General features: G+C 36.9%; 1 protein-coding gene across 6 annotated transcripts; it reads right to left on the bottom strand.

The window, feature by feature from the left end:
* Positions 1-9,034: 9,034 nt before the first annotated feature.
* Positions 9,035-42,150, bottom strand: NAP1L1 (nucleosome assembly protein 1 like 1). Of its 6 annotated transcripts, none has more exons than XM_021678647.2 (16): positions 42,015-42,150; positions 32,058-32,094; positions 27,494-27,579; positions 25,917-26,019; positions 20,206-20,347; positions 19,862-19,942; positions 19,003-19,131; positions 17,977-18,048; positions 17,033-17,172; positions 16,245-16,390; positions 16,131-16,150; positions 14,192-14,314; positions 13,434-13,463; positions 12,874-12,924; positions 11,351-11,422; positions 9,035-10,632 (listed from the first exon to the last, which is right to left on the bottom strand). In XM_021678647.2, exons 2-15 carry the CDS (start codon positions 32,072-32,074, stop codon positions 11,387-11,389), a joined length of 1,176 nt encoding a protein of 391 aa, XP_021534322.1. In that variant the 5' UTR covers positions 32,075-32,094; positions 42,015-42,150; the 3' UTR covers positions 9,035-10,632; positions 11,351-11,386. The 6 variants fall into 6 exon arrangements, with proteins under 6 accessions (XP_021534322.1, XP_021534323.1, XP_021534324.1 ...); XM_021678648.2 differs by having other exon boundaries at positions 11,379-11,422; positions 42,015-42,131; XM_021678649.2 differs by having other exon boundaries at positions 19,003-19,128; positions 42,015-42,131.
* Between the last annotated feature and the right edge of the window lie 23,974 nt (positions 42,151-66,124).

Genomic DNA, 66,124 nt, shown 5'->3' with positions numbered 1-66,124 from the left:
CACAACGCATCCTTTCAAAACTTTCAAAATGTAAGGGACTTTATGAAAAAACTCCCCAAACTTGCCATACCAATATGTATTTGGTATAATCTTTTAGGAATACTACACATGCTAGGCCTCTCTCTAGATCTTAAATGCTATATCCTATAGATGCTATCTAAAATAAGTCCTATAAACTTTTCTGAGCAACATGCAATCTAATATTATGAGAGGTATTTATACAAACTATCATCCTATTGGTTTTTAGTAAGAGTAATCAAAAGAATGGAGAAACAATAATGGAACAGTTGATAGCAGTTTCTCCTACTTGGCAAATAGCCAAATACTTGTTTAAAAAGTCCACTAATCAATACTGGCCTAAAAACATTTTACTTAAAAGAGTTGGTAGTTTATTAAGAACTGTTTACTTTCATTTATAACTTGATTATAAGATTTAAAAATCTATGAACTCCCTAATGTGCAATACACAGAAGACTCTCACGGCAATGTATTATTAAACACTGGGATACAGCAAGGTTCAAATAGATTTCAAAAAATAGCTAAAACCCCAGTGATCTATGAAAATGTTTGGTCACTCTCACGAGCACACAAAGGTCCACATTCACTCGGCAATTTAGATTTTTCAGTCATTCAGTTCATTTTAAAATACTACTCAGCAGAAATACTTTATGAAGATTCTAATCTCCAAAATGCCTGGTTGAAAAGGTTAAATACTAACTCAATTAGATACAGAACTATCCAGACTTCTTAGGTTCATCTGCCTAGCTGCCTTTTTCACAGCACTAGTTGATGAAGTGATGCCTCCTAGTGATCAATTTGTATAACACAGCTTAGAACAAGTCAGAATAGTATAGGCTGTTTGCTGCTCTCTAGTCTCTATTCATGGGTTAAAACAATTACAACCCATTTGTAGCTGCCAATCAGCTACGTCTCTGTCCTTTCTGCCAATAGCCTAACTCCGGTTTTTTCTCTCATCTACTCTTCTAATAGGCTAACCACTTGAATCTATACCATTCCATAAGTTACACTGCTGCCAGTTTTACTCCTAGAACGATATAAAAGTTAATTACCTCTTACTGCATAGAACATTCCACCTCCTTAGTTAACATCTTAGATGAATGTTTTTATCATTGTACTTAGTAGCACAGTGGATCATGCTAGAGGTTGGTGATGGTGCTGACAGCACTTACACTGAAGGAGTCTAAATGTTAGTTCTGGTTGAAAATATATTATTCAAAATAGAGAGAACAGGTTGAAGACACTTTACTGAGGATGTCCAGCAAGTAACTTGAGTTCAGGAGCATTAAGGTAATGCATTAAGGTACTAGTAGCTTTGAAGTGACAAATGAAAATATGAGTGGATGAAATGAAGCTGGGGTCCAGTTCTCTTTTGTCCTAAATTCAGAATGTAGGCAACACATTTAAGCAGAGGGAAGTAGCCCAATGACGGCAGGTTAAGAGGGTATGATAAACTTGCTTGGGTGTAAATGTCACCCAATTTATGACACCCAATCTATTTACATTACAACATGTAAATAGTCTCACAAAATTGCTACTACTCAAAAGTACTGATACTCTAGAAGCCTTTGGGGCGGTAGCAGAGAAGCATCAGGTACTCCAGTGACCCACAGTGGGAACACCGGTGAACCTGTTTTAAATTTGAGCACTGCCCTGGCTGAGTAACACCCTCCACCCCCCACTAAAGAGCCCATGAGCACCTAATATCCTTTCCTAAGTGCACTTCAAACTAAGTAAATGCTGTGGTTGTTCACAACTCAGATATCTGATAGCCACTTGGGCAAATCTCTTCATTTAAGGGGCTAGATTGCAAGGACGACTACCCTTTTTCAGTCTTCTATACACAACACATAGTCTGAGAGAATACAGACTATTCAATTTGATTATTACTCGTTTAAAAAAAAAAAAACATTGAGCAAATAAGCAAAGGCCTTTGTTAGGCATTAGAGGAAAGTAGAAGCAGTGTAGATAATGCTTTCCAAAAATACAAGGAGGAAGGAAAACAGATGGTATGATAAACTTGCTTGGGTGCTGTAAATGGCAAGGTTACTTTCCAAGAGGAATTCAGGCTGTAGGCCAAGAACTGGAGGGTAGAGGTTGTGGCACAGAGGACAGGATGGACAGGATAATGGATGCAAGACAGAAGACTGAAAGGGACAAAATGAAAGAACTCTGTGGGGTAGCCATGCCCAAAAAGGTGGAGATGCTCTTACAAAGATAGAACCCAGGAAATCTTTTTTTTTTTTTTTTAAAGATTTTATTTATTTGACAGAGACACAGCGAGAGAGGGAACACAAGCAGGGGGAGTGGGAGAGAGAGAAGCAGGCTTCCCGCGGAGCAGGAAGCCCGATGTGGGGCTCGATCTCAGGACCCTGGGATCATGACCTGAGCCGAAGGCAGACGCCTAACGACTGAGCCACCCAGGCGCCCCTTCCCAGGAAATCTTTTTATGGCAAGTTTCCACATTGCCAGTAAACTTACTAAGAAAATCAAATCTCACATTGAAGGGAACAAATTTGCCACACAACTCCTAACTACAGATTTAAGTAAATCGAGTAACAATGACCAGCTCTTAAAAGGTCAGAAACTAGAACATTCAGCAGTTGCTATTCCTAATGAGATCCCATTTACACTTTCATTTCAGTCATTGTCTCAACCTCATCTGCGTACCCCGTTTCCAAGGAAAGCAGCATGCTTGATCAAGTGAAAAGCCTCAGATGAGGGACTCTGGTCAGCTCGCAGTAAGTCTTTGGGCTATATTCCTAAACCTTACTGGGGACTGTTTACCTATTTCTGAAATGTAGTTATTTGCCTCTTATGTTCCAGGCTATCCTTGATCAATCTTCTTCTAAACCTGAAGATCCTCAGTATATGTGACCAATGTGGCAGTCATAGTAACCTCCCTCCTCCCAACTCCTACCAAACTCAGCTTCAGACATTTGGTGCTGTAACCAGGAATCACAGGCTCTTCTTTCAAGAGGACTGGATGCCAACAGTCTTTTGCCTCCTTCAGTCCCACTGCTTCCTAAAAGCCCGGACACGATGGGCAGGAGGTGCAGCAGCCATTTCAGCCCATAAAGCAATTTAAAAAAAAGAAAGAAAGAAAAGATGGAAGCCATATGCCATGGGCAGCAAAGCAAAAGCCTCTTTGAGAACTATGAAGCTCCCAAACGAGCCCCCGAGTCTAATTTACACCTAGAAGAAAACTCCTTTTAACCCACATTACATTTGGTTTGTTGTTCAGCCAACATGTGCACGCAAACCAGGTGCGCGGTAGGGGGCAGCCTATCTGAAAGCTGTTTAAAATTGATCCAGATAAACTCTTGTGTACTCTAAAATATTTGATATTCTGAAATCCCTAGCTTAATGAAAGTGCCTATTTAACCACTAGTGCACACAGGAGTATCTCCAAGAAGCCAGTGAAGACTTCTCTTAGAGTGGGTACGAGCATACGCAAAGACCAAACAAGTGGACATCACACTGGCTCCAACAGAGACCAATGCTGAGGACGTGTTAAAGTTATTCAACTTCTATCTTTATGTATAAAGAGAGTAATTACCATCCTCAGTATAAACATTAAATAAAGCATTATTTATACTATCTTAAATGGGTACACATTTGGATCTTTCAAAAATGATTAAGATCTATAATGCTATAAAAGCAAAGTCCCACCTCGTTTAAAATAGAAACAGTAGAGCAATGTTTTTCTCTGAACTCCTCACAATATATTACACCTAACCTTTAAAACTGAATCTATACTGGGACGCCTGGGTGGCTCAGTCGGTTAAGCGTCTGCCTTCGGCTCAGGTCATGCTCCCAAGGTCCTGGGATCGAGTCCTGCATCGGGCTCCCTGCTCAGCGGGGAGCCTGCTTCTCCCTCTGCCTGCTGCTCCCCCTGCTTGTGCTTTCGCGTGCTCTGACAAAGAAATAAATAAAATCTTTAAAAAAAAAATGAAAATAAATCTATACTTAAGGGTCACCTTATACTTACCATTTAAGGTTCCTTTACTAATCAATCTTGAGATTTTTATGACTAAGAATGAGCTAATTATGTATGTTTAGGAATCTCAATTGTCCAGAATAGTCAAATGATAAAAGATGCTAATATGATAGAGTAAAACATTCTTTCTCCAATAACAGGCATACAATATATAATTTAAACTTTCTATGTTTCTGGTCATTTTGAAAAACTGTTGTAGCCAACTGTTTTCATAAAAATAAAAAAATCGTGACCATTGTGAGATTTCAGGTCCTCTCATCCAAAATCTTATTATCCCTCCAGGAAGGTGTAGTCCCCTTCTGTAATTAAACCTGGGTGGGTTTGTGACTGACTATAACCAATAGAGTAAGTGAGGACTTCCCAGATTAGGTCATAAAAAGGATGCAACTTTTACCTCTTGGAACCCAGCTACGCTACTATAAGGCAGTATCTAGGTAGAGATCTGGCTACATCCCAGCTGAGGTCTCATCCAACATCAACCACCTGTGCATGAAAAGCCTTCAGATGATTCCAGTCCCTGTCCTTCAAAAACTGCCCCTAACGATGCTCAGTACAGCAGAAATGAACTATAACCAAGCAGGGTCAACAAAATAAATCTTGTCAATGTCTTAAGTTTTAAGAGTGGTTTTGTTATCCAGTACTAGGTAACTGCAACTATTGATACTTTCCATGATCTCACAGAACCACTGAATTTACAGAATATACGCAACCCAGCATTGTTTTACCATTTTCCTAAATAAAAGCCAACCAGTATGTAGGATTTGACAACTACAAAGGACCTCAGACTATCTTGAACCAACGAGAATCCATCGTTTATCTTGTTACAAGACCCGTAAGAATGGTTTGGTAAAACAGAAAGAGCCCAGATAAATCCTAACTGATGTACACATACAAAAGTCTGCTGTAGAGGGCGCCTGGGTGGCTCAGTCGTTAAGCGTCTGCCTTCGGCTCAGGTCATGATCCCGGAGTCCTGGGATCAAGTCCCACATCGGGCTCCCTGCTCGGCGGGAAGCCCACTTCTCCCTCTCCCACTCCCCCTGCTTGTGTTCCTGCTCTCGCTGTCTCTGTCAAATAAATAAATAAAATCTTTTAAAAAAAAAGAAAAGAAAACCTATTAAAAAAAAAAAAAAAGTCTGCTGTACACCTACCATCCCAGTACTGTTAAGTTAGGAAATCCAACAGCAAGCATGCATCCCTAAACTACCTCTTAAACTGGTAGAGCCAGTTCAGAACTGAAGAACCAGAATACGTATTAAATCAAAGAAAAAGAGACTATGTTGAGTAAGCCATGCACAGAAGACTAGTGGCAGGAAAAAGGTGAAAGAAAAAGCAGCCAAGCAGAGCTGAAACAGTGTAAATGCAAAACAGGCTGGGTTGCTGATACCGAAGATGCTCTAAAGGTTGTACGCCCACTCACCAAGCCAACTGAACAGCAAAGAGATTAGATCCAGCTTCTAGTTTTAAAACTTATTATCAACTAGCCTAATCCAAGTCTAAAATAACATCTTATTTCAAAACAGACACCTATCTCATTGTCCACCTCTAGGTTACCTGTCACAATGTCCAAAGCTCCAGGTAAACGTTAGGGATGGAGAAGATGGGCTGAATAATGACAACTTGGGTGTTCTGGAGCATTAATATCCAAATACTTCAGACTTAATTTTACTCTAGATTATTTCTGGATGAAAGCCAAGGCCAAAAAATTAGCATATGAAAACATGTATTAAAAATAGGTAGAGATCTTTTTAAAACTAGCTGACTTTAGAGAACAAATTATTTTCTATTTTAATTTTACATAAAAAACTTTCAAAATGGAATAGTTTGTATTTCTCATCCAGTCTTAAGTCTGTTCTTTTGTACACCAAGTTCTAAAATTACCTGCCAAAATCAATTTAAAATGTGATTCCAACTACAAGTTCTAGATTTTATTATGTTACAGAAGCACATTTACTAAATGCTCATTATTTATATGAGGTTCTAAGTACTAGAAGATTAATGTGTTCTCATTAGTGCTCACCACAATCTTCACAAAACAATGAACAGTGATAGATGAACCCCAAAGCCTGTATTTAACAATTCTATCTCTACCACCCAATGGTAGTAACTATTTTATTCCCACATTTATTTAAAAAATGATAGTTCGTCACTTGTTTAGGGGCTATATGGCTTTAATCTAAAATTAGATCTTTTCCATTTTTATTCATGGTTTTTTATTCCTATAGAGCAACCTCACCCACAATTCTCATTCCTGAGTCCACCTATTTGATGAAGGTAGTTACAAATATGGACTGGAGGAAGGCTAGGAAAAAAATCCTGTGTTGGATTAACTCTGAAGCATTCACTGTGTATTGTTTTTAATCTATTTTCACTGGTCAAAACAAATTTGACTGCACATTTAACATTACTTGTACCGTAATTCTGTGAGAACGTCTTCATAATGAGAAAAAAAACAACACTTAGAGGGTAAAAGGGTATGATGACGGGCGCCTGGGTGGCTCAGATGGTTAAGCGTCTGCCTTTGGCTCGGGTCATGATCCCAGGGTCCTGGGATCGAGTCCCACATCGGGCTCCCTGCTCCATGGGAGCCTGCTTCTCCCTCTGTCTCTCTCTCTGTCTCATGAATAAATAAATAAAATCTTTAAAGAAAGAAAAAAGGGTAAAAGGGTATGATGCCTACATCTTTGTCAAATAGTTTAGAAACAATGTGTATATGTATGCATAAGAATATAGGGCTATGTAGCATAATCAGTAACTGTATTTTCAGAATCAGAGTTACACTATCATGTCTTAGTTTAAAAATTGCCTCGTGGAAGGGTCATCCTCACTTGAAATACTCTCAACAGGTGGTTTTTAGTGTTTTAAACCCTTTAAAAGGACTTCCATGGCTTGGCCTCTTCTATCTCCATCCATTCTTTCAACACCTTGAATGTACCCCAGATTGTCCTACTTCAGGACTTTCAGTGTGTTTCCTTCAGTACCTTCACCTGAACTGCTCTCTGCTCAAAGGATCCATCCTTCACTAAACAAATTCCTACTCATCCTTGAAATCCCAGCTAAAAGCTGTCATGTAAGTTTTTAGTCTTCTGGTAGAAACTACTTCACCAATTCATGAAAAATTTATCAGTGCCACAACTGCCTAACCTCATTATGAAGATCAAAATTATGACTATCAATAGCGTTAACTCTTGAAATGAGGTCTGTCAACCTCTGGCACTTTTGATCACTCATCCCGAAGTTCCTCCTTGGTTTTTTAAGTTTAAGCCACACAAGAACTAAAAACTACTTTTATCTTAAGCAACATTTTCTCCTGAGTTTCAAAATAAAAAAACTCAAAACAAGTAATTAAGAGATCTACAAAAGCTACAAAGTGTCAATTTCCAATATGAAAATTAAGCAACTGGATTAATGACTTATTTCCTGCTGGCAATTTATTATTTCTAAATTGTTATGGTCCATTTCTCATCTTACACTTAAGATAATTAGTCAATGCCTTAATTTTTTTTTAACTGAAAAACCTAAAAGTACATAATGATGTCAAATGGAAGAAACACAAGATACAAAGTATATTGTATTTTTTGAAAATATAATTAATACATCAATTAAAAATTTCTCATGGATAAATACTCATCCTTTAAGTAATTTCATACTCCAACAAAGATGTTTCCATTTCTCAGAAGTCACATAAGTGATCCCTAAGAACTTGGTTTTTTAATCCAAGTTATATTCTGACACCTGGATTTTTAAACCAGTATACAAAATCACCACTACACATCTGTAAGTTAATTTCACCATTATCATTTACATTTACTTTTCAGCTATTAGACTTAGTGCTTTAAGTAGCAAATTACCTAAATTATGAATACATATTTTCAAAACAAAATCCAGGTCACAATTACCAAGTATATACAGTGCAGAAGATTAAAAAAAAACCAAAACCTGAAGTAGCATAGGATTTCTCTTTCCTAAGGTTCCTATTAAGAACATATACTTCTAAACTACCTTTATTCTGTACATTTAAAATAACATTCGGCTTGACTTAAATAGTCAAAAAATATAAAGACTAAAATTTTTGTAAGACTAACCCTTAATGGACTGAAATTCTAAACCAAGCCCTGAAACCAAGCATTCAAAGAATATCTGAATATTAGTTTAATATTTCTGCATTATACGATAAGGTTTTCACAAACAATAATTTCAAGTTTTATTTTTATTTTTAATAATGGTAATGGCATACAACTCAGATAAACCCACAAATTCATACTGTCTTACAAACAGCAGTAATATGAACAATTAATTCAGTTATCTTAGGGGCCTTATTATACACCAATCAGTATCATTAACCTATTCACATTATAATGAAAATATTTCTATCAAAGCTAATGTCTCCCTTTCAGGTTTGTTTTTATTATATGAGCTAAAAAGGAAACAGAGGTAGAATCCCATTTTTCTTATTACTCTGTAAGCCAGTTCCACACATTTTTATGTCACAGAAATATTAATACTGCTTCAGTGAACTAGATAAAAGAATTCTGAAAAATTACATAAACTTTCAGACATCTGTGTTAAACTAAATAAACTGTGATTTATGAAACTATTGTTCCTTTACTTACCATATTTGAATGACCATAAAATGACAGTAAAAAATTTTCGAAGTATTAGTTTATATAGGGGTGATTATAGGAGATTCTGCCATTTCTAGAGAGAAAAAATAGAACTTCTTGGTAATCTGTGCCTGAGTTAAGGGAAACTATAAACTGAAAATGTAAAGACAAAATTCAAAGTGTCTCAAAAATGTCTATAGTTAACTCAGAGTAAAAACCTTTCTAGTCTTCCAATAACAAACTCCATTTAGCAGGGCTTGGGAGGTTCCTTTTAAAATTATACAAATTTACAGGCCATCCTGGCTTAAGCACAGAATAGCCTACTCTAAACATCTCTACTCTTCAAAAAAAAAGTATATAGAAATATATTCACATTTTTAAAAAAACACCCAAAATATCACCAGTACATTTTATAAAATTAAATGCAAATTTTATTAAGGATTTCAAATTACATATTTCAAATTTCTAAAATGGAATAGAACCATTTTGGAACTGGAGAGATGGCATAGATGAACACTGATATCCCTTGCAATGCCAAATTTATTAAGAAAACAATTCCTCTACAAACCACATCCCTTTATATAACAAGATGAAATAGTATCGGCCCCTTCACTTTGGCAATAGCTATTACCTAAAGGAATGAAAAAAAAAAAATAGTGGTTCTGCTACTTAAGTTCATTAAAAATGGGATTCTATCTTTAGATTAAATTTTTTTAAGTTCAGAAAAGGCTGTGATCAAATGAGCTATGGGTACAAAACCAAAAATCAGCAAAGAATGTCTAATCAAAGCAACCAAAAGCATTTTCAAAATAAAGAGGAAAAACATAAGGTGTTTTCATGGCATTTTTTTCCTACACACTACTGCAACTGGTTAAGGATTTCCAGTAGTTAATTAAAATCTCAGAAGAGGAATGAACAGTATTACACAAATAACAAGATGTGTTCACATTCCAAGATCTTTAAATACTAAATTTTCAAAAAGGAAGCTCTATCACTTCTAAAAACAATGTAATTTTATTAGAGCAGGAACTCTAGGACATCCTCGAATTACAATCCATTTAGTCCACCCTCACTGTCAAAACTTTTAAGCTCATCACAAAAAATTAACAGTAATTAGCCTGAGGTATTTTAAATGTGGCTCTACAGACTCAAATTTAATGGCATTTCCCCCCAACTAAAAATGGTCTTCTTCCTATGTTAGTCCCATGATCTCTGTAGTACTTTACTACAATATGGTCATAACTAAAATACCTAAAAACTCCTTGGACCTTTTCAAAGAGTTGCTCTTCTAACAGCTTCTTTCAAGACAGGAGCCACACAAAGATCTGCAAGAATGTTGCCTGACCAGATCCAGAATAGAGGTACTTAAACCTTTGTTTTCCAGTTGAATTACAAACCCTGGTGTGAATAAAATGCTGAATATCATACTTGTGGTACAAACAGGTCCAAATTTTTGAGCTTTTAATGAGATCGAGAAACATTTCATAAAATCTAACTTAATATGCCTTAACAGATCTGTGAGGTAGTTAGGTAAACAGTACTACCCATTTTAATACATAGTAAACAGAAGCATGGGTAAATGACATACTCATACTTTAAAAGCAGTAAGAATCGGAATTAACCACAGAAGCTTGGGGCCTTCTCTCTAGCTCTAATCAAAGGAAATAAAATTTTAACCTTTTAATGTTTTAAAAAAACATTACATCATTTAAGATTTTGTCTTTCTTTTTTATACTTTCTTAATGAGCAGATGTAGTACCTCTCCCAAAGTTGACACACTTCTCTTCCATAATATGGTCAACTGGGTACAATGCTTAATTCAAGCTAGGCCTCTGCTACTACCTAAATTAGTACAAAATTAAGACATTATCTTGTGAGAACTAAAATTATATTTGACATTTTTATTTTAGGCTGCAAAAACAAAAACAAGCAAACAAACAATAACAAAAAAACTTGCAAAAGGCTTGTCAAATGATGTAAATTCATCCTTTCCAGGGAAGCAGAAGGTAGACCCTACCATAAAGAAAAGATGCTTAGTTAATGGAAGTTAAATTTAAAAGTACTGTTAAAATAATGAGGCTTAACTTCTGAAAATAGGTTTTATTCACTTCCCTACAATAACCAATAACCACACTATCAGTTAGGTTTCTTTACTATGGTTTCCTTACTAGGTTTCTAACTACATCACCTAAAATACAAAAATCCATTAATAATCTAAGTTATCAGTTGTGGTCTTACTGGAAATTCTTAACCATATATTTGTCTCAACAAGTTTTGCTTTTGTTTTTTAAATGAGAAATTGTCTTAGTCTAAGTCACTGCATTTCTACAACAAAGTAATGAAAGGCACAGCTAGTGCAAGCAAACGTAAACCCAATTCAACTACCAGCTGAAAAAAATACTTTGGTTCTTCAGGAAAAAAACTAGCAAAGCAAAAAAAAAAAAAAAAAAGTTTAACAGTTCTGTTCACTTTCATAGCTGTAATCTAAAATCTTTGTTACATGATAAAAATTACTCCAGAAGAACCAAACCATGTAGTGATGAATGAACATGCGTGAAAGAATTTGTGCAATCAATAGATCTGGCAGAAAAACTAGAGTTGAAATGATAAGTAGAACAAATTGGTCTTTAAAATTATCAGTTCCTTTCCTTTAAAAAAAATTACTGAGTCTACCAAGAAAATACAAAAACATAAGGCTCTAAGTAAATAATAGTTGTGTTTAGGCTATTACAGTGCAGGTTATCCTCAAGGCCACATACATCCTGCTTCACTGCTGCTTGCACTCTGCTGGGTTTTGATCCTTCTGTTAAAGGAAAACAACAAGTCAATCTATCTTTTTCTACCTGCTTCAGTTAATTTTCAACAGTAATTATCGTATATTATCTCAATGTTCTACCAAAATTTTTGCCAAATTAAAGAAATGGTATAGCAAGGATGGCAAATTATTTATTAAAATATTATCAAGTCACAAAAATGCTAAAATTAAGGCCCAAATTTTACATTGTGGAATGAACTCCATAAAATAACACACTAAACCATAATCTTAAAAAATAACAAAGCAATTTATGTTAGTCATATTACCAATTATTTTTGCCTTTTTATAGATCAATTACAAGTATTCAAACATACTAATTCATACCCTTTAGAATAATTAATTTAATTTTTAACTACCCCTCTCTTACCTGCTCACTAAAGTTATCTTCCGGATCTTTTACAGTAATTAGCAAATGAACGAATGCATTTAACAGAAACCAAAAGTTTCAAATGAATCCTGATAATGTACTATGTATTTTCGGGGAGATAAAGGGCTTTACTAACCCTGATATGACAAATACCCAAGAATGACAGATTAGGAGTCTCAAAGAACAGAGGTGGTTGGGAGAACGTAACAAACAATACTGCTTCCCTATTCCCAAACACTGCTGCAATCAGATTATTTAAAAACTGACCTTTGTTTATAAAGCTATCCTTTGGAAGGAAAACCTAAGAACACAAGCAGTTAAGTAATTTCAAATGCTTCTAAGGGGTGCCTGGGTGACTCAGTCAGTTCAATGCCAACTCTTGACTTAGGCTCAGGTCATAATCTCAGGGTCCTGGGATCAAGCCCAGAGTTCTGCCCCGCCCCCCTCCCCCTCAGGCAGTCTAGGGCAGGGAATCTGCTTGAGGACTCCCTGCTCGCTCACTCTCTCTCTCTCCCTTTCCCTCTGTCCCCCCCCTACATCTTTGAAAAATAAAATGCTTCTAAAAAACTGTTTAAAAAAAAAAAAAAAAGCCCAGGGCACCCTGGTGGCGCAGTCGGTTAAGGGTCTGCCTTCAGCTCAGGTCATGATCTGAAGGTCAGGGTCAGGGGTTAAAGCCAGGCATCGGGCTCTGTTCAGTTGGGAGCACACTTCTCCCTCTCCCTCTGCACCACCCCCACCTCGTGCGTGCTCTCCCTCTCAAATAATAAAATCTAAAAAAAAAAAAAAAAAGCCCAAGATAATGTACACTAAAATAGAATCTTAGGGTTTATTTAGCCTGAAACTAAGTAAAATACAAAGTCAGAACCAAAAATAAAACTTCTCAGGAAATGTGCATTGAAATTTCATGTACTGTTGAAATGCCAGTGGGGATTAAAGTGGACTATACATTCATCTCCAGGCAATAGGATATATTAAAGAGTTTAATGGACAAAAATAAACTTTATATTAAGAAACATCAACTCTTATTTAACCTGCCTTAAATTTAATAGAAAGCAGCACTAATTTTGCTCACCTTTGAGTCATAGTCTGGATCATTTTCCTCATCTCCTTCTTCTTCCCCTTCCTATATTAAAGTTCAAAATGCATCCATGAAGTAGGTACACAGTAGAAAGAAATGGCTCATAACGTATGGAGAAATTTTAATACAAGTTACTCTATGGGTCAAAAGATTTTCATGATTACAGAGTAGGGTGAAAATGCAATTTAATTGAAAGCTTCTAATATGAAAAATTTCCCAACACAACTTGAGACATCCAGAGAGCTTTTATTGAAAAGATTTACTGCAGCCAACGTTGAAAAAGTTTACTGCAGCTTTTGACTTCTTCAAAGAGCTGATAACCCTGCAGCAGAACAGAATTATTTGAAATAAAAAAAATGTTCTGAGTTTTGCAATTTATTTATTGAAACCTCATACATACATTGTTTGGCTGTAGAATTCTAAAACCGTATTTTTTTCCAAAAGGTTTATATCCCGTATCACAGAATAATGATTATAGCAAAGGAATACATAAGTCACTCAATTTGCTTCTCAATGTGTTAAACAGAATTATTTGCTCATTTGGTAAACATTACCTCATCTGCTTCTTCACCTTCTTCATCATACTAAAAAGGGAAAAAAGGATGAAGTTTGAATGAAGCTAACAAACATTTGAGAATAGCATTAGTTACAGCCATCTTGTCTCCATTAATATCTAAAAAGAGCAAAATACTTTCCTTAAGGCAATTAATTATAAATTAAATGGCTGCGGGAATCAATTCAGGGCCATTATCTAAATCTGACAATTTTAAAAGTTAAAATAAAGAATACAGTACAATTGTGCGTGTGATCATACAACTATTACTATAAATATTACTTGCCTGTACTTATGCAAACACACAGCACAAAAAGGCCCTAAATCTATTCGCATGACTGACATTTAGCAATAAAGATAGCCAAAATATTTGAGGGCAGCCTAGTTTTACCTTAATTGTTGCTTAATATTCCTTTGGATAAAAATTCTATGCTTCCTAGTATTTTTAAAAGTAATAAAAAATATCTTAGGTTTTGTTTGGTCAAAGACAAGAGCATAATACATCTACAACACTGACCAAACACAGTAAAGCTGCACTAATTCAGAGCAGTCTTCCTATTAGCAGGAAAATAAAAGCTACCAAAGATCCTAAGAAGACATATTTAAAACAATTCAGGAAAGTTATCTATAGAACATCAGTAATTAGCCTTTGAATTATTCTGTTTTTTAAAAAATTACATCTGTTCGTTTAACTGCTCACCAGCTGTGACCATCATACCCTCACCAAATGATTTCACTGCAGGATTCAGATTCACTCACATCATCATCATCATCTTCGATAGCTTCTCCAGTAAAGTATAACACTGATCTTGGGATTATACGCTCACGTAAAAAGTGACCAATTTCAAAGTCTGCAGCAAGGATAGCTTCAGCATCATCATCCTGTTTTGTTTTGTTTTTTTTTTTTAAGAAAAAAAGGCACAAAATTTAATAACTGTTAATTAGGCACATGCAAGACTCTTGGGTTTAAATTCTATGAAACAACATTCAACGTCACTTTTAACTTTCTGTCATTTTAAAATTAGCTTATGTGTGTGATTAAACAGTCATCGATATATACCTCAGGTTTAATAAAAAGAAAGCTACCAAGTCAGTGTACATACTCAGAGAATTTTGGGAAAATAAAAATCAGAACTGGTTATTGCTTAGTTTTTTGACTTAAAATATAAAAGCAACTTTGTTACACGACTTTAATTTTCTTTTTTTTTTCTTTTTTTTTTTTAGATTTTATTTATTTGCGAGAGAGAGAATGAGAGACAGAGAGCATGAGAGGGAGGAGGGTCAGAGGGAGAAGCAGACTCCCTGCTGAGCAGGGAGCCTGATGCGGGATCCCGGACTCTGGGATCATGACCTGAGCCGAAGGCAGTTGCTTAACCAACTGAGCCACCCAGGCGCCCCTTTAATTTTCTTATAAATATTCATTATTGAAAACACCAAATGGAACAATACTAAGAAGGAATCTCAGGACTTATATAATATTAGGCATACGGCACATAATGAAAGAACACGGAGGATCACTCACATTTCCTTAAAGATAGTACAGAAGCAGTTTTTGTATGCATAATGCCAAATGAGATAGAATCCTACTTAATACTAAGTCAATCTAGGATTTCTACTTAATGACAAAGCACAACACAGAAATGGTGCTGACATTATTCAAAATTCAAATAATCCCATTTAAGTTCCATGATACCAAACAATGAGTAAACATTCCATGAGTATTTATTTTGATTCATCAGCATAATCCACTATAATAAACAGCCAAAAAAACACAAAAGGGGGCAGTGGACTTTGAGGGAAAGACCTGTAATCACAGGTGGAGGTGTTCTAGCTATAACTACTCAAGACTGTTTTCTTACCATAAATATTTGACAACAGAATTAAAAAAAGTCACTTCAACACAAACTCCCAACCCACTCACTGACATGAAAATAGCATGAAACTCTACTACAGTGTTCTTAAGTAGTTCTACCTAAAATTCAGGTGCTGCTATACAGTCCCCTTTTTTGTCCCACAAACGACATTTTGAATCAAACCACTTACCACTCTTTACAGGCAGAAATACTTGCCTTTTACAGATCTGGTCTTAGCCTTAGCCAAAACTATTCCAATTCAAAAGTGTTCAAAACAAACATACCTTCTAATTCCGTATGTACAAAACTACTAAACTATCGGAGTTAAAAAGTTAAAAAATCTGGCCAACAGAAGAGCAGATTCAAAACCTACGTAGCTTACATCCTGCCTACACAGCATTCCAGGCTGTGCACAGGCACCATTGCAGCTCTTGGCTCATACGGTCACATAACACATGGCCACAATACGAAACCATGTTTCCACTGGAGTAACAAATACAGAGAGTTCTAACCAAAATGTGGTTAGGAGTTTTAGTAAATAAATAGTACAAATGATATATTTAATACATACTAGTTTCAGTAAGAAAACTATCATCTTAAGAGCCTGAATCCCCCCAAAAATACTTCCAAGCCTCAAAAGAAAAGCCTTTAGCCTCTCAGCATTTCTCAATGGAAGCACTACAGGCATTCTGAATGAAATAATTTCAGATGCATAAAGGTCTTCTCCATGCATTGCAAGCCTCAGAAAAAAATTCGAGTAGCAACTATCCAACTCCCCGCTTCTGAGAACCAGTTCTTTAATTTCATAGTGAACAATTCAACAAATAGATAACAATTTAACTTACCAGATCTCCACTTTCAGGAACTGCAAAATTGAGAAGAGAAATTCAAATGAGTAAGAAATTAAAGAAAGCTTATAATAAAACAACCATTAATACCCAAACTAAAACACTATTTACCTTCAGGAGGGGCAAAAAAATTAAAGAAAGAGTCATTGGAAACAGTTTTGGTCACAGTACGAACTGTCCCACGTCCCTTGTGTTTCTGTTTCTTCTTAATGGTTTTCAAAGTGACATTCTTTCCTTTTTTCCAATCTATCTGGCACCTTGCAAAACAAAGGGAAGAATTTATCACAATTATCATACTATGCTTAATTGCTGGAAGAGCGAAGATTTATCTAATTAAGTACTGTATTTATTTTTTAAAAAGATTTTATTTTACAGAGAGTGAGCGAGAGAGAGAAGAAGAACAAGAGCACATGCGCGTGAGTAGGGGGAGGAGCAGAAGGGGAAAAAATCTCAAGTAGACTCTGGGCTGGGACCCGGAGTTCCATCTCACAACCCTGAGATTATGACCTGAGCCTAAACCAAGAGTCGGAAGCTTAACTGAGCCACCCAAGTGCCCCAAATATTATTTTTAATTACAAATTTTAGAGGGAAAAAGTGGCTCACATGCTTTTGATAGCAATATAAAGAGAAAATTTTATTTCTAAACACATTTTTCTATAAATACATTGACAATTAGCAGAAATTCACAATACAATAAATTGAAGTGTGTTCTCCTTTGAAGAAGTGTAATACTATAAGCCAAAGAGAATTCCAGGAAAATAGGTGTGCTAAGAAAACACTTAATCTGAAATGTTTAGAGATAAACTATGTATCAAGTATACACTAGGAAATACCAAATATCACAAATCACAAGTAAAACAAAAAAGAATATTCTGTGAAAGTAGTAAAATTAAACTCACCCTGTACAACCCATAATTTCTGGTCCATCGAAAGAAAAGGGATCAGAATCATCTGGTTCTGACCTCATCCTATATGTCTTTGTCAACACTTCATTTGTGAAATATTCATTGGGTTCAAAGTGAAATTCTAAGACAAAACTCTTAAAAAAAATAAAATAAAAAAAGTAAACACTAATGAAGTTCCTACATCACATATATTAAAATTCAATCTGTTGATTTTTATAAACACATAAACTTCTAGGTGATAATGCCTTTCCTGTTCTGGCAAAGGGTCAGATAAACCCCAAATTATGTTTAAAAAGGCAAAACAAGACACAAAATAAAACTGAATAAAACTTAGCTCAGCTTACAATTTCTATTTAGTAACATGTTTATAAAATTGGTTAGAACAACTGAATAAACTGACCAAGTACTCTTTCCTCCTTCCATCCTCACAAAGAGGACTTTAAATCATCTTCTAACCCGAATTTGACAGAGGAACTTTACTACACACAATAGAAGAGTGTATAGTCTATAGTAGTTTTGCCCATACTTCACATAACACTGATGGTTTTTGGGAGAAGCTAGTAGCTGATCTTTCATCATGGGGAAGCGGGGGCCCTCTAACATCTTCTGTTTTATGTAATCCCCAGACACATGCCTTTTAAGACAGAGTAAGTATTTAGGGTGCTATTATTTTTTTATCTATTTTTATCAAGGACTTACTATATTTCAAAAACAGTTTTATGTTCAGAGGGAGGAAAAGGAATAAATTCTACATCACAATTACCAACATCCAAACATTTATTGCCTACCAACAATTAAAGAGTACCAAGTATGAGTTTTAACTTCTTTCTCACCCATCTCTAGGCTTAGAATATCACCTTCTTTTTAGAAAGTTCCATATATCTATATCTATAAACATCTAATGTTACAGAACTAAAAATATTTCAAAGTTCTTTTACCATGGGCTGGCCAGCATCTGAGAACTTCACTTTAATATCTTTCAAGTGCTTCAAAATAGGTTCATCATGTTCCTGCAAATTAAGAAAATATTAAAATGAGTATCTAACATGGCATTTTAGGATCAGTGTGCTATTACTGGACAATAAACATTTAGCTGAAACATTTATAGTGAGGCTTTATGTAACACTTATGAACCATAAGGCCTACTCTCCAGATAATGGCTTATACTAAAGCTAGTTTACTTATAAGTTCTACTTATTTCTACTGGCAATGGTAGAAAAAAAGTGACTTAACAGAGAATTACATCATCATCAGACTGAATGGGCTGAAGAATATAAAACCAAGTCTAACTCAGGCATGTTTGCTTTAAAAACATTTCCTTTTCCAGCTGCTTCTTGTTCCTTTCATTATGCTAGGTCCTTTCCTACTTTGCCAAAGTAGAAACGCAATAAGCAGTCATTGTTTTGAGATTTCTTTTTCTTGCCTTTAACTTTCAACAATCACACTATAAGGCAACAAGTACTATAATGCACACAGTAGTGGCTCAAGAAATGCTTCTGATTAGGATACAAAAAGTTTCCCAGAAAAAGTGACATCTGTGTTGGATTCCCAGAAAAAGTGACAACTTTAAGAGTTAAAGATCTTTATGTTATTCTTTTAAAATGCAAACGTCCCTTGGAATATTTGTTTCAGACTGAAAAGGTCTTTTTGGGTAAGATAAATGAAATTTTAAGTTTCCTCCCTCCAATCTCTAATACCAAGCACTTAAACACAGAAGACATAAGACTATGACAAAACATTGCTCAATGTAACTGTCAAAGGGCCACTTCATTATCTAATCTTTGAAAATGATTTAGAATTTATTACATTCATCAAAGATCCAATTTTCCTCCTACAGGTAACAGGTTTCAAAAGACAGCAATCATTCTATAGAGGTCAATGATGGAGACTAGTCATCCCAGCCACTTAAATTTCAAAGGTTTTTACCCTTTAAAGCAAACTGATGTTTTTATGAGTAAAATTACCTGAACCATATCACTGAGCAAGTCAACGTTCTTAAAAACAGTCAACCAGAATTCAGGAATTCCCTTGGGGTCTTCTTTTTCTTCATCCTTTTTCTCATCTTCAATCTTGGCTTTTTCTTTCAGCTCCTCCTTGATAAATGACAGCATTATGTTACTGAATTCCTAAATCAGACTACTTGATAAGATCTTACCCATCCCCTAACTTATACCCAGCGGTGAAGTACAGAAACCAACAAATCCTCAATCACCAATTGCAACTTTCAATCAACGAAGTTCTAGTCCAATTGTGTAAACACTGCTGTTATACTCATACCAAACTGTACTTCTATAAATATTGCTACTACCATACCCCTCCAAAAGAGAACCACTAAGAGAGAACCTATGAACTATAGGGAAAGTTTTACAGGAAAACATTTTAAAGCTTCAGGGAAAAAAAATAAAATAAATATAAACTTTGCCCAATTCCTCACCCCTTGGTGTTCTTGATCAAAACATTACGTTCTCCTTATCAACCAACATTAAAATAGCAATGCTGGGGAAACAGAGTCATGTAATAGAACACTGTATTTGTGTCACAACCCTGCCATTTATTAATTGTAGCCAAGTCATTAGAAGCCTCCATTTCATCATGTGAAAAACAAGAACAAACCTTTGCAGGTCATCATGAAGTTCAAAGGAAAAGTTTATATAATCTATAAAATTTAAATACTAAAAAATGTAAGGGAAAAATGACTTTGGGTACAGATGGTACCAGGGCTAACAGTGGCTCATCTGTTCTGATTATTGTTAACTCACCATGAATCTTACAATAAAATATTTCCAAGGTATAAAAACACACTAAATTAAAGTTGGTACCAACCGAAATTTCATCCTCCTCATCTGGTTTCCATTCACATTCTTCTTCCGTAGGTTCATAAATTGCATTAATGATCTCAAATCGCTGAAAGGATTAAAATAAAAAAAGCTTGCATAAAAACACTGACATCCAAGCCAGAAACTAATTGTTTCTCATTAAAGATGTGTATAGATTTAATGAATGCATACCACAACTTGAATTGCTACTGACAGTTTTCCCAATTACCTCTAATAACCATTTGCTGAGAGGTCTAAAGACTAAACCACCTGCAAGTTTGTTTATATTTCCAGAGCTTTATTATAATCTCAAATTTTAGATAAAGAAAATAAAACAGTAGAAAGCATTACCTTATCAAATAGAGGCTGATAGAGAACAGCATACTTTCTTTCAAGATCATGAACTTCCTCATAGAATTTGGCTTCTATCTGTGCACATTTAACTTGAAGATTTTTGAGAGCATTCACTCGTCTTTTAACTACCCTAGGCAAGCTGAAAGGTTGGAACGCACCAGTTACACAGCATCACAGTAAACACAAGTCACACTTCTATCATATTGAAAAGTAAAGCATAAAAGTTAGTGAATGATAGGTTTCCTATTTGAAGCAAAAGGTATACTCAAAGCAATTAAAATTCAAGAAACATAAATACATGGACTTCTTGACTATAAAATAGTTCAAAAGTGAACACTTAAACAGATACAGTAAGTTGTGATAAGAAAATGTAAATCAAATCAACCCTAAATCTTTCATTATAATCAAGTTCAGCATTAGACTTGTCAGTGCTGGCATTTAAGCTGTAAAACAGTCTATCTTAGGAAGTTAAAAAGTCATGGACTGACCATCCTAACTGAGAATAAGGACAATAACCTAGATTTAAAAAAAAAAGTAGGCATTATCTCACCCACACCAGCTATTTTTAGGGAAAAGGATATTATATTAGAAAAAAGGATGGTATCCTACACCATTATTTTCTATTTTAGTCTCTATTTAGAATTTATATTTATATTTAAAAAAGAATGTTGTATTTCATGAAGGGATTTTTAATAACAGCTTTGAGATATAATTCACAAATCATACAATTTACTATAGGGTATAATATAGGCCCCCTGAAGTTATGATTCAACTTATGAATCCCCCTACCACCCAAAAAATGTTCACTCAAAATTTATCTAACTTCAGGGATCTATACAACAGATACAGAATCCAGGTTAGAATTTCCTGCCATAGGCAGATTGCTGTAAATCAAATAATTTTCTTAGTTAACCACTACTTTATAGTTATGATAATCAGAAGTAAAAAATTATCTACAGATAATTTTTTTTTCTTATAATTAAAAGTAAAAAGTTTGTTTTGTCAAGGAAATGAAACAGCATGGGGTGCTGCCCACCCCCACACTGTACCTCAGAAAAATTCAACCCTAGAAACTTCAGAACCAAGAAGAAAACAACTATTTCAGGGACTCACACACACACAAGCACACACATACTACGAGCAACTTCTGAGTAAGACTAACAACTGTACAGAGTGAACTGCAACCTGGAAAAGGGAGGGAATGGGCAGAATGGGTAGCAGTGAAGACAGGTTCAAAGAAAGCTTTTGAAATTCTGCACTTGCCTTACAACAGTCAGTGTCTGGCTGAGAGCCTACAAGCACTCATTCCTCCACCCCCCCAATCCAGGTACAATGGATTACAACCAAAGGAGACCGCCTCCTCCCCAAAAGCAGCAAAAACAATTGCCTGGAATTGACAGCAAACTGAGTCTGAAGTAACTGGAGCTCTCCTTAGGTTCATTCCAATCCCTTTTCTTAAATTCCATTGGGACTGTCACAAACCAGAGCCTGATCTTTATTCTTCCCTCAATAATCATTACTGGGGACTAACTGTTATCAATCAGTGAGCCTGAGCTCTACAGCCAGAGTAACTAAACCCTTACGGAGTATAAATTTTAATGAAAGAATGAAATATTTATCATCGGAAGCCGTATTATTAGACAAAATAATATAAATATATTTAAAGAGATGAGAGAAGAAACAAGACCAAGAAACCTAAAACAAAGTAGAAATATTAAATATGAAAAATAAAGTAGCTAAAATAAATAAACCAACAAATAGGATAAACAGGATAGGTTTAACTAAGGAAGTCCATTAACGTTCAAAAGCTCTCCAGAAAGGCAGAGGAAAGACAGAAAAATTATGACTTGGATGACGAAAGTAGCAATAGCTGAAAGACAGAAGGGAGGTGGATATCTGAATAAATGAATAATAAATTTCTCAGAGTTAAAGTAATATGGAAATCCTTACTCTAACCCTTAGGTTAATGAGATTCATGAATATCAAAGACCAAAGAAAATTCTACATGTGTTCAATGAAAAACCTACACAGGAAAAGGAATCTGACATCAGGCTTCAAAAGAAAACACCATATACAAGAAGAGATGAACTTTTATTTAAGAACTCTGCACTTACAATTTTATAAGCCAAACTATTCAAATATGAAGACAAAATAAAAATTGTATGAGGCATATCAGGCTTCAGGAAATATGCCAGAGATACTCAATACATTCATTAAAGATCATTTCTGAGAAAGTTAAAAAAAAAAATAAGAAATTACTATATAAATATAGGTGGCCAAATATCTTGGTAAATCTTACTGTTGCCTTGATGGAAAAAAAGGCGGACTAGAGAACGTGTATTTATAAATAATACAGACATCACTAAATTTAAGAAATCAATATGGGTAAATAAACTTAGGTATTAGGTTATGAGCCCATTTAACATAATAACAAACAACAGAATGCAGTAACTTTGATACCAGCAGAAGACAACTTGATTTATTTAATGGAAAGCAAAAAAAGAGAAAAGAAAGTACAATAAATTATAAAATAGCAATTAAGTCCAAAAACAATAGTGCTTTCAAGAAATGCAAAGAGTTTAAAATTACTAATAAAGAAGCAAACTTCCATACTAGAGGTAAGATACAAGAATGGAAAAAGACATGCCAGGTAAATAAAAACCAAAAGAAAGCTACAATAGCTATCTTAATATCACACAAAACAATTTATAACACCACCACCACCACAAAATACAAAAGAGGACACTTTATACTGGTAAACTGGAGGACACTTTACACTGGTAAACTGGAACAAAAGGACAAGATATATACATCACTAACATATAGCTAATAATACAGCTTCAAAATATATTAATCTATAACCAACAGAATTATAGGGAGAAACAGATTAAGTGGAAATTTCTAACACATTCTTCCCAGAAACTGTTAGATCAAGCAGTCAATCAATAAGCAGAAATAAGAGAACCTGAACAACACAATTAATAAATCTAGGCTACTAATTTCAACATATAGATCTTCACACTTAACTTTCATAGAACATTTAGAAAAACAAATATTAAGACCATAAAAGATAATTTAAAAAAAAAATCAAATGAACAAAGCCTCAATTCAAGAAACTGGAGGGGAATGGAGCAAATCCAAATTAAGGGTTCTCAAACTCCCAAGGCCAAAGTCCATTTTTAGAAGAGTTCTACCAACTGTTCAAGGAACAGTTAATTCCTATCTTATACAAATTGCTTTGAAAACACAGGGTGAAAAGTAAAAGCAACCCTGTTTATTCATTAAGCAGCTGAAATTTTGACTCTTAAAACCAGGGCATGGAATTACAATCCCATGAAAGTTTCTATATTGTACATACATGCACACATGCATACACACACACACACAGGCACACATATTCAAGTACATTTCACTAACAAATAAGGACCTTGAATAAGATATTAACTACTTGACTCAACAGTGTAATAATATATGATTAAATTTATTCCAGGAATGCAAGGCTAGTTTAGTATCATGTTTCCAAAAACATTTAATATGTACTTAATAGAGTCAAAGAAAAAGTCAAAAGACCATCTGAATACATACAGAAAAAAAGGTCATAATAAATCTAAGTAGACACCAAGTTTAATGGCAAGATTTTATATCCATTCCTGGTTAGGACTAGAAATAAGATAAAGATGCTCATGTTTAATGCTAATTGTTTAACACAGTACTGAAAGTCCTGGCCAATGTTATAATGAAATAAAAATAAACTTTGTGTGCTGTAATGTGAAAGATTAGAGCTCAAACTGCCATTATTTGCAGACAAGATCTTTTGCCTTTGGGAGAAAAAAAAAATTACTGTAGTAAGTGTAGCAAGATTTCTGGATATAAGATCAACAGCAAAAGAAATAAAAAATAAAAAAAAATCAATAGCACTCTTCTCTTCATCAACAACAGCCAACCTGGAAATACAATAAAAAATAAGATACTATCCACAATAGCAACACAACTAACGTATACAGGAATTAACCAAGAATAGACTATGAGAAAAACTTCGTAATAAAAGAGTATGATTTCAATAAATACAAGGATATGGATGAGACAATTTTACATTAAAAGAAAAATCCCCTATCCATGTTAATCAATAGATTCAATGTAACTCCTATCAAAATTTTAGTGTGGGGGGGCTGTTTTGTTTTATGAAAACCCCTCTAAACTTACTATCAACCATATGTGGGATAAAGGTCTACATATAATTAGGCCAATCTTAAGAGTGTATTCCATAGGGGATGGGGGACGGGTAGAAGAAAGCAAGTTATTACAGGGAGAAACAAATTAAAGAAAGATTAAATTATCACCCTGCTAGATATTAAGACATACTAAAAAGCCGTATTAAAAAGAGTGCTGCTCAAAGACAAACATAGGTGTTTATAAGAAACTGATACGCAATAAAGGTGGTATCACAAATAAATGAGGAAATAATGAACTGTTAAGTGTTATAAAAACAAGCTCACTAAAAAAAAAAAAAAAAAACAAAAAACCCTGATGCATAGCTAAATACTAAGGTGGCCTCAAGAGGGTTTATTAAAGACCTAAAGATGAAAGGTAAAACTAGTCAACAGGAAATGCAGAAGGAACTAGAAAGGACTTCTTAACTTGAAAGAATAAGCCACAGGTCAAAAAACTTAAAACACAAAAATTAAGGACTTCTGTTTAATGGAGAATGCTATGGATAAAATTAATAAAAATGACAATAGATTACTTACAAAGTCTAAAACTGGTAAGAGATTAACACCTTGAATATACAAAAACTCCTGCAAAACAAGACAGTAAACCCCAATAGGAAAATGGACAATGAGAACAACCTAAAAGGCTCACAATCATGAAGAAAAGCTCAAAACTCATTAGACAACAAAAAGTACAAATAAAACAAAATAAGCCTGCACCTCTTAGATTGGTAAAAACAAAAAACCCATAAAGCTGAATGATGCCAACTGCTAGCAGAGATACAAGGATGAAGGGTGCCTTCATGCACTGGACACAGTCATTCTAGAAAGCAAGCTGAGAAGTACTTAAAGCTTGCATACCCTGTAACTAACAATCCCACCGGTAAGTACATGTCCCCCCCAAATTCTTACACAGTTCTTTAAGAGGGCATGCAAAAAGAGGACCATTACAACGGAATTTGTGTTGATGGAGCTTAGAAGCAATCAAGATACCCATCAAAGAAAAAGCATTAAAAAAAGCATGTAATAAAACATGGCGGACACAAATCACCGTAAGTGACAACAAACATTCAGAAGCTAGAAACTACTGATGAGAGATTACATACAGATAGCAACATGGATGGATCTTAAAAATCGTAACAATTATAAGCAGAATAAGATATATGGGCTATTGCAAATGATTTATAGGACCAGTGAAATAAATAAGAAATCTGTATTTCTTCTAATTCTGTGCATTTCTAGCAAATCTCCAAACAAATCTCAGAAATGGTTAAGATCAGTGTACTTTTCCTGTGGAGAGGAGTCAAACTTTAAAAGACCCAACTCTAAATTGGTGGTACTCAGCAAAATTTTTAAACTCCCAAAAATCCTGTACTAGATACGAACAGACATTAGCTTTCCACTATTACATATCTAAGTCCTAGATGGTCTTAAAAAGATACACCTGCAATGTTGATTATAGAAGGCTAAATAAGGACTACAGAAAAGAAGAACTTGTACCTTTCAATGTATCCTGTTGGTGTTTCTACCAGACCATCAAGTCTTTCTTGAAGGGCTGCAAGAATCTGAGGATTTTGCATCATCTGAACAGTCAGCTGACGCGCTTAAAAAAAAAAAAAAGGGCATCGAAAGGATTTTATGAAAATATATTATGCTATTTTAATAGGACAATCCAATCATGAAGTTTTCCTGACTAGCCTGTAATTCATTGGTCTGAGTACAGATGGGCAGCAAGCTGAGGAAAATCCACTCTAGGAAAACCTGACGTTCAGGAAAAGTTCAGATTCCTAATGATCTTAACACACGCCATTTCTGAAGACCATTGCCACAACTACTATTAACAATAAATATCCTTTCTCTTCCTACTACTTTGTGTTTCATCCACCTTACATTTTTAAGAAGCTCAAAGCTTCACCCAGATGCCTACCTACGACTCTAACACTTTGAAGGCAGACAACACATTATCGGAAGTACAGTGACGGTTTGACCCTGGGAAAAAGACTGTGGAGTGAGTAACCTAAATGTTTGTTTGATGTTTATAGTATAGTATGCTTCTGTTTATCAGAATAGAGAAAGTTAATAGTTGAGACAATCAAGGTTGTAACTAAAGCCAAACAAAATGTGGTTGTTAATGATGTCTAAAAATTATACTCAATCCAAAAATCAACTAGATTTAGGCAAAACAAATTATTTTGCTATTATCATCTCCTCGTCAATAGACATTACACAAAAATGACATGAATTTTCCCAGTTATGTTTTTAAAGGTCAATTCCTAATATTAATTTGATTACTGGATGATGTACAGTTATGATAACCAACATGCCTTTTAGAAATGTCAATACTGGCCACTAAGGATACTGACCTATGTATCTTTTAAGACAATGCTGCAAGATGAAAGCTGAAGCTAAAGTTCAGTAGTCTTTTCACAATTAACCTCCATCTGGCTTAACAATGGAAAGCTGAGTCATCTAGTACTTTAATATTCTTAGCCCATACCTATAGGGCATAACCTAAAGCAGTACAAGCCCCCCTACCATCGCTACCTCCCCCCTTATAATTATTTGCTAAAGAAAACTATGAGTGATTTTTGTTTACATTTAATAAATGTCTTTTTTGTCATTTGGTTGGGAAGGATTAAAAAAAGGTTGAAATACACAACTAAATGTTTTCTACATATGAAATACTGAATATTTCCAGCAACTCTAAGTTGTTTAGAACTACCACCCAAAACAACTCCCACCAACACCTGTAACATTTCTAAATTCAGACAAAACTCATGGGCAGCTGTTTGACAGTTATGCCATGTCACTCCAGCATTAGAAGGCATAGAGTAACTTCGGTTGGGTCACTAACTATATTCATACCTTCCTCCCTTATTACTACTCTATCTCCATCTCCCTCTTCCCCTCCTTTCTTCCCCCCACCCCGAACATACACAAACTGTTACTGAACTAGAAGTATGGGCCACATGGGTAAAGTGTCTAGACAAGGATCCAAAAGGGAACAGTATTTGTTACTACCCTCTAGAAGACATGTGCCAGCAATCACTGGCTCCTGAAGTAATTTAAAGTAATACCTTTGATTTTTGTTTCTTCACCAGTTTCTTCTTCTTCTACTTCTTCAACATCATCCAAATCTTGATCAAGTTCAGACTGTTCTTTGCTACAATATCATAGTATCACACCAAGGTTCAAATGTACCAATTACCAAAAAATAAATAAAAAATTATAAAAAACTTCAATTCATTTTCTAGGTTAATATGCCTCTTTCAAAAATATGAAATAGGAAATTCCAAAGGTAATTCAGTTTTCTTTCTAACTTCATATGTAAACAAGCACAAACTGGAAGTACGTAAAATTTCATTTAAAAGCACATGGTCAAATATAAAATTTATATTTTAAGCTCTTTTTTCCCCCAAGATTTTATTTTTAAGTAATCTCTAAACCCAATGTGGGGCTCAAACTAACAACCCCAAGATCAAGAGTTGCACGCTCCACCGACTGAGCCAACAGGGGCCCCTCTATTCCAAGCTTTAAAAATGTGGTTTGACAGTGTTGGTTCCAGGAACGTGAGGTCAGGAAGTATGTGCTCTCTACCCAATATCCACTGCTTTCACTCTTCTTAGTAACAGCACCCTGATTTTATATGAGATGGCAATACACCAAGCTTTCAAAAATCTACATTTCCCAGCCTACCTTTTAGCTAGGTGTGGTTATGTAACTGTGGGTGGTGAGTTAAAAAAGCAAAATGAACAGAATTTTGAGTAAGCCTCCTTTATAGGACAGTAGACAGCTGGGAGGCCTTTTTGATCTTGCTCCCTTCATAGAATAGGGATGTGATGACTAGAGTTCCAAAAGCCATGCTGGACCAGGAGGCATCCTAAAGAATAAAAGTCAACAGAATGAAGGAGTTTGGAAGAACAAGGATCCTGGATCCCTGATGGCTATGGGGCAATCACATCAGCCTGTACTCACTATCTTTGGACTTTCCTCCTTTTTCTTTACTTCATAGTGGAGATGGGCAAAAAGTTAAGAAGACCTGAGTCTACTTCATACTTAGAGCAAAGCCAGGAGGATGGCACCATTGAAAGGAAAAAAGTAGTAAGATAACATTCTCCCCATTTCATCTTAAAAATCTAGTTTTGCACATGAAATTACAACGAGAATTAAAAAGGGAAATAAGGTTATCTAAGTCAACATATAGGTCTTCATATAATTCCTTGTGTGATTTTACATTTTAGTATTTGGTTTACAGATTTAGTCACATTTATGTTTAGAAACAGCATCTGAAGTATTAACTTTCATACAGAGACAAATACTATCTAATTTTCATATAAGAACAACTACAGAAAAGGTCAACTGTATTCTGCCAGCAAAATTTATGTTCTGTAAACTAAGGAGAAAAAACTCAGCCTTCCTGTCAGAAACAATAGATTGTTTCTGAAATTATCTTTGATTTCGTATAAACTTAAGCATACTTAGATTTAAGGGCCATTAACTAAAGATCACATAGCACAGCTATTCGTCCAGTGTGATTTTAATCATTTAATGAACATCTACATCTTAAGGCTTTAAAACAGGGGTCCACAGACTATGTCACATGGTCAAATATAGCCCAGTATTTTTGTAAATAAAACTTTATTGGAACACAGCCACGTAAGTTTATGTACTGTTTATGGCTGCTTTCACACTACAACAGCAGAGTTGAGTAACTGCAACAGAGACTATATGGCCCAAAGTGCCTAAAATATTTATAATCAGGTCATTTATACAGAAAGTCTGCTGACTCCTGCTTTAAGGAACAAGAATCCTCCGTCCCTCCCACCCTCCCAGGGCTGACAGCCATCTAAAATTAAATAAGGGGATGGTGGGGAATCAAGCGGTCACAACCAATTTATTCTTTTATTTTTTTTTAAGTTTAAAACAAAATGAAGTTGCAAGGTTAGGATGGCAGATTGCACATACTCCTCTGATCTTAATCCTTCCCAAATCTTTACTAAAATTACGATAAAAGGGTTTTTAAACAGACAAACATTAAAGGACAGGAAGACAAAGAGCACAACAGCAACGTCACTGAGAACTGAAATCTAACAGTCGGAAAAGCTGAAAACTAGCCCAAACACAGAATCAAAAAGGACACTTCTGGAATTAGGGCTGGGGGGATGAAATTGGAGAAAATAGGGAGGACTAAAGAAAAACTGATAAAGCAGTTAAATCCCCAGATTCTCTCCCTCAATCCAGCAGCACAGCAGTTTCTTCTTTGGAAAGGGTTAAACTAAGAGCTCAGACTGTAAGACCACAGATACAGCCAAGAGTCTCTCAGATATAGGACTGTATCATGCTAGAATGTTGAATGTAGAGACCCTTCCCTGGTCACCTTTTCCCAATTTGGATTCCACAACACTGAAAGCCAGATCTTTACCCAGATACTCTTCCTTGGGGTATCTGACCAGCCCAGAAGAAAACATCATTCTGACAATGGGGATTCTCAAAATAAACAACCACTTTGATGACCTTACATTACAATCTAAATTAAAAGCCTCCCTCCACCCCACAACACTCAAATTTTCTAATCAACTTTTTTCTTAAACATCTCTCAACTGCATGTTCTCCCCCACCCCAATCTTAGTGAGCAGACAACCAAGTATTACCTCCTATTTGAGAAAATGCTTTTACATGGAAATGAAAACAAATAGGGGAAAGAAAAATTTAAGAGCAAACATACAGGGGAAAAAACATCCAGAGAAAAGATATTACAATCCAGAGAAAAGACATTACAATCAATGAAATAGGAACAAGATGCTATAAAAAACAGGAACAGAGAATAAAGACACTCCTGAAAACTATACAACAGAAATTTAGAAACTCAATACAAGAGCTGAAAGATAAAATTTCTTCAGCTTTGCCCAAAAAGAAGAGCAAAGAGATAAAGATGGAAAATAAGACAAAAGATAATTAGAAGAACAAGTTCAACATATAACATAATAGGAGGTCCAGAAAGAGAAAACAGAAATAAGACACTCAACAAAATAAGTCAAGAATATTCCCCAGAACTGAAAGCCATCGAGTTGCCAGACTGAAAGGGCCCACCACTGTATGCCTAACACAAGAAATTTTAAAAATACATATAAACAATGTGAAAATTTCAGAACTCTGAAGCCAGAGTGCTTCCAGAAATATTTGTTTAAAACAAAAGTGTCACATACAATGATCAAGAATTATAATGACTTTGAACTTCAACACAGCAATATTGGAAGCCAGGTGGTAATGGAGCAATGCCTTCAAAATTCTGAAGAAAGAGGATTCCCAAATGAGAATTCTACACTCAAACTATCAAACATAAGGATAGAATTGTCACTTTCAATCATTTATCTCAAAATAATGTTTCCCTTGTACTCTTCCAAGAAAGTATTAAAGCACCAAAAAAGAAAATTACATGGGATACAGCAAATAGCAAACCCAAGAGAAGCAGCAAAAAGGAAACCCCAGGAAGATAATAAAATAGAACCACAATGATAGCTATATAACCAAGGTTAAGCAATCCAGATTGGAGCAGTAATAAAGGAGGCAATCACTTTGAAAGCCATGATCACTAAAATACCTGCTGCCATTCTTTTTAAGCATGGAATAATTAGCCAAATTCTTATATGTACTTGAATGTGATGCCCTTGTGCTAAATTTTCCTGCCTTCCCACCTCCATGCTCTGCTGCCTACAACTTGTGGATGGTCGTATCGTACCCCTAAATCCATGTCCATGTGTTGTTTTAACCTAACCCTAAGTTGTGTGAAATCATAAGCAACGAACAATGCAGCTCACCCATTCTCCCTTACCGTATTTCTGCAAAACATCCATCCACACTAGAACCCTGCCAGAAGTCAACTTCATTAAACTGGGGTTTCTAGAGTGTATGACCTTGCCCAATAAATTCTTCAGGAAAGTTGAAATTAGACTGTGACCCAGATAATCTTTTTCTTTTTTTTTCCTACCTTAGAGACTTCAACTGATAGTGGTAATATTGCTTTTCTTTTTAAACACAGCTAAGTTTGTGACTGCTATTCAGATTTTCAAAATTAAACACTGATTAACAATGTGTAGGTGTTAAAACTCTAAAAAAAAAAAACAAAAGGAATGCTTTAGACAAATGCCAAGACAGTGCTTACACGTCTGGAGAGGAAAGGTGGAGGATACAATTGAGAAGAGGGACAATGGGCTTCTAATAGTAATGTTTTACTTTTAAAAACTCATAAATTATAAGTATCCTATTACTCTTTAAACTCTACATATAAATTTCATATACTTTTTATCTTGTATGTATGATGCCGTAATATGGAAGTAGTAATTACCATACATGTATGGTAAAAATGAGTTCTGCAAATATTTCTGATTCATTACTGTGCTCAGCACATTCCTAAGAATAAACACTGGCAAATGGTTTATTGTATTTAAGACAATGATTATATATACTATATTTTATCTTGGGTACACTGTACCCAACTATTGTAACAGCAGGTACTAAGCATCAGTCTTTACCATACATTTTTATATTATTACTACTATTAATGACATCACAGTACAAAGTGAAGCCAAATCTCTGGGAAAAGAAAAAAACAAACAAAAAAACCAACTATCTAGCACTTACTTGTCAATGTCTGCCATGTTGTAAGAACTCCAAATATCTATGGAGAGAAATGTCAGTGTTAACAAAATATACATATATAATGTATTTAAAACCATTAAAAATATTTGATGCCCAAACCCTTTAAATCAGTACCCCATTGAGAATCACCACACGGAGGAATGTATACCCCCATTAAAAACACATCAGTGTTAAGAAGAAAAATCGTGGCACATATATATGGACTTTCACACTAGCCCCCAAAGTAATTTTTCAGAGGATACTGCTAAAAATAAGCAAGTTATTACTAGGCTGTTAGAATCTACCATGTAAGGACATTTTCATAATAGCACTGCTGGTAAAGAATCTGATGTATGCTAGTATCACAGAAAAGGAACAATACAAGAGTTATTCAAACTCCTTTAACAACTACAAATAGTCAATTTTTGCTTAAATTTTTAGACTACTTAGTACCTCACAGAACCCACTTCATTTTTACCAGTATTAATTCTTACCAAATTCATGTTAAAAAGCCAAAATCTGCCACCATTATGCCCCTGGAGATCTTTCCAAAAAGTTTAATAATCCTACCAAATGCCAGTCCTTTAAGCAACTTAGTGCCAGTTTTAAAGCTCTGGGTTCCAATCTGTATCAAGTAAACCTTCCCCATCTCTTCAAACGTACCTCATGTCTTATCACTGATAAGGACCACACCCCCAGACTACCCTGGATAAGCTGTCATATTGTCAACAAACTCTTGGTTACCCGACATCAATACTGTTAGAACTGATCTGGAGAATATCCTAAATTCTTTCCCGCTATAGATTAGTACTGACTTAGAGAATACTGCTTTTAGAAAAAGAAAACTGAAGGTAAAACGTGTTATATTCAGGCAGGAAAATGACTAATGCCACATGTAATGAATGCATACACTACCAAAAAAAATAATCTAAATCAAGCTTAGGATCCCACATTAAAATCAAGTTTTTATCTCTTACTAATTAAAACCACAGACTTTTAATAACTCTCAGAATGCTACAAGATGTGATTCCTCATATCAACATGTTTTATATGATTATTACTTAAATAGTTAAGAAGAGTTACTGATTTCAGCAGTCAAGTGCTAATATGTGGAGTATTATTACTGATCTAACATCCATCCTTTCAACAAATTGTGAAGAAAATATTTCTTCCTAATAATGTAGCCTATTTTACTTTAAATATTTTTTTGCTTTAAATAATTTCTAATAGCACTGATAAATTTCTCTAGTGATGCTGGGTAATTTACAAAATTAACAAAATACTTAAACAATTATGAAGAAATATTAATTCAAAAATAAAAATACTGAATCTTAATCATCAAAGAAATCCAAGTAGAATTCTAGTTTGTCTATCACATCAGCAAGGCTCTTCTTTTAATGCAGGGAAAACGGTGGTGAACATGCATTCTTAAATACGGCTGTGTTCCTATAAACTATTTTCTCTCTGGAGAGTAATTTGGCCATAGTAATATCAAAAACCTTAAATATGTATACCTCCAGCTTTAGTTATTCACTTGTGAGACTCTAACATGAAAAAAAATATTATGAATCTAAAGGCTGTGCTTTTCATGTTTGCCTAGAAGGTTCTTCCAAAATTCAGTTAACATAACCTTTGGCTCTTAGCTCAAAGTTTTACTTTTTCAGAGAGGCTTCTCCAACCTGTACATTCTGGCTAAATAAGATTTCTTGGTTATACACACCTATAAAGCCCTATTTCTTTCCATCGTAAGAGGTCTCAAGTTTGTAGTTACAAATTAGTGTGATTATTTGACTAAGATCTATCTTTCCCAACTAATCACAGCACAAGATTCATATTACAGGGATTATATGTGCTTTTGCCAATTGCTGCATTGCATCCTTCAGGGTAATAAATAAAGCTTATATAGAGAGCAGCTACAGTTACTTATCTCATCAAAAATAAATTCAGTATTAGCATGGATGTGCATACAATGAAATGCTTTGCAGTCAAAAATGAAGCAGATATGAAAAAGCACAGGGCTTATGGCAAAATCCAATCTGGACAGAATACATATATATTCTGCCACATCTTTGCATCCTTCATATACATATATGAACATGCATGCTCATGCACATACTTTACGAATAAGACATTTCTGTACAGATATGCCAGAAACCTAATAGTAGTCACCTCTAAGAAAAGACTGGGAGAAATGAGAACTTACATTTCATTCTGCATTATTTGGCTTTCGCATATACAAGTACATTTTGCTAACGTTTTGGAACTTGCTCCGTTGAATACACAGTCTTGTAAGTCCAGCAATTATCAAAAATATAAAACAACCCCCCAAAACTTCTAAAGTCCGATTTTTATAACATTTTAACATGTATTCAGAAGAATGGCTACACTGCTACCTTCCCTGTCCATTTCATGGGGTCACATTTAGAATTCAAACTCTTAAAATTCTTTTGATTCTTTATTAAAGATGATTCAAGACAGAACAGGATGGCATTTACTTCTTCAGAGATACCTTCTCCAATCTGCCCTGCCCACTCTAGCTAAATTAGATTTCTTGGTTATACACACTTCCGTTTTTTAAAGCAGGCCTAATTTTGTAGTCAGATCATTTGGGTTGACACCAGCTTTGTAAAAATCTAGCTCACACAAACAACTTCTGGTCTTATTCACCACCTACAAAAAATACAAAAAAACTGTTTCTTCATTGGATTGCTCTTAAGACGCAAATTCATAAAAAACTTAACTTGTGTTTGATAAGTACTGAACATTCTAATAAACAAGCTTTTTAGTTCTGTTTTTAATTATCTTAGCACAGGGTCAATATTTCTGCAAAATAATTAGCTGAGATGACTGTTAAAATGTATAGACTAACCAGTAAATGTGCCATGGTAACGTTAAGATGTTAACATTAAGGAAAACTGGGTAAGGGGCACATGGGAACTCTCCAGGAGTATCTCTACAACTTTTCTATAAATCTAAAATTACAAATAAGTTCATTTAAAAGAGAAAGAGATTAATTCCCATGCCCAGATTCTGAAACAAGAGGTCTGAGAGAGTGGACCCAAAAATCTCCACTCTAAACAAGAAACCCAGCCCCTGAGGCAGGTGGTTCTCAGACAATCAGATCACACTGAGAAAACACAGGTTTCAGTTAATACCTCCCTTAGTTTTCTGTTTTTGTTTTTTACTGCACTCTGTGTTAAATAAAATCAATGAGAATTTTTATTTATCAGACATGAAATTGCTTTTTAAGAGATATGAAGAATTTCCATTTCTGGTAGTGACAAGCTAAATTATGCAAACCAACTCTGCATAAAATAATTCCAAGTCCAAAATAAATATTTGCTAAAATCTTAAAAGCAAGGTTTTAACTACCGAGCTAAAATCAAAAGCCCCGGACCTATCCAAGATGGGAAATCTTTATAGCAACCCTCCACATTAAGCAGGAACCCCCAAGTGCTATAGTCTCAGGGATGATAAACCAGTTCTCTTGGACAAATAAACTAGAATCACTTATCACTGTCGTCCCAAAACCTCAAGCCGTGAGCTTAAAGTGGTCTGCCTGATAGTGTTCCGAAGCACCTACATATCCAAATGTGAAAGGCACCTTCATCCTAGACCTCAAATAATTTATACAAGTAGTTTTCAAGAGCAATAAGGGCAACAGAAAAAATACAACAAAAGGGGCGCCTGGGTGGCTCAGTCGTTAAGCATCTGCCTTTGGCTCAGGTCATGATCCCAGGGTCCTGGGATGGAGCCCTGCATCAGGCTCCCTGCATCGGGCTCCCTGCTCCGCAGGAGGCCTGCTTTTCCCTCTCCCATTCCCCCTGCTTGTGTTCCCTCTCTCGCTATCTCTCTCTGTCAAATAAATAAAATCTTTAAAAAAAAAAAAAATACAACAAAAACCTGTCCCAAAGACTTAAATATTGTCAAAAGGACTGTAAACTTACAAACATTGACAAATGACAACCATGCTTGCTGAGTTTGAAAACACAGTGTCTGCAGAAGCATCTGCAAAGAACAGCCATCTATTAAAGGTGATACAGCAAATTTAGCAAAGAATTAAGCAGAACTTCGAGAAATAAAAATAATGTAAATCAAACAAATGGGCAGGTTTATCAGCAGACTAAACACAGCTGGAAAGATAATTAAGGGAGGGATGCAAGCTTAGAAGAAATCTTCCAAAATATGGCAGAGACTAAAGGACAGAAAACACTAATGTTAAAAGATATTTGAGGATACAATAGAGTCTAACAAAGATTCAATACAAGTTCTCGGAGTTAGAGTAGAGAATGCACAAAATATTTGGAAAAAAAATCAAAAGCTAAGAATTTTCCAGAACTGATGGAAGATATCCCTACAAATCCCACCGGAACTGATGGAGTTAGCCCTACAAATCCCAATCAGAATAAATAAAAAAGAAACGTACACTTAGATGTATCAGTGAAAAGGCAAGACATTAAAGACAAAGAAGTCACCTCAAAATCACAAAGAAAAGACTCAGGTTAAAGCCACAAAAGACACACACAGCTATCTTCTCTTCAATAGACACCAAAAGACAAGAGAGTCTTCAATGTGCTGAAAATAGCCAAGGATCTTAGAATATTATACCCAATTAAAACATCTTCTAAGAACGAATATGAAACAGGTATTTTCTGGAAAAAACGCCTCCAGCACTCTAATAAATTCTATTAAGTATATTCTTCAGGCAGAAGGCAAGTGATCCCAAATGGAAGAACTAATTTCCAAGAAGAAATGAGGGGCAAAAAGGGTAACTGCATATATCTAAATAAACATTTTTAAGTATCACCACTGTGTAGTGTGTTAAAAAATTAAAACTACCACAACATTAAGTCAACGGTGAAGGTAAATCAACTAAAGGCTCCCACTAAAAAGTGTCAGGCAGGATTTAAGAAAATCCAACTACATCCCATTTATAAGAAACATATCTATAACATAAGGACATATAGTTTCCAAGTAAAATATAGCCCTAACCAAAAGAAAGCTGGTATCACTGTATTAACATCAAAAAATAAAGTTTAAGGAAAAGCATTACTAGAAATAAAAAGGTCACTCTATAATAAAAGAGTAAATTCATTACCCAGTATATGTAATGTGCAGAAGATCTCAATTCAAAGACATGATTCATAATGTGACTGAAGGCAAATCTTAACCTGAGAACTTGTACACAAAAAGAAATCTTCCACTGAAGAAGTGGAAACAAGTCACTGAATTAAACCACAAACGGATTATATTTTGTGGTCTTGTAGTTAGATGTCCAGACATGTGTTATCAAAAGCTTCCTACCATTCCAGAAAACCTGACTCTGAATAAATTCCCCTGAGAACTAATAAGAAAGCTAACATTTATGAAGCCTACTCAGTAAGGGACCATTATAGGCTTTCCTCCTATCTACAGATAAGATACTAAGCAACTTGCTCAGCAACACACATAAGGTAAGAACCTAGTAATTAAAATCTGACTTCCAAAACCCATGTGGAATCCACTATCATCCCAAAAACCAAAGTACCTGCTCTATCAGCCTACTGTTACACAGATTATACAATAATACACTTGTTGATATTCCTTTACATAAAATGACTACTTCATGGGGAAACAACCAATCATTAAAAATTACAAATGTTTTAAAGCAAGAGTTCAAGGGAACCAATAATAACAAAGATAAGATTTCCCTTTACCTGAGACCTCAAATCTCCCTCCAAATTAAGCAAATCTATTTTTAAGACACTGCTCTTCTATTAATAACGTTTTCAGTGGTCCAGGGGCTCAGTGCTTTATTTGGCTCCAACACAACCTCATAGTTAGAATATCCTATTCTTTAGGCTCACTTTTTCAATTCTGGGGTGTCAACAGCCAACTTGGAACTGACTTCTTAAAGAGTCCCAAGCAAAATGGACTCCTATTTAAGAACACTACATACCTTCTAGTCCAAGGGAGCTCATTATCTAGATTATCATCTGATCCAACAGCACATAAACATACCTGGGTTGGAATGAAAATCCGGTGAAAATTCACCCAGCAGTAACAAACAAAACCAATTTATTCACATGAGGGGGAGGGGAATTACACACACACACACACACACACACACCAGACAAAAAGCTTAGGAGCCATCACTCAACTATATGTAAACAAAATCCATGTTGGAAGAAAACTCCCTGACAAAAAGCTTAGGAGCCATCACTCAACTATACGTAAACAAATTCCATATCGGAAGAAGACTCCCTGACCATAAATACTGTTGCTTTTCCTTGGAGCACAGTGGAACCCAATCAAGTGTGCTTCTGAATTCCAAGCTGATGTACAGCCTAACAGTTTAAATCAAGGGAACTACCGGTGGCTGGGAGATAGACACTGGGGAGGGTATGTGCTATGGTGAGCGCTGTGAATTTTGTAAAACTGTTGAATCACAGACCTTACCTCTGAAACAAATAATACATTATATGTTAAAAAAAAAAAAAGATAGTAGGAAGGGGAAAATGAAGGGGGGGAAATCGGAGGGGAAGATGAACCATGAAAGACCTATGGACTCTTGAGAAACAAACCGAAGGTTCTAGAGGGGAGGGAGGTGGGAGAATGGGCTAGCCTGGTGATGGGTATTAAAGTGGGCACTTACTGAATGGAGCACTGGGTGTTATACTCAAACAATGAATCATGGAATACTACATCAAAAACTAATGATGTAATGTAAGGTGATTAACAACAACATTAAAAAAAAAAGTTAATGAAAAAGTTTTCCCAGGGCCACAAAATGTGACTTAAGAGCCACATACCTAAACAATGTAAATTCAGATTTCTTTCACCAGAGGTAGAGAGACTTTCAAATCTCCAACATTAAAAAAATGTTTTTAGCATATAGTTAAAAAAAAAAATACAAAAGCCTCATCGTAAGTCATCATTGCTCAGTTACTGGAGAAGTCCTTTAACTGCTCTGTATTTCAGTTTCCACATTAAAATGCTGATACTACCTACTTCTAGGAGCATTAAATTAGTTAATAACAGAGTAATTTGTGCTCTTACATTATTTACTCCTGTTGTGTTCTTCTATACCCTCTTTATCTTAGAAAATAAGTGTAATTAATTAAATGTAATAGGTTAATTAAATGTAATTAATAGGCTCTTCAAAATTACAACCCCCTTTTCCCAATAAAAATTAAAAGGTACAAAATTTCTGAACAAAAATATATCAAACCATGTAGTGTAAAAGGCAGAGTTGGTAACCGAAAGTAGAGAGGCCACTTTGGATGGCAAGTGCAGTAATGTGATCTAGTGGTCTGGTATCAACGTACTAAACAACTTACAAGGATGGGTGAAAGCAACAACACTCACCTTTCTAAACCCTACTCTGTCTAACAAGGACTTCTTATTCAGATGAAATCAGTATGAAATGGCACTTAAAATCACCATTAAACAGGTCCTTCATGTAAAGAATGTTATAAATACTACTCGGTCCCCCGCTTTTTCTTTATAGCATTCACCACAATTTAACATTTTATATCTAGCTAACCAATATGCTTGTTTTGTTCTTGTTATGTCCAAATAGATGCCAAAATATTTACTCAAAAAATCAAATAAGAACACAAATAATTACAGGTTTGATTAGACTTGAGGATCTGAACGGACTGATCTCGTCAGTTTTGAAAACTGATCAGGATTCATCCTCTCTAATCTTATTTTCATTAACATTTCACATTTACAACCTATCAAAAAATGAGCGAAGACGTAGTATTTGATTTTTATTTCTTCATCCTTTTAAGTCAAACAGATTTTGCCTCTTTTAGCCTCTTTTCCTACAAAAGGGCTGTTTTTAATATAATTTTGGGGGTTTAGAATCCAGTTAGTAACCTGGAGACAATATGGGCAAGCTGAGTAATAAAATGACCAATAGCATTTTGGATTAAATTAATTCTGGTACAAGTGCTGGGTTTTGGTTGTTTTTTAAATCTCTAAAGGACAAGAACAGTCATATGCCACATTTAGCATTAGCTTCATATTTTTGTCAATAGGCCCAATATCAAAAATAGGTACTCTGCAACAAATAAAATTTAGATATTTCAAACTGGTATGAAATTTTTAAAAGTTGTATTTATCAAATTAACGTAACACTGACCTGATATAATCTATGAAGTCAAGGTTTCATGACCAATGTTTGATTCTATCTATCCTCCAAAGGACCAGTCTTCTTAGAAGTAAATTGCACATTTTAGATTTGGACCATTAATTTGAACTCTTAATTTTTTAAAATTTTTATTTAATTTGAACAACTTCCAAAAAGCATGAGACTTATACCAGAAGATCACTGGAAACCTTATTTACCTCAACAACTTAAAACAAGTTATCCTATATAGAAGATTTTCCCCTTATCCAAAGGTAATGTGTATTACTTCCTAAGTACAGAAGTGTTAATGTAGGTTGACAAGAAAATAGGGCTTAAATATTAATTTTAAAAGATATTTTGAGGCTACCTATTTCCAAAAACAGCCAATTCCATTTTACAGCTCTTCTGAAACCAGGCAGACAGTGTTAGGAGATTTTAAAGGGCAGTCCTTACAGAACTAATTACTCATCATTTTTAAGACAGTGATGATTTAAAATAGGGGCTCCTTGAGGACGTTACGTGCTGGGTTCATTCTTCTGTACTCTGAAAGCCTAGATGTCCCAAATAGGACCGCATTCCCCGGCTCCCTTCTCTGCCTCCTTTTGTGAGTAGTAGGGGCATTGACAAGACAACAGGCTACAAACTTGGCCCATTAAGTGTACATTAATGCCTCATTTCCACCCAGACTTCCTCCACCCAGCCCCCATTCATCTTAAAAACAAAACAACTAGTTAAGTAACCTATTCTGGGAACTTCAATAAAGGAACTAATTTTTAAGAATGTGAAAGAAGTCCTAACAGAATTAAAGACATTGCAGGCCAAATCGTTTATTTTCATCTTAGAACCGTTTACAGGATTAGATTAATTAGGATCAATTCTCCCCAAATAATGAAATCCTGGTCAAGACACCCATCTAAATTCTAACTGTACTGGAGGTACACAAAAAAATCATGTGTTAGTAACAGCTAACAAGACCCCTTTACAAGCGTTAATGCTTTAAAATCCTAGCAGTAGAGGCTATGCTTCATCACCTATCTCCTAACATTCATCCTTTCCTCTGGTACCAATAAAAAGATTTAAGACCAAAGAGAAGCAGGTAGGAGTTTGAAAGCCAAGGCTAGACTTATTTACTCACTATTAATTTCCAAATCCCACCATCCCTACAACTCTCAGTGAAGTGAGGACAACCCAGACCTCGGTCTCGTCAAGCCCAGGCGGCGGCCACGTGTCTAGGGAAGCCGCCGGGGTTTCCCCTCCCAGCCCGTCGCCGCCTCCAGTGGGCGGAGAGCCCAGGAGCCTCGCAGCCTCCCCGCCCCCTCCAGGCCTCGTCCCTACACATCCCCTCCCTCCCATCGGAATTCGCAGCCTCCGCCGTTCTCTCCATCCCCCAGCGGCCTCCCTCCGGGGATTATTTTTGAGGAAGCGGGGGCGAAAAGGAAGCGGTGGGCTGCGCACTCGAACCCGGCCCGCACGCCGGGCGCCCTAAGGAGACAGCCGCTATGGACCGGGAGGCGAAACCGCGGCCTCCCTCCCGTCCGCGCGGAGAAGCCCGGTGGGGCTCAGGGAACCTCGGCGCACACCAGCAGGGTCCCCGGGCCTCGCAGGCCGCACCGACCCCCCGCGTCCCCTCAGCCGTTCCCGAGTAAAGCGCCAGCCAATCCCGGAGGCCCTCTCAGGCTACGGGGACGAAACTCCGCGGACGGCTCAGGCTCCGGCCTCACTGGACGACCCGGGAGGCCCCGGAGGCCAGCGGCCCCCACTCTCATTTCCCCGTCCTTTCCCTCCGCGCAGGCCGCCTGACCGACTCTACGTTCCCCTTTCCCTTTCAGACCCCCATCCGTTACCGGTGGCTAGCACGGGGAGCCAGGCGGTCGGAGCTGCGCAGGCAGTGACTCAGGGCGGCGGCGGGAGGAGCAGGAGGCGGCGCCGCGAGCAGATGGCGCTAAAAAAGACCCGAGAGCCCGCCGCTCGCGCTCATATACAATTAGCGTCAGCACGTAGGGCCCGCTCCGCCGCCCCCCCAGGCCTCGCCGTCTCCTAGCAACGCGAGCGGGAGGCGGGCCCAGGACGGGTTGCCTAGCAACAGAACTGTCCTTCTTCCCCGAAGACCTCCACACCCTCCGCGCAGTGCTTGGGGTCCTAGGGTTCCCGCCTTCGCCCTCTGCTACGCGCCGCGCCATCTCTTTTCTCCCCGCTGCACATGAAAAGAAATCTCTTTTCTCCCCGCTGCACAGGAAGGTTCTCGGGAAGCTCCCTGACCCGCTCACCTCGCCCCTGGCCCACCTCGTCCTCCTCGGCCTGGTGCAGGGAGGCGTGAGGGCGGGGTCGGGCAGCTACCGCTTGTCCCTATCCCGGCCTAATTCCTTCAACTCCCCGGTCCCCGGTAACCATTTTCCCTCCCCGCCCATATTTTCCCCTAAGAACAACAGTTCTTTCCTCCTGACCACCTTGGCGGCGTCTTCTGCAGGTTTTGCGTCTCCTAACTTGGTGGGTCTCAGTGGCTTCCGGGCTGCCTCCTCATCCCTACCCCTCTATCCTTTTACCTAACGTGCGATCTCTCATTTCTACTTCAGTTCTTTTGATGGATGAAAATGGCAATGTTTGTTTATTCTCTGAATGCTTTATAATGAGGACACTGTTGTTTCATCTTGCTGAAAAAATAAATTTTATGTAAATCCTCGGGCCTGTGAAACATCATGGCTATTTTTCAACTGATGCTGGATCGACTGATGTTAACTCTTAAAACGGTGGTCCTCAAAGTGTGGTCCCCAGACCCTTTAAAGGGGGAAGTCGAAAGTATTTCCATAATAATACTAAAACGTTATTTGCCTTTTGCATTCTCATTCTCTCGTAAGTGTACAGTGGAGTTTTCCGGAGACTACATGACATGTGATACGGAAACATTGAAAAAGGAAGCAGATAATAAAATCCAGTCATCTGCAGTTAAACCAGACATTAAGGAGATTTGCAAAAACGTAAGACAATGCCACTCTACTTAATTTTTTTGTTTTGGAAAGTTACTTTTCATATAAAAGATTCTTTTATGTTAATATTTAATTGATTTATTGTTTTTAGATGATTTATTGTTTTAGATACTTTTAAAATTTCTTAATTTCTGATATGATAAATATCAGTACCTAGAATGCACAGGATAGTTCTCTGGTGTCCCTAAGTTTTAGAGTGTAAAGGGGTCTTGAGACCAAAAAGTTTGAGAACCTCTTCTCTACATGCTCATTCCTTTAAATTTCAAACTGCCTGGAGTCATCTATTGTAATGCTCACGTTTAACAACTGTATTCCATTTTAAAGGATCTAGATTTTCTTCTTGCATCCCCAACCTCATTAAAATTAGTTGCCTTTCCCATTCTAAGCTACAGATGCCTCAGTGTACCCACTCATTTTGGTTCTTCATATGTGATTCTTTTGGTTTATTTTTTTAACCTACTGTCTGTATTCGACAATGATGTGAAGTTAACAAGTAATTATAATAATATCAGTAATGACTCCTCATGAAGAATCCACAAGACATAAAGTAGGTAGACCAGTGCCCAAAATGTACATACACTTGGCACTAATTTCAATGGAAACCTCAAGATTATTTTATTCTAATTAAAGCTATGCACAATGCGAGGTAATTAGCATACTAGAAGTGACCTAAATTACTTTCACCTCCTTTCTTTAAATCTTTGCGGTTGTAGAACTTCTGAGATCAAATTGAGAAGTTAGCCTTCATGATGATTTCTATCCCACTCCAGGAAGCCTCATCAATTTGAGTCACTGGTCTAAGGCTCCTAATTTCTGATGCTTCAACCCTCACCCCCATATTTAAGGGCTTATTACCAGTTTATATTCTTTCCCCTTTTCCTCAGCCTCCTCCTCCAGCTCCTTCCTCCAGCTTTCTCCTTCCCTTCTTCCAGTGTATCTTAGCCAATCTAAGAAATGAAACACTAGTAAATTGCTAATAATGCATGTCATTTAATATAACCTTTTAAACCATCGTTTGTAAATCTAAAACTCTACCATTTAAGTCAAGGGAAGGTCATTTACACATTCATTTGGGATAGTCCCAAATACATGTTGGGAACAACTTAAGACACTGGAAATACAACATTGAATAAGAAAAACAAGTTTCTTGGTATTACTGAACTTATGTTTTAGTGAGGTAAGTCATGTGACAGACAGTAATGAAATAATTTTTTTTTTTAAGATTTTTTTTTTTTTTTTTAGAGAGAACCGGGGGAGGGGGGGGGGGGGGGGCGCATAGGGAGAGGAAGAGGATCTCAAGCAGACTCCACACTGAGCCCAGAGCCTGATGTGGGGCTGAGATCATGACCCGAGCCGAAACCAAGAGTCAGACGCTTAACTGACTGAGCCACCCAGGTGCCCCTGAAATAATTTAGATATAAATAAGTAAAAGAGCTATGAAGAAAATAAAATGAGACAAAGGGGTAGAAGGTGACTGACCTGAAGATACCATTGAGTTTTTCACATTGATTCCTCTTAGACCCTCAAAACGCATAATGCAGTTAATCAGCTAATTTAATTACAATAAATGGTGGTCCTGGTCACTGATCATGAGCCATGCTAAACATTCAGTTAAAGTTCCTTTTTTCTTCATCCCCCCCTTATCTTCATTTGGTTGATATTTAAGGCATTGTAGCCTAGTGGTTAAGAAGTGCAGCTTTGGAGTCAAACGGCCCAATTTTCATCCCAATTTTGTTGTGAACGTTTAAACAACATGTAAGTTGCTTACCATGATACCTGACATAGAATTAACACCCCATAAAAGTTAAACATTATAAACTTCTTACTGAGGGTTTGTTTTGTTTTTGTTTTATTTAAAGGTTAAGGGAATTCCCCTGAAGTCTTCTAATAGTATCTGACACTATTTTTGTGAAATATTTTATCAACAGTTATCTTGTCACAAATTTTAAATCATGTTTTCCTGAGCTGAAATAATCCACACCAATTACTACAGAAGTACATTCCACATTTCTAAATATTGGATACAGACACTATAGAAATCAACCAGACAAATCGATGACAGAGATGATTTCTTAAATGTGTTTATGTCTGTATTTCAACCCCTAAGTAGTGGAAAAGTGCATAGGCTTGAAAGTCAGACAGGCATAGATTCATCCCAACATTCTGTGACCTTGCAAAAGTACTTACACAGTCTGACCCTTAATGCTTCTCCATCTGTAAAATGCATTAATAATTCTAATAAAATCAGCCTCTTCATTAGCATGAAATAGAGAAATATATGTAAGTCCCCAGAGCAATGACTTGTACTTTAAGTACTCAATAAATATTTATTTTCACCCATCTCAATTAATCAGCATGTAAAATGTCTAATGGCACCAATAATAATTATCATGTAAAAACTGCACAAGATACATTTAAATAATTGTTATCTTAGTTTTGAATCTGGATAGTTTTATTTTTTCCTTTTTCCCCCAAATTATATAAATGAAACATAAAATCAAAATTCCAGTGGGAAATTTTTGACAAGTTGCCTTAAATTTCTCTCTACATCCAAAAACAGATTAATGGATTTTCATCTGAAAATATCTTTATTTTGCTATCATTTTTAATTGAAATTTATGTTAAAATGATCATAGACTCATACAGTTGTACAAAATAACACAGAAAGATCTGTGTAAATTTTACCCCATTTACCACAATGGTAACAACAATTCACAATCTTAATTCAAATGCCCCCAGTTTCACTTGGACCCACTTGTGTGTGTGTGTTTAGTTTATACAATGTTAGCATGTGTGTGTGTATCTGTCACCACAGGCAAGATACACAGGCTCCCCTTTTATGTTGTCCTTTGATGATAGTTTTTATTTTCTAATTTGCATGACAAATATGATTCTGCCTTGCCAGATTTTCCTTCTTTTTTCCTGCTTCACAAATAGACAACTTAGGCAGAAAATAGGCCATTCCTTTGTGTGGGTCTTCAATAGCTCTTACCTTAACTATTTGCAATAATAGCTTTGCAATTGGTCTCCCTAATAATGACCTCTTATTCCTCTCTGATCTGTATTGCCAAAGTTATGGTTCTAAATACAAGTCCAGGGATGCCTGGGTGGCTCAGTTGGTTAAGCATCTGCCTTCGTCTCAAGTCATGATCTCAGGGTCCTGGGATCGAGTCCCGCCTTGGGCTCCTTGCTCAGCAAGAAGCCTGCTTCTCCCTCTGCCTGCCACTCCCCCTGCTTGTGCTCTCTCTCTCTGACAAATAAATAAAGTCTTAAATAAATAAATAAATAAATTCCAATCAAATCTACTGTCCTAAAACCTGCAATGGCTCTTTGATGTCACATGACAAAATAACGCCTTACAAAGTCCATCTTAATCTGAATTCATCCTATTTTTCTAGCCATACCTCCCACTATCCACTGTCATGAACCCCATACATTATGACTTTGAACTACTCACCAGGCCCACAACACACCAAGTATTTTTATACCTTCTGCTCCACCCTTCAGCTTTTCTTTCAAAATCAAGCCCAAGTTTTTATCTTTCCTGGAGAATCTTCCCTAACTCACCAAGGCAGATGTGGTTGCATATTCTTGTCTGCTTTCTGAAACATTTTATGTATACATGTGTGTTCCCATGTTTCCTTCTCCCCGAACACACACTACACTGGATTATTAGTTACTACAGGCAGTGTCCTCATTTTTGTATACTCCTGGCTTGGATAATGACTAGCAGGGCAAGGACATTCAATAAATATTTGTTTGATAGAATGAAGTGAAAGGAAAGAAGCAAAGAAGAAAGCTAGTGAGGGAGGGAGAAAGGAAAGAAAAAAGTCATTGAAAACAAACTGGAAGTCATAACACTTTATTAAGTGATCCTTTTTTGAAGATAATTGCATCAATTCTACATTTGTCTATGTGAGAAAATTTGACAATCTACTCTATGCAAGAAGATTTTTGGATATGGTTTAGATCTTGTTTGGATATTTGTTTAGATATTATTTTTCCTCATCTGTGAAGCAACTTGTTGGTAAAAATAAATATTGAAATCTGAGATCATAATAAATAAGGAAAATAAATTATATGGTATTATTTGGAGACAATTGCAGTGTCCATTATTGGGAGAATAGTGAGATGTGGTGGATGCATATCAGAATATTATGCAGCAGAATGTCAAATGTAATATGGCAACAGGGATAGATCTGTAAAATGCAGTGCTTGCAAAATAAAACCACAATTAGATATTATTACATACCTATTAGAATTGCTCAAATTAAAACAAAACAAAACACCTGGCTGATGGTACAGTATATTGGTAAAGGTGTAGAACAGCAAGAATTCTCATTCATTGTTGATCTGAATACAAAATGGTACAGTCATTTTGGTAGATAGTTTGGCAGTTCCTTTTAAAGTTAAATATACACTTACTGTATGACCCAGCAGTGTCGCTCCTGGCTATTTACCCAAGTGAACTGGAAAGTTATGTTCACATACACACACACACACACACACACAAACACACACACCTGGAGGTGAACATTTATGACAACTTATTCCTAATTGCCAAAAACTGTAAGCAATGAAGATATTGTCCACAGGTGAATAGATAAATAAACAATGTACAATGGAATACTACGCAGAAATAAGAAGGAACAAGCTACTAACATACTCAACAACATGGATGAATCTCAGATACATTTTTGCCAAGTGAAAGAAACCATAATCAAAAGGCTATATATTATATAATTTCATTTCTATGACATATGGGAGAGGCAACATTAAAGGAATAGAAGACACATCAGTGCTTGCCAGGGGTTCAGGAGGGGTGAAGACTTGACTCCAAAGGTGCTGCAGAGGAAGAGACTTTTTAGGGTACTAGAACTGTTCTATACTCTCTCAGTAGTGAATACTTACAGACTTTATACATTTCTCAGTAGTGAATACTTAGACTTTATACATTTCTCAAAATCATTTATTGTATTCACATTTTTAAAAGTCAACCAGGGGCGCCTGGGTGGCTCAGTCATTAAGCGTCTGCCTTTGGCTCGGGTCATGGTCCCAGGGTCCTGGGATCGAGCCCCGCTTCAGGCTCCCTGCTTGGAGGGAAGCCTGCTTCTCCCTCTCCCATTCCCCCTGCTTGTGTTCCCTCTCACACTGTCTCTTTCTCTCTGTCAAATAAATAAATAAAATCTTAAAAAAAAAAAAGTCAACCAGGATGTTGAGGGATCCTAGGATGGAATTCAGTCTGATAAATTAATCTAATTGTATTACAAATATATAATATAACCCCATTAGACGTATAGGTAAAAAAGGAACTTATTTTAGAAAACAGTATTTTGACTAAATACTATAAGGCTAAAGGCAAAAGCAGCTATACATAAACCCTGTATTCTATTTGGTAAATTTGTTTCTCATAGAGGTAAGTATTAGAAGTTCTAAAACTAATCTGTCTGTATACTAGGTATTTGTATTCACTTGCCAGGGCTGCCATAACAAAGTACCAAACTGGGTGGCTTAAGCAACAGAAATTTACTGTCTCACAGTTTGGGAGACTAGAAGTCTGAAATCAAGATTTTGGTAGAGTTGGTCCCTTCTGGGTGCTATGAGGAAAGGATCTGTTCCAGGCCTTTCTCTTTGGCTTGTAGATGGCCTTCTTTGACCAAGATCTTCATATTGTCTTCTCTCTATGCGTGTGTTCGTGTCCAAATTCCCCCTTTTTATAAGGACACCAGTCAAATTGGATGAGGGCTCATTCTAATGACCTCATTTTACCTTGCTTTCCTCTTACCTCTGTAAAGACTATCTCCAAATAAGGTCACATTATGAGGTACTAGGGGCTAGGACTTCAACATACGAACTTTGGGAGGGCACAATTTAATATGCAGTACCAGGGTCAAACAAATAAGTAAATAATTGTAGATAATGGGAGCAGATCTCTCATTATCAGAGGGAAAAAATCACAAATAAGCAAGGAGAGAAGGCTAAAATGAGCCCTGCAGTACTGGATTGGGGCTAGAAATATCAATATGAATTCATGTTTATAGATAGATAGATGATAGATAGATAGATAGATAGATAGATAGATAGATGTGTGCATACATAGGTTTAGTATATATACACATATATTTCCTAGCTCTGTCCATTGAGAGGGCCTAGAAGTAGTGACATTCTAGTAAAATAAGCATGCCCATCACCCAGATTTTGATTTCTAATTACCATTTTTCCAAGAGAAGGAGATATAGCTGATTCTAGGGCTGGAGGAGGGAAAATACAAGGTAAGTCTAGAACATCTTATATTACTATATGTTTGAATAAACGTAAAAGTGATGGGGGCATATCACAAGGACACAGAAGTCAATCTGAAAGAGCTCCCAATGGCCCCCAATGGCCAAAGCTGGAATAATTCGGTAGCAAAATAATGATAGGATTGGATTATAACCCAAGGAATAAAATAAATATCCACGAGTCCATATTGATATAAAAATTATTGAGTGTGGAGGCGCCTGGGTGGCTCAGTGGGTTAAGCATCTGAGTTTTGATTTCAGCTCAGGTCATGATCTCAGGGTTGTGAGATCGAGCCCTACATGGGGCTCTGCGCTGGCTGTGGAGCCTGCTTAAGATGCGCTCTCTCCCTCCCCTTCTGCCATACCCTCCCTTCAAAAAAAAATTATTGGATGCAAAATAAATAGTGGAGAAGGGACAAATCCTCCTTATAGAAGAATCCAAAGAATATGTGTAGATATTCCCCACTCCAGGAGGTGAAGGTTACTTCCCTCCCCCTTGGCTGAGGATTGGATTTAATGATTCACTTCCAAAGAAGAGTAAGGAAAGGGAAAAATATTAGCTTTATAGTAGAGAAACCTGACAAATATCACTTTAACTAAAATGATCAAGGTTAACATCATCAGTTATAAGTCATGTTAATATCAAGTACTCCCTGATAGGATGAAGCAGGAATTAATATTAAATAGATATATATTAAACACATTATAATGGGGGGTAGAAGGGAATAAAATGTAGTATAGAAGTAAAAGGGAATCAGTTTATTGACCTAGAAAGGCCTTATCTGGGAGTTAGGAGGAGTTACAAGATAAGTTTTAAAAAGAAAAAAAAAACAAAAAAATAAGACGTGGAATGTGGCTATGCATCTTTTGCCAATACTAGACATTCAATATCTTTCATTTCTCAATATTTTATCTCTGCAGAATCAAACTGTGATTCATATTTTGAAAAGTTAGTTCTTGAAGCTAGAAGAAGCAAAGAGCAGTAAAATTAGATTTTCGTCAGTTGTAGCAGAGTAAATTTGAACAACTGCAGGACACTGGAGATAAAATATGGAAATAAATTAAGGAAAAATCAAGTCAACAGTAACAATAATAGTAATCGCTAACCCTTACTGAGTGTCTTCTATGTGCCCCATACTGTCCTGTAAAGATTTACAACTCTTAGCTCATTTAATTCTCACAACAACCCTACAAGATACCACTCTATCTATCCCTATATTCTAGATGAGGAAATTCAGGTCCAGAGACACCCAGGATCTGTCCCAAGGCCACACAGCCCTTAAGTGGCAGGGTCTGGATTTACATCTGCAGAGCCTGGCACCAGAGTCCAAGCCTGTAATTACCTCTTTTCTAGTTCAATGCATAAGATGTCCCAGAATTCAAGGAATTCACTCTGAAAGAAACAGACAAGTAACCAAGCAGCTACAATTCAATTGTAAGTGCTAATAATAGAGAAGTAGGTACCAGAAAAGATGTCACAGAAGTGACATCTGAAACCAAATCTTGAAGGGGAGGTAAGAATTTGCTGTGTGATAAGAGCAGGACAGTATTTCTGGCAAGAGAACAACCATGTCGAAGATGTTTTGGTCTAGTTGTTCAAGGTCATTTGAGAAATACAGTTATGGAATACAAAAGCACTCAAACAATGACTTCCACCTTTGAGCATGGATTTCATATACAGAAAAACTCCAGCCAAGTCATGTAATGTGTTGGTACCAAGTATTTGTCCATTCAATTTGGGCCTATCACTCTCACATACTTCAGGTGTCAAACTGAACCTCTATTTAACTCCAGAAACGAGACTTCTTAGTAATGAAGAAGGTGCATTTACATAGTCTCAAGCATCAAGGTTGTATTCTTTAGAGGTCATGAACCAGATTAAATCTATTTTCCAACATCTTATAAAACAATCTCTTTTAAAAGCAGTTTTGAAAAATAGGTCACAAAAATCCAAGAGAGAGTAACAAACAGTCGGGGCTGAGGCAGCAGACACTATGGCTCCGTATGTGTTGGGCATTGTTCTCAGTTGCCTTCATGCTTTAGCTCATTTATTTCTCACAACAGCCCTGTGAGGTAGCTACTTATTAGCACTATTTTATAGATGAGGTCCCTGAGATACAGAGAGGGTAAGTAACTTCGGCAAAGTTGCAATTAATCTGGTAACTGGTAGAGCCAGGATTCAATAAAATCCGGTAATTCCAGCCTGAATAGAAAAGAGAGATGCTATCTGGTTCTTGAATCCATTTCTTAATACAACAAATGGTCTAGTATGACCAGATCAGTGGTCACCAACTCGAACATCCGCTGTTGCCAGGCCAGGGATGGATCGTGTGAAGTCAACCAGGAGTGGAAGGGACTGTGCGCAACAGGAGCCCAGAGGCAGCTACTCCTCGGCTCCAGCCAGTTGTTGCCCCACGGCTTCGGTATTATCAGATTTTCCAACTGGTCCAGAGAAACCAACTTTCATATGAAATCTGCCAATGTGGGAGCAGGAGTGCACAAACTGAGTTTAGTTCTGCACATTCTGTGTTTGAGATAGCTCTGATGGCTCCGGCAGTTAGGAATTCAAATGGGTAGTTCAGGAGAATCGTGTGGGAGGCAAGAGTGGATTTAGAAATCTTCAACACGAGGCACGCAGATACAGATGCCTGTGGAAAAGGTAGATAAGAGGACCAGGAACTCCAGCATTTAAAAAGTTGGCAGAAGATAAAGGGTCAGCAAGAAAGACCTATAGTTAGAGGAATGGCAGAGGAGACTAGTATCTGAGATGCCAAAGGAGGAAGGGCAATCAGGCAACATCTCTCAATCTAATCTTGTCAAGAGTCAGTGTACTGATTTCCTTCTGTAGAAGGTATCTCAGACATCAGTAAGAAGAGATACTATTACTAAGTTCAAAGAATAATTTTTTAAGGCCCAAGTGGGCTATGACTTTCTTGTATCAAAATTAGCGCTAGAGGAGCATCCCAGCACTTTCCTACTGCGGACCACTTCGATGGCTCTAATTTAAAAGGCAGAGTATTTTACTTCCATTTTTTCCCCCAATTTCTGTGATATTTTGTTAGCGTACTAATTATAGTTCTGTTTCTTTGGGTATTCTTTCTTTGTATCCGGTATGCTCTTAAGACATTTTGAAACTTCTGAAATGCCAGATTTCAGCAGAACCACCAATAACAAAAACTGTGATTTTGTGGGAAAGCAATACCCATTTAGATTTAACAATTACATAAAAGCATTTTTCACACTTACAAGTTAAAACTTGGTTCACACATCACAAATTATTTATAACTTTGCTCAGACATAATTTTACAGTGAATTTAGGACCCCTTTGTCTATGAACAAAGAAAGTAAAGGAACCTGTCTACTTGGGTTTCCAGGGAGGCAGTAAATAAAACCCATTTTCCCTGCCTGAGTTAGAACCAATTGAAAGAGAGATGGAAGAGGCAAGCAAGTGGACATCAAAATAGTTCCCTTCTTACAGAGAAGGTAGGCTGGAGAACATAGTTTTATATCTGCAGCAGATGGCTGGCTCTGCTCATACTTCACCTCTGACTAACACAGGCCTCCCTGGCAGTCACAGGCCCTTCCACACGTTTAGCAAGGCAGAATGCAGACCTGGCATGACAAGTTCTGAAGAAAATGGAGCCCAAGAGGGGACTGGGCTTGGCTTGCCCGGTACTTCCTCCCAGACTCCCCAGTCAGATAGATCACTCCTTCTGCCCTGGGGATAAACAATCCAGAGGAAAGAGCAAAGCAAGTTTTTCTGGTGGAGGTTCTTCCACACTGAAGCCTGAGGCCAGAGAAATGGAAGCCACTCGTAATACTCCCTACTGCCCTACCTCCTTTCAAGGTCATCCTACAAAGCATCTCCTGTTATCCTCACACAGCTAGCAAATGACTAAATCTGGACCCAGAGCATATGATTTCAGAACAGCGATCTTCATATACCCTGGGAGGCTATGCCTCAGAGGTCTGTGGTTAAAAGGAATAATCCTGTTTAAATTCATTGGGTGGGCAGTTAGGGAACAGACAATAATGAAATAGCCCAAAAAGGCACTGTGCGGGGATTCAGAAGACCTCAAATATGGTTGCAACAATGTTACCAACTGGTTGCTTGGCCATGGTCAAGTCACTACATTCTTTATAAGCTTAGATTCTTCATCTGTAAAACCAGTTCAGCAAGTCCTGCCTTTCTACCAACCTGGAGGATCAAATAAGGTATCTCATAAAAATATTTTAAACAAGCATCATGCTATGTTAAAAGATATAGTAGTTACTTGGGATAAAGTTATTATTTCAATAATATTACATAGAATAGGAAAACCAGACTGTTTTTCTGAATGTTTACATTTGAAAAGCAGATGCTGTAGAGGCAGGCAGAGGTAGATTTAAATCCCAGAGTCCTCTATACACTAACTGAGTAAAGCTGGACAAGTAATTTAATCTTTCTGAATCTTGAAGGGGATCAGAATATGCTACCCCCAAATACTCCACTTTGACATAGGGATTATTTTGAGTAAAAGGCAATTGAAAGCAAAGCCAACAGATGCAGGAAGAGTTCCCTGCCCTTCCCTGATTGCCTAAAATCCAGGATATAAATTTCCCTTTGAGGAAGTTGCCCCTCCTGCATCAATGAGAGGAGAATGGCTCCTATCATCAAAGATAGGGAGCTAATACCAAGATGAGTTTGCATAAACAGACCTTACTAAAATAGCCCTTATCTTCCATTATTTTCCCTACATATTTCCCCACAATTTCTCATCCCTTGAAGCCAAAATTCTCTTCCCTTAGTTAGGAAGGGTATAAAAGTTCCCAAGTATAACTGCTTCCTTGAGAGTTTTGCTGTAAACTCCTGTGCATGTAAATATTAATAAAAATTGTCTGCATTTTCACCTGTTAATCTTTTTCTAGTTTAATTCACAGGCCACCATGTGCTGAACCTAAGAGAGTAAAGTTTTTCCTCCCCGACAAAAGTTTTGCCTCTTCCTCTGCATATATGAATGCTTATATCCTTTTTACCTAATAGGGTTTTGTGAGGGCTATATAAAGGGCCTATCACACAATTTACTCGATAAGTGTTAGTTTTCTTCCTTTTTTCTTGTTCTAATCTAAAGATGGACCTTACCTACAACAAGCTTTATCTTTTAATCAAGTGAATTATATATATATAAATCATTTGACTGAACTGTTAAAAAATTCACTTTTTGAGTAGTTTTTTTTTTTTTTTTTTTTTTTTTTTAAAGATTTTTATTTATTTATTTGAGACAGAGAGAATGAGAGAGAGAGAGAGAGCACATGAGAAGGAGGAGGGTCAGAGGGAGAAGCAGGCTCCCCGCCGAGCAGGGAGCCCGACGCGGGACTCGATCCCGGGACTCCAGGATCATGACCTGAGCCGAAGGCAGTCGCTTAACCAACTGAGCCACCCAGGCGCCCTTGAGTAGTTTTTTTTTAAATGTTGGATTGATGCGCTAATAAACACGATTCCATGATTCAGCATTGTAGAAGAAATTAGCAGCCATCCTTGATACTCCTTAGTAGTTTTCTTGAGTATCTGAATTTTAAAATATTAGTTCTTATCAAAATAATTTACCTGTGTAGCAAGAAGTCTGCTTCTATTAGTTCCTAGCATCAGCACATAAATATACATTCCTCATTAATTTAGTTACTCAATTAGCAAAGCTTTATTAAGCAATTGCTATGTCTAGATGTTGGATTTTGTAATGTTGAGAAGATGATGTTATGATCTAGTTGGGAATATAGCCCAAATAAACATAATAAAAGGAAGACTATACTATAACAAGGAACAATAATCTGTGAAAGTTGCATAACCTAATGCCTTGATTCTCTCATCTGTAAAATTAAAATAAAAACTTTTGATCCCACAGGACTGTTAAAATCATTGTATAAGATAACGAAGCTGAAATTAGAAGAATGATCCCCACACTCACAGCCCAGTCAGCCTGGGAAGGAAAATATCCCTTGGTGGAGACTATTATTTACCCACTAAAATTCATTCTCCTTTCCTTTCTAGGTACATGGCTGCCCTCCTAGATTAAATTCCTTAGCCTTCTGCACAAGATGAGACATAGTAAGAGACACAGGAAGACCAAGACAGAGAGAGAGAGAGAGAGAAAGAGAGGAGAGACAGAGAGACTCCAGATCCAATAGTTACTTTCTGGATAATTGGACAAAAAAGTAAAGAGGAGGATCTAGAATTCATTCTGATGGGAAACCTCACAAGGTAACAGATGTGGAGTGTGCACACGTATTCTGGCTGTCCTTTAGAACTTGGGTTGCTGGGTGATTCTCTGGGGAGACCACTATAGACTGAATGTTTGTGTCCCTTTGAAATTTATATGTTGAAACCTAACCCCTAATGTGATGGTATTTGGAGGTGGGGCTTTTGGGAGGTGATTAGGTCATGAGGATGGAGCTCTCATGAATGAGATTAATGCCTTTATAAAAGTGACTCCAGAGAGATCCCTCACCCCCTCTGTCATGTGAGGACACAGAAATAAAATGGCAGCCTATGAAGCAGGAAGCTAGTTCTCAACAGACACTGAATCTGGTGGCACCCTCTCTTGGACTTCTCAGTCTCCAGAACTGTGAGAAATGAATGTTTGTTGTTGAAGCCACATGGCATATGGCATTTTTGTTATAGCAGCCTAAACTGACTAAGACAGCCACCAACCCAACCTGCAGACATACGCACAGTTCTGTAGGACTTGGAGTGACAAAGGTTACCATGGGCAGCCCGAAGCAATGCCTGAATGCTACTCTATAGTAAATAAGTCAAACTCAGGGGAAGGATTAAGGATGCTGGGACAGGTTGTGTGGATAAAGAAAGAGTATGCAGATAGATAAACCTAAGAAAAGGGAAACCAGGTGAGTAACCAGAGATACCTATAGAATCTAGAGCTGCCTCATCCAATGCAGCAGCTACTACTTCAGGTAGCTATTGAGCACCAAAATGTGGCTAGGCTGAATTAAGATGTGCCTTAAATGTGAAAATACACATCAGATTCCAAAGACAACACAAAGAAAGAATTGAAGATGCTTCATTAATATTTTTGAATGCTAATTACATGTTGAAATGATAATATTTTGGCTATATTGGGTTGAATAAATGTATTATTCTGTATTACCTGTTTCTTTTTACTTTTTAAAATGTGACTACTAAAAACTTTAAAATCACGTTTGTGGCTTGCATTGTGTTTCTCTTGGGCAGTACTGCACTAGACCGTGGGTCGGCAAATTTTAGTTCACAGGCCAAACCTAGCCCAAACCCTATTTTTGTAAATAAAGTTTTATTGGAACACAGCCAAGTCTATTTGTTTGCATAACATTTATGGCTGTTTTCCCCGCAATAGCAGAGTTGAGTTGTTGCAAAAGAGGCAAATTCTTCAAAGCCTAAACTATTTACTCTATGGCCATTTACAGAAAAAGTTCCCCAACCTCTGTTCTAGACTATGGGAAAAGTTTTATTTAGCATACAGTTTAAAATTATTTTCTCTTGACTCCTATAATTTCTTTTAGTAACGCCAACTTTAACTAAAACCTGAAACAACTATATGGGCTGCGATGGAATGTAGGGGAAAAATAAAGCCGAGACCATAGAAAACGTGATTCCCATCCCCTATTCATCTTTCTGCAGACATTTGTGCAGAGGCAGCTGTACCCTATCAAGGAATTTTAGGTGGAGACCAAGATCAAAGTGTGTGTGTGTGTGTGCGCGCGCACGCGCGTCCCCAGATGGTGTGAGTCCTGTTTGAACTGAAAATGATAGGGAGTGACCCCATGCTGACAGAGTTCAAAAGAAAAACCTCAAACACAAACTTTTCTATTCTTTATAGTAGGGGCCTCAGCGTGGCTAGTAACGGGGGGGGGGGGGGGGGGGGGCAGATGTGCTCTTTGCTAGCATTACCCACCATACTCAGTGCACAATAGTACACCAATGCAACACCTGGTTAAAGGGCGGAGCAATGTGCGTCTGTAACCCTGGTTCCGCCACTAACTAGCAATCCTGCTCAAGGTCCGTGAAGATGAAATGAAATCATGCTTGAGTGCTGTGCACGGTGCCTGGCACATATCAGACATTTAGAAGCTTATCACTGTTTTATAAACAAAATACAGGTCAATTTAGAGAGACAGTAGAAATAATCTTAATTTTAAAAAGTGGTAAGAGTTTTAGAGAAAACTGGAAAGGCAATAAGGAGAAAATACAATTTGGTTTTTGTTCCTAAATTCTATCTGACTTAAATTAAATGAGGCTGTTTAATAAGAAATGGTTTCTTTGCTAATAGCCTGTGCTTTTGATCCTATCTTCCTGTCCTCTTGCCTGCAACACCTAGGTCTGCAGAAGGGATGGGATGATGAGGACTAGCCCTACATGAAAATGAAATGCTGCTTTAGATTTGCCAAATGATTTCCACTTGTGAAATTCTCCCTCTCCTCCACCAGTCTACTGCAAGAGGCTATTCCATTTCTGCTGAGCCCAAAATCTATCACCATCCCCCATCCCTAGAATTACTCTTAAGAGTTGAACCAAATAATTGACTCCAGAAGGCCATAGCTACAGTACTTCTAAGGAGAAGAAAAGGAGGAGGCCCGGATATTTATTTTGGTGGGTATGTTTTGGATTTGGGGGGAGGTTGTTTCCCTGCTATTGGAACTTGATTTGTTCCCTCTTCCCTGAGGCTTGGGCTATTGCTATTGCCTGTGTGTGTGTGTGTGTGTGCATGTGTCCACCACCATTAGAATTGTGAAGGCATAGTTTGTTTCAATCTTCTAGGCAGGTATAAAATGCAGTCTTCTGTCCTGAGTGGTGAAGGGGTGCTCAGCTCTGACATTCTGCTTTTCTGACCCAGTTCATGAAAAATATTGCCCCCATAACCCATCAGGTTCCCTACGTTTATGAATTCTGAATCCTACCTCTCAGGAGCCAATGAGAAAATCTCTCCTAGAATCTTCCGAGATTCAGAACTGTAAAATTAATACCCTAAGTAAGCTTTGCATTTGACCGCAGTACTCACATGGTCCCTTATCTGACAATATTCTTTCTTTTTTTTTTTAAGATTTTATTTATTACTTTGAGAGAGGGAGAGAGAGAACACAAGCAGGGGGAGAGGCAGAGAGAGAGAGAGAGAAAGAGAGAAAAAAGAGAAGCAGACTCCCCACTAAGCAGGAAGCCTGACGCGGGGCTCCATCCCAGGACCCTGGGATCATGACCTGAGCTGAAAGCAAACGCTTAACCGACTGAGCCACCCAGGCGCCCCTGACAATATTCTTTCTACCCAAAGTTCCCAATCCTGTGTCCCTTTCTTGCATTCTCCAAAAGAAGGTTAAATGAAAATAGACTCTGTCTAGGTTTTGGGTAAACTCCTGAGCTCTGAGGATTTTCTGCTATTACGTTCAGGCTTTTCGGAGAAGAGTTTTTATCCCTTTTTTGTGATACCTCGGTATATTGGCTGATGCCAGCCCACCTTTCCAGGGTAGACATGAAGGAAATCCTGGCCATCCAATCTCTGTGTTGGAGAGCTTGAAAAACAGATACCATTAAAAAGAGTTTTTCAACCTGGTTATAAATAATTAGCAGTTGAAACTATTAAAACCTTTTTCTCAATCTCTTTTTTAAAAACACTGCATTAGATAATAATGGCAAACATTTATTGAGCTTACCATGTGCCAGGCACTGTTACAAATACTTCATATATGTCTACTTGATTTCCACAGCCCTTTGAGCTGACTACCATTATTATCACTCTCCCTTTACAGATGAAGAAACTGAGGCATAAAGAGGTTAAGTTGTTTGCTCAAGGTCACACAGCTACTAAGTGTGAGAATCTGGCTCAAGAATCTAAAGTGGCTAAGCTTGAATTCTTATTTTCCCCTTACCAGCCAAATCATTTGGGAAAAGTCAATGAATCACTCTTAGCTTCACACCTGCATTTTGAAAACAATACCTATCTCATAGAAGTGTTATATAGATTAAAAATATATATAAAACCTAGAATAGGTTTTCATAGAGACCCTGGAAACATAGCATTATTTTTGGAATGAGAAACTATTCCCAACTGTCCAGACAAAATCATTTGTGGCATGACATCTGCAAGAGGAATTACAAAAGTATACATTTCCACTGATAGCTGGACAACTCTACCACCATAGAATGATGTTGGTATTTTGTAAAGTTCTAGGCACCATCCCAAATTTACAGCCAGTAATTTTAATCATTCTAGAGTAGTACAGTCCAATAAAACTTCCTGCAATGGGAATGTTCCATATCTGTACTGTTCAATATGGCAGCCATTAGCCACAGAGTAGCTCTTGAACACTTGAAATATGGCTAGTGTGATAGAGGAACTGACATTGTAATTTTATTTAATTTTAACTCATTTTAATTACTTTTAATGTAGATAGCCACCTGTGGCTGGTGGTTATTAAGTTAGACACCAGAGCTCTAGATGATCTAATCAACTACTTTCATCTGAAGAAAAACACCAGCAAAGTCTCTAGGTATTAGAATTTTTTTAAAGATTTTATTTATTTATTTGAGGGAGAGAGAGGAAGAGAGAGGGAGCACGAGCAGGAGGTGGGGCAGAGGGAGAGGAAGAAGCAGACTCCTCGCTGAGCAGGGAGCCTAACATGGGGCTCAATCCCAGGACCCTGAGATCATGACCTGAGGCGAAGGCAGACACTTAACCGACTGAGCCACCCAGGTGCCCTATAGAATTTTTCATTTTCTGTCCTAAATGCAGGATAGGAAATAAAATTATGTAACTGTTTATTCTAATGAACCATACAGGTATGGAATCAAGGTGTGATCTGTTCTCACTCAACTGTAGATCGATCAGTGCTTTGAACTATCTCAGCTTTCCTCCATAATCTGTTTGCAAATCTAAGAAACATGTATTCCTTTATCATCACTATAATGCTTTATTCCATCATACTGAGAATATAGGTAGGAATAAAAACTGTATCCTAGACCCATTTCATTGTAATGATTTATAGGTGATTTGAATAAATACTTTCCTACTATAGAAAACAGAAAGATGAGCATTCCTCTACGCCATTGATATTATTCTGTTTCTTGTAGCAAAAGCCATCCTAAGAAATGATCACACACCTAGTGGGTAGTTGATGTCAAAGGTCTTTGGTGGCCTTAACCCCGGAAGTCAAAGAGCTGTACCTGTAGGCAGTTGCAACACTTTAGCAGAACCCTTGGGCAGACTCAAAAATATCTAAACTCATTCAGTGGTTTGGGAGTTGCAGCTTTTGCCTGACTGATTTGGCAGTCCAGGATGCCATGTGTTCTGCTGCTCTCTTTTTATGTGGCATAAGATGTAGGACTCTCAGTCAAGTACTTACTGACATTTTTTATAAGAGTTTGGTAATATCCACAAGCACACCTGCTATCTGCACTTCTAATCAGCTGAGTGAAAATTCTGTCTGGGTAAGAATATGAGTTGGGATCTTTTTCATGGCAGAACAAATTTGCTCCCTACAAGCTGGTATCTAAAATATGACTCTCCCTGTAACCATCAACATAAAATTTCTTCATTTCCCACATTTACTAGAAAAATTCAGTCAAGGATTGATTGAGATTTGTCACTTCATAATGCTTACTTAAGCTTCTGAGACTGGGAGAAACTGTTTTATCATTATGGTCACTATTGATTCTTTTAGATTCCCCTAGTTTTGCTTTAATATTGTTAGCTAATAATACTTGCTGTCATTTATTGAGCATTTACTCTTTGTCAGAATTGCATAAATTATCTTATTTAATTCACAAACAAATTTATGAATAGGGAATAGTGTCACATCTCACAGATACAGAAACCACGGCTCAGAGGAAGTAAATTGCCCAGATCACACAGCTCATGTATAGGATACAGCCAGCATGCAAAACCAGATCTTTCTTTTTGTTTTCTTTCTTTCTTTCTTTCAGAGAGAGAGCGCATGCACAAGGGGTGGGGAGAGGCAGAGGGATAGAGAGAATCTTAAGCAGGCTGCAAGCCTTAAGTAGAGCCCACCACATGGCTCAATCTCATGACCCTGAGATCATGACCTCAGTTGAAATCTAAAGTTGGATACTTAACTCATTGAGCCACCTAAGTGCCCCTAAACCCAGATCTTTCTGACTCCAGTGTTTGAACAATTAAATACCAAACTGTATTTTGTCTTGATTAACTGATATCAGTGTCCCTGGGCCATGTAATCTGTTATCTACAAAAACATTCTCATTAGTTAAATGTAATGTAAACTTTCAGGAAGTGTCCATGAAATAATTCATTCCAAAGCATTTGCTTGTTCTGCAAAAACACAGACGTGGTCATTTCTGTTACTTGGTGTCTTTGAGTTCAATTCAAGGAAAATGGTTTTGTCATGTACATGCTATTTTTAGTTAGAACAAAAGCCCAATATATGTCATTTGGGCCTTAACTGCCAAGAAACTTTGCCAAATTCATTGCTCAGCTATCTCAGTGAACTTATCTCAGGTGCCTAACAATATCATTTGTTTACTCAATATATAGTTATTGTATTTATGACACCTATTGTGTGTCAGGGGCTATAACCACACTGGGGATGCAAAATATGGTGGTAAAGTTGACCGGAAGTTCCTCAGGTAGCCCACAGTTGAATAGGGAAGAAAGAGCTTACATAAACAACAACACAAATAAATAATTATAGTTGTGACAAGAGCTACAAAAGGTAAATGAATGATGCCAGTCAATAGACCTAGCTTAATGGACTAGTTAATAAGAGGAACCTCTAAAAGTAAATTTTGTGATCATTGGTCAGCAATTCCATTATGCATTATTTCATTGTATATAATTTAATAATAAATACATTAGAAAAATCACAAGAATAAATAAGAGGCATAAACATCCTTCTTACTTATCTAACAATTATTCTTGCATTTATTTTTCTTTCAGTAAAACTCCAATTTTAAAAATTCTTCTGGAATGTATACAAAGCAGTTTGCAATAATAAAGATGGAAACTGAGTTGCAATGATGTCATTGCTTTTGGTACCTGCATTAATAATTTGGAGAAGACAAAGATTAATAGGGTCTTAGCCTTCTGTTCAGAAGTTAAGAATGACAAACAAAGATCATGCCTTTGTGAAATAATTAATTCTTACTTCAGATACTTATATCCAAAAGATGACTAAGAAAAACCAGCATTTTCTTCCTTTGAAGGCTTTAGTCCACTATTATAATTAAGAACTGAGATAAAAAATATCCTGGGTTAAGAGTCCCAGAAATCAATTTAGGACATTCCTTTCTACTTAGAGCTTGCCTGAAAAAGGATAAATGTAAATTAATCTTTGCATGGGTCAGCCAACGATCAGCAGATGTGGTTGTTAGCACATAACCAGAGTAACAGGACATTTGGACCCAAAGAAGACTCCCATGCTTTTAACAACATTGCTTTCACTGCTCATGCCTTGGTATGTTCTGCAGAATTTAAAGAAGCTGAGTTTGCTAATTTATCTTTCCTGGTATTTTCCACCTGTGTTTTTTTTATGTTCAGAAGTGGAGAAAGGAAGATGCTGTAAAACAGAATAGCTCTGAGTTACAGCCTCCATGGACTTTCTCTTCAGAAGAGCCAACCCTTCCATTCAGTAACCCAGAATCATCTCATGCCTGCCCCTCACTGCCAGACCCACCTGCCTGAAATACCACCAGAAATGCATTTGATTTATGAGGTTTCCTTTTTGAAAATAAAAGCATCTCTGGAAAGTTTCTTCCTAGCATGTAAGATCAGATACACTAACATAATGGTTAAGTGTTTATTTTAATTCCAGTATAGTTAACCTACAGTGTTATATTCGTTTCAGTAAGATATAGTGAGTCAACAACCCTATGCATATACAACCTCAGTGTTCATCACAAGTGTCATATTGGGAATTTTGATGACTAGGGATTGGAAAATAGGGGATTTCAGAGCATGGAGCACCTTGGACTGTAGATTGGCCAGGGCAAAGAATGCAGGACAACACGTATATCCTGGTGATGTTGAGAGAGGTGCTCAGAGAGTTGAGAAGGGATACAGAAGGAAGGTGGAAGGTGGGTGACAACACAAAGCAAAAGATATTTGTTTAAATGAGTTACTTTATGTACAGCATTTAGAATATTGGCTAAGCAAATAATATGAAAATAGTAAGTACTTACTAATCATTGGTCCTAGGGCTTGTCAGTTCCCACAACAGGGAGAGATAGTTCCATTCTTTCTCCTTCTGCCGCCTCATCCCTTAATATTACATGCCTGTTTTTCTAGAGTTCAGAGATATGACTTATACAATTCCTAATACAGTTTAGTTCCATGTTAGAGAGCTGGCCCTGAAACCCAAACAGTATTCATTCTATTGTGTTAATGGAAGAAATGTTTAGAGCACAGTAGGTTCCCAACCAATGTTTGTTTATGCAAAAACATGTTTAGTGTTGATGGGGTTCAAAACATGCTCTCCCAAAATATGGTGCCTTGACATATTGAATATTTTAAGTTGAAGGAATTTGAGAAACAGCAGGTACAAGAAGGACTCTCTGACCTTCCCCTAAAGAAGGTCATAAGACCCTCCTGTGAGAGGTGCCCTTCCTGTACCCAAAGGAAATGAGCATTCCTTTCTCTAAGACCACAGACAGACAGACAGACAGACCCAGAGAGGTATCTGAATGAACAGGCCTTGCTAAGTTTCCCCAGTTTATTGGCTTATACCTTTAGCTCAGGCCTTGTGCTATCACGTTTTTCCCATGAATTTCCACCCTTCATCAAACCTAGTATAAAAACACTCAGATTTAATGTTTCATTATGAAGGCTTCCATGTCACATGAAAATTATATTAAATAAACTTGTATGCTTTTCTCTGGTTAATCTATCTTCTTTCAGTCTAATTTACAAGGCCCCAGCCAGAGAGCCTAAGAAGGTAGAGAGAAATTTTTTCCTCCCCAGTAATTTTCCAAACAACCAACATATATATTTTGGGAATAGTTGAAGGCTCCCTATGTGTTAGAGGCATTTTTATTTACCTCTTCAGGATTGAAAAAGAAGGGTCTGTGAGCACTTGCAACTGGTAACTGTGTTGAAATTTGTGGTTTTATTTGAATTAACAATATTTTCTATTGAAAGTGAAGAATTAAACATCCTCATCTTGGACAAGTTGGAGAAGGATACCTCTTGTCTAAAAATTGAATTAGAAAGGCTATTACAGGTAGTGTTGGGGTCCTGGGACAGAATCTGGAAAAAGAGACATGAATGAGTTAAATTACTCAGTGGAGGAAAATGAAAAGTGCCCACAGGTTTTGTTGCTGTTCCTGAGAGGGAGGGAGCAGAAAAGAGAAGGGTGCAAAGAGGAGAGAGGGGGTGCTGAGTAATAAGGCTGGACCCCAAACTGTAAATAGACCTAACACCATTTCATGACCCTCCTGCCTGCCTGGGGGTAGACAAGAGTCAATGTTATTACAACCTATGGTGATTAATGGGTTGGGAGCAGTGCTTGGGGTAGGAATGGCCACCAATACCCAGAAGCCAAGGGATGACTAGGGATCTCATAGGTGGAACACACTCTTGGGTTTGTAATCAGTCACTGAGTCAAGTTTATAGACATGTGGCAAAGGTTGAGCATCAGAACAAGAGGTATAGTTAGTTTCATCTAAGAAGAGTGTCAGGACTTAGGAAACATTCAGGAAGTTCAGTAAATAATCATTGATTGATTAAGCTGGAAGAGAGCTCTATGCTGGGAATGTTAACCAGTGAGTGCTTTTATAATCCAAATTTAAGTGAGATAAATGTGTTTACAAGGACAGTAGAAACAATAGTATGGAACCAACTATTAAAAACAGAAGATCTATCCTTTTCAATTTTCAAGATAGCTAAAAGTTCTCCTGTTAATAGGATTCTGAGTTCTCAAAATAAAAAACACTTTAACAATATTTTCCGGCTGTTATTTCCAAATGAATAGGTTGCTGCTTTTCTCATAAAGTCAATAAATAGCTCTTTATATCATACCTATGGTGCTTCCACAATAAAGTTCCTTTTGCCATTTGGGCACTGTCTATCAAATCGACTTCTCAACAGTTTCTCTTCTGCCTTCTCCAGAGGTGAGTCTATCCAACCATTCTCTTTGCACTTGTCCTACACTTGTTCATAGTTCAATTTTGGTTCATGTCATGAATCATAAAAATGTCCTTGTTTTTCTCATTAGCAACCTCCCCTCTCCACCACATCTCAATCTGGTTTAAAAAAAAAAAGCTCTCAAAAATTTTAAATTCTGCAGAGAGCAACCAAATGGGGCAGAAATCATCCAGGGAGACTTAGTTGTGGAAAGTAGACCATTTTGTTTTGTTTACATGATTTATCACCTTAAGCAATAACAATTGTAAAATGTACTGCTTATAAATGGTGTTTAATGTTCCCGTGTCTTCCAGTCTCCTGAAGAATTCCTTCCTTATCCCTAGCCCAACACTTTAAGCTCTATTCCTCCCAGAATTAGGTCTTATTCTCCTTGCTTCCTGGTTCTCTTTTCACTTGCAAAGTATCTTTTTATTTAACCCTAACAAAATTCCAGGTAAGAAAGGAAAGGATGGAAAGGAAGGAAAGGAAAGGAAAGGAAAGGAAAGGAAAGGAAAGGAAAGGAAGAAAGGAAGAAAGAAAGAAAGAAAGAAAGAAAGAAAGAAAGAAAGAAAGAAAG

This window comes from Neomonachus schauinslandi, chromosome 5 (genome assembly GCF_002201575.2).
Source record: "Neomonachus schauinslandi chromosome 5, ASM220157v2, whole genome shotgun sequence".
Lineage (NCBI taxonomy): Eukaryota > Metazoa > Chordata > Mammalia > Carnivora > Phocidae > Neomonachus > Neomonachus schauinslandi.
Note: the sequence above shows the minus strand (reverse complement) of the source record. Positions and strands in the feature narration are given on the sequence as shown.

Coding starts and splice junctions, on each gene's coding strand:
- NAP1L1 (XM_021678647.2), bottom strand. Junction 18,049..19,002: donor TGCTCAGTGATATGGTTCAG/GTAATTTTACTC, acceptor CTTAATTTGCAG/GAACATGATGAACCTATTTT. Junction 14,315..16,130: donor TTCCTGAAAGTGGAGATCTG/GTAAGTTAAATT, acceptor AAAACAAAACAG/GATGATGATGCTGAAGCTAT.